Here is a 72,089-nt window from a genome sequence, read left to right as displayed (position 1 = left end):
TTCAATTGAGAGTTAGATAGATTTTGAGTGTAATTTTCAAAATGAATAAATGTTAAACAAAATCATAAATACGCCAAGCCAACAATTCGAAACTTTGTTACTGAGAGTTGAAGATGTGCATTGATAAATCGATTTTTTTCACTTTTTACACACTGAACATGAATTCCAATCATAAATCTAATTTACTAGCTAAAAATTCCAAAGAAATTGCTATAGCTAGGTGAAATGATAAAAAGTTGGGAAACAATTAAAAAGTTATGCAATGATGATTCGAGATAGCAAAAAGTCATAATTTTACTTATTAGTAGATCTATTCATGACTACTAAAATTATTACCGTTAGTTAAGAATACATGTACAGGATACTCAAAGTTGAAGATAGATTTACCTCCATTCTCCTATCTTCCTCTGCAGCATAATGCTGCTGATGCCTGTCAGCTCTAACCATAACCTGTCCGCATGTCTGATAATTAATGTACAATAAATATGTCGATGCATGTAGCTACAAGAATCTGCTGGTGGTCAATGCACGTAACTAACTAGTAATAGAGTAATCTTCTTAACAACAAGAATAATTGACATCACAGACAACTCGTTTTACGAGTGATAACATTTAATATGACCTATATAAAAATTTCGCCCTGATGATTGGCTAAAGAAAATATTTTATATTTATCGCTCGTGGGCTCTTTTCACATGTATCACTTGCTACATCCCAAATGAAGCACCTGGAATCTGGGCTATTTAAAAGATGGGTTCATTTAAATGCATATACCTCTGGACAGGGTTAGTCTACAAAGACAAAAAGACATTAAATAGCAGCTGATGTTTTAGCCTGTTATTGGTTTTAATTTCATTAAACCGACCTTTTTGACGCAAATACATCTTTAAAACAGTATTTCATGTCTAAGGTTATTTCTTTAAAGTGGACTTTTTTATGAAGGCCAGACTAGTTCTTATTTATTTACACCTAATTTCACAGCAACATGTAGTATCAGGTTATAATTTGTGGTACTCTATTTCTCCCGTTGATGGTGACTTAACTATTAGGCTAGATTGGTAAAGCTAAAATAATCATCTGACAATCACAGTAATGATAAACTTTGAAACAATCCCAGTATCTAACCTAAAAAATATACCAAAAATACTTTGTATAAATATATCAAACTATGTTAGACAGCTTGTTTTAGATAGAGGAATTCTCAAATATATAAACGTTATTTCCCAAAAAAAGCAAACCAATGTTCTTATTTAATAGCATGTTGACTATTTCAACATTTTTCAATCCAAAAGGAAAAAATTAAAGAAGGGAATTAGACTGGTAAATCTAAAAAAAACCCATTAAATTATAAAAACTTGGGATGCGTGCAAAGATAGACTTAACAGGTTTGAAAATTTGAGACATATTTAACGTGGAACAAGCACAATAAAACATTTAGTTGATACACTAGGTATTATAAAGGTGATAAAAGTTTAGAGGCCTAAATGGTACTAATTAATACACTTCTATAGTTGTTGACAAAATGTCACAGAGCTGAAAAAATTATTGTGATACTTTTAAAGAGATATATCAATAAGATTTTTAATTCTGTAACAAACAAGCTAATGAACTTTAGCTACAGTGCATGGTTGTTTTATTATTTATTCTATTAAAATTGTCACCTTGTCATCAGTTTACCAGTCAAAGCTAACTGGAGAGTTCTTTACTGGTGACTTTGCGGTGGATAAAGTTAATAAACTACCAGCTGATGATCATTTAATTATTGATTACACTACCAATGAAAAGCATTTCCTTAGAGCAGACCTACAAATTTTTTACTACATCTGGGCTGTTACGATTCTCAACCGCAATGGTGATTCCTTAAAATACCCTCTATGTGCACGCTTGACACATATGCTGTGGGTAAATATAAAGTTGGTAAAGCATTAATTTTTGTCAAAATATCAAATGATTTTGGTTATGCGCCTCATTTCGAGTCCAAAAAACTCAATAGCTGTTTGATACTTTAAAAACTATTAAATTTATTTCTCCTTTGGCTGAAAGCTTTAGAACCTATAATAGGCACAAATACACTTTTATTTATTGCAGTCAGAAATTGTATATTTATATGAGTCTGTGAGACGCTGTCTACTCAAAAATAATTTTATGGTAGCGCTACAACATTTACATAAAATATTTTTCTGTTATTCAGATGCTCCAAATGCTGTTTTTGTCAAAAACTTGAGTGGTGTCATTGTGACTGCTTCAATTTCAGAAGACAAACTCGCATACAGCAACAACCATAAATTTATTTGCAAACAGATTGAAATATTCTCAATTGACATTTTACCTCCATAGCATGTGGTCAGTCAATGAAAGCATGATTTCTGCAACTTTGAGTAACGGGCAAAATAATTATCAATAATTATGAGTTTGAAATTCTATGGAGTGAACTCCATCACTATACGTATGGCCACATCTGAAATTGGATTGGAGGCAATGCCACCCTTAGGAGCTCAGCAGATAATCTTGGAAGCATTTATTTACATATTGCTCAAATATTTATAATAAAACAGGCTGTAAGCATATAGTACGATAGTTGTGGATATCGTTATGATTTCCTTATTTGAATATAGGAAGAACCATTGCTAGTTTTAAGCAGTCTGAAAGTATCACTTGTATTAAGATTCAACTGATTGTATGAAAATTCTGTTGCTAGCGCGGTTAAGTTTCATATTCATAACTGCCTTGCACTTTGTACAAAAACTGTGAGAATGTTTATACTTCAGTTCCACTGTGATTTAAAGCCAAAAATGACGTGAGTACCAGGCTGCTAAGACTTGTTTAGCTGTGAATCTATATACATAAGTCTCAAAGTTAGACGCCATCTGTTGTTATCCATCGTTATCCGTTGTTATTTGTAGTTATCCGCTTTATTCGCCGTTAGCAATTGTTACTCACCGTTACCTATCCTTATATGTCAGTTCTAGAATTTATTGTTTGTTTTTGTATACCAATAACTATTGCATCGAAAATGAACTGGCCAAAGCCATATTTGGAAGCTTCCTGGTTGAAGTTTGTGGTTGGCTAAAATTGAAATAGTTGAATCAATGAATTTTTATACTGTAATGGATTAAAACCAAAGTTGTGATTTTCCACTCGATCAAGTAGGATTTGCCATTTAAAAACTGCTTGGAGCTCAACTTAAGTTGACCTATACAAAAACCATGTTGTTATGACCCTATATATGTTGTGTAGTTGCCAAATGTTTCTATTGTTCAGACATCAATAACAAAAAATTATGATACAAAAATCCTACTGGATGGAAGCACTTGATACCTGCATATGATATGCAAAATATTATTTAAAATAACATTTAATATAGCATTTTCAATATCAGCATATCATGCGTTTAAACTGTAGTAAGCTTTGAAGTGTGAATCTTTTAAGAATTTATCGATTTTCTTATTCTTACATGTAATATAGTAAATATATTCCATGTTTATTTTATGGGCTATGATCAAATCTTTGCTTCTCTTATGGTTGTTAGACTGTCGGGCAATGTAACAAGCAATTTGGTTATGGGCAAAGACTACGGTCTCTATTGAATGCTTTTCTTGGAGCCAAATGTAATTCTTCCAATAGTTGGTTGCAGCTCAATAGACACAGCTGTCTAGTTGGCTGTCAAATAAATAAATACTCTATCTTTATGTTGAAGGTAACTAGGCCCCATGTTTGCGCCATAAAGGTTGTTGGACCATTTGAGCTGATATAGGCATGTTATATTACTTAAATTTGCATTTGCAGTCATGGATGCTACTACTAGTAGTAATGGTTTACCTGCCCTTGTGCATGAACTGCAACTCAATGCTAGACTGAGGAACTAGTTAGTGTCAACCATCAAGTTTTGATAAATGTGGAAAGTAACTGCATAAAAAGCGCCTAGATAGAATGGCAACTTTGAAATATGCTTTTAGTTTGCTATAAGAATGCTGCCATATTCAAAACTTGATGTCGGCAGAATTTGGTTCAATATAATGTTTGAATATTGTCCACATTCATATTACTTGGCGATGCTAATGATTATATGTTGTGGAACATTTGATACTCTCAAAATTAACTAAATTGATTTCATAAACCCAAAATATTTTGCATTATATCAAAATCAGAATATAAATGGCATGATCTCCTTGTAAGAAATAGCACAGAATAAAAATATTTAGCTCAGTTCTGTATTAAGTGGTAATAAAGAAATGGAGGCTGCTTTACTTTTTGTGGTTTTCATCATAAACACCCACAGAAATGCTGTTTGATGGCTAAATAAACTGTGAAACTGATTTGGTTATGAAAGACAATAAAAATTATATCAATGTCAGGCAACCAAGTGCAAATGCAAAAAACAAAAATTAAAAGCGAGAACAACTTCTACTCAGGTAATTAAATCGGCAAGTAGCAATAAAATATGGAGCTATAAATGTAAAAGGCAAATTATGACGTAATCAACAAGCTTTTGAAGGTACATCAATGCTCAAAAATTGCCTTTTTGAACAGTTTTCAGTGTATATGATTGAGTGCAAAAATGAATATATCCGTATATAATCTTACTGACAGAGTTCTGCACGAGTGAGATAGGTAGGATAATACAAATTTCAGCTATATATATGATTAAAACTGAGCAGATCCGTTATTATGTCACACCATATAGCGGTCTTGTTAGATAGATGAAGTCTTAAGCAGGACATAATTGGTAAAAAGCAGACTCTAATCATTGTGTTTAATACCCTCAAAATTTATAGCATCGCATGTGATATTCCCATTGCTGCTATATCAATTGATAGTATAGTACTTTACTGTCCTTCTGCCATGGTATTATCAGAGTGTCTCCCGATACACACAAATCAAGAACTACTGAAGAATTTCTCTCTTGCGAGTCTATAAGCTTTCCAAGATGCTTGCCTAAGAACAGATATAGCACTTAAGTATTATCCTAACGTTTCCAGCAAACGAATATCTCACAATTACTTTTCCATTAAAATTCAAGCAAAACATACCTTACACTTAAATAGCTAAAGTTTTCATGCCATTTTGGGAGGTAACAACTATTACGGACGCAATGATGTATAAAATTTAATGTTAGGATGAGTTTTAAAGGATATTATAACATATAACACTAAGTATATTAGTCCAGTTAGAATTCCATTTAAAATATCTATGTAAGATGTATGCATGTATGTACAAATGCCAGGTCAGTGAGTACGTAAGTGCCGATGTACTCTCTTATTGAACTCTATAGTCTACTAGTTAATAACTGGTATCTGAGTTAGTTCACATAATGTAAACATGTTATGTTCAACAAAACAGGCAAAACCAAAAACGAATTATTTACAAAAATATGTAATTAGATTTCACAACTCTACCATTTCTTTTATGTATTCAAGTGCACCTACTTTGTATTACCTTACAGTCGAATCCAATCTCATGAGCGCAGGAAATGTTCAGCAATGAAGCAAACCAAAATAGAAACCTAACCTCTTAATTTTACAAATTAACTGCATCAATATTCAGAGATATAGAAGAAGAGCCTAAGTGAGCCAAAATTAAATTTACAGATAATATATGCACATTGGCTTTTGCAAAAAATAAATTCCAAGAGAATGTTATCATTTAATGCCCGCTGAAATAGTTTTGAAACTCAAAAAATCTCTCTTCATCGGCTTTAATTACGAAAGCACAGATAAACATCTAAAATATAAGAGTGGCTTACCAGTATCGGCCTGTAGTATGTGTACCTCTGCTTGTTTTGATTCAAGAGGCGTCACAAATATATACTCTCCTTCATATGAGGCTACTCCTAGTGGCCAACTAACATCTGGACAAGTCCACATCGTCTCTCCTGTCTCTATATTTACTCTAAAAACTGTTGATTCCGTACATGAAGATACAACTACAGATTCCTGGTCTGGAGCGCAGAGAGTCATTATACTCCATTCAACATCTTGTAGACAAGGGATGTGTTTAATAATCTGTCCATCTAGTGAATAGACTGTCAGACATTTGTTAGACGTATTAGGGACTATTACTTTATCTCCAGTTACAACTAACTTGTTGACAAATTTACTAGTAGGATCAGAGTGATTCCAGCTAGTGATCAGTTTACCATTCATATTAGTTACTATAACTTTATGTGGATAAACTAGAACATACAGTCTATCATTATACACACACAGATCGTCTATACGCTTTCCCTCTAGTGATGTGAGTAAAGTTACTGAGTTGGCTGACTCATGTATTCTATATAGATTTGGCCCATCACCACCAGCATTTGTGAATTTTTTACTATGAGTCACTGCATGGCACGAAAATCCCACAGGAATTTCTTTCTTGAGTTCAAGTGATGTTGGAGGAGAGAGTAGATGTACAGTTATAGCAGCATCGTCTACCATCTGGACCTCTAGTTCCTGCATTTTAGCTAAAAGCATTTAAAAAGGGTACGCAAAATAACTGGAAAATGACATAGAACTATTTCATGCTATAAAGGTTGACCATTACATAGTGGTATACCTTAACTACTATAAAAATGAGCTGTGATGTAGTAGCAATTCATACTGAGGATCAAAAATGTGTGCGTTCAACCGCAGGTATGAAAATATAATGAGACAAAAGTGCAAATGAAACAGTTTAGACTAAAAAGTACTTTGAATACTGCTCTTCAGCGTTTAAATAACACAGCCCTAAAAGAACTTGGAAGCTTTCCTTGGATGAAACTTATCAAAGTCTGTTACTTTTTTTCTTTGCACATGTGAGAAAATAGAGCAAAACCTCAGTAAGTATTATTTTCAGATGTTAGCATTAAATGTTAAAATTAAAAACAGCTAGCAAACTGTGTAATGCCTGATATAAACATAAGGAATGAGAAAGAGGAATTTTTGTAATATGCTCTGTTGTTATAAATCTCAAAGCATGTTTGTACAGGAAAAATAAACCAAAAATACTTTAAATGTTTGCCATCAGAATTGAGCTATGCCTTTTACAAACATTAAAAAGCATGACATCTCATGAAACCGATTGGTCAACCTGAAGTCCCTTTATGTTCAGTTACAAAAAGAAAATGTTAATATTAAAGACATACCTTGAGACAAAAGGGTCTTCTGATTGGTTAATGTCAAGGATGGTAGAGCTTCGTCAAAAAGTCGCCTGATTTCAGGATATGCATCAGTGAAACTGTTTACGATGTCCACCTAGTCAATAATAACAGTAAAATCTCGACAATCTGATTAAATAATGGATTTAGTATCATACAATGAATAATGTAGGAACATACAACACAAAAATATTGGTAAAAATTGGCACCACTGCGGCAAACTAACGATACTACTAACGATCTACTACTCCTTGTTTAGCCTGTTGTGAAGCTTTGGTGTTTACTAACTAAGAAATTACTTAATTTCAGCCGACCAAACTGGTACTTAAAACTAAGTAGTGGAATTCTATAACCTTTGGTAACGAATGGAAAAATTGCGCATTTTAATAACGGGATGAAAAAACACTAGCTGCTTACACTCTGCCGCACTTGACCCAAACAAGCATTTTTGTCATTCCAAACTAAGAGAACTAAATTATTTGTAAATTCTTGTTTATGGCCAAATTAGTCCAACATGATAGTATTTCTATTAGAACAATTTTCTATGTGTTTCGAACTAAAAACGAACTTCCGTTAGAAGCCCCAACATTGTAATGAAATGTCAACCATTTATCAATGATGTAACCATCAGCCATTGAGGCCAACGCCTACTAACGAATTTTAAATCATACTCTATACCATAGTTTGAAGAAAATGCAGAGGAGTTTGAATAATTTGTACTCAAATAATGTGAATTTCTGCTAAATTAGAACATTTTTAGTCCTTGGCCCTTTATATATTTCACTAATGTAAATAGTCTGGCCAATTCAAGTCAACTCTGGCTAACTTACCTAAAACATAGTAAAAGTGCAAAATAAACAGAACTGAATACACTAGTGTTTTTCGCAGTCACAGAATCAAATGCAACTGCAGTGACATATATTCCTCGGTTCGTATGAGTAGTGCGTCAATTTAATAGGTCAAGCTCCTGATTGGCAGTGAACACATGCACTTGATAGAGCAAGTTGAGCTACGAGTAAAGCCGTCTTCATTTTGTGAACTTTGAAGAAACATGAAAAATGACTCACTTAAAAAAGTTTGTACGCTATGACTATAAATCAAACATGAGCAATAACGAACATTTACATTACATGTAATGGAATACAGGAATACAGAAGTGAATAATCAATGGTTAATCAACAAGTACAGTTCCAAACTTTACTCGAAGCTTTATCTACTTTGCAAACATGTCTTCAGAAATGAAACAGAACTAGAAAATGAAAACTTACCAGTAGAAGAGAAATAATATTAATGAAATTCTAAGAGTAAAACCAAGTGAGATTGAATAAAAAGAGAAACTTTCTAAACCTACCGTATCAACATGGATTAAAAATAAGGATAATATTATTTCTGCTAGCTAAGACTCTTTTTGTCTCGCTGAGCAATAGCAGCAGATGCTCGGCATGGAAAATAGTGTACAGTGAAATGTACTGAAACAAACTCTGATAACGCAAATCACGAAATTTTTTGTTCAAAAAGTCTGCGTCTGCAATTCTTTGTGCGTGTATTGTACACTGAAATAAACATACATCATCAATAAAATATATACTCTATTTGTGATACCCAAGTAATGATTCTATTCTCGAGTGTATCATTAACACTTAAAAATACAATACAGTGCACCCTCGAGATACAATGTTGATCCGTTTCAAGGTTGGCATCGTATAGTGAAAAAATCGTGTGTAGGGGTATAGAAACCATTGCAACTAGACAATGCAAAAAAATTGGTAAAAATCGTCCAAAATTTTATAAAAATGTTGTACATATTGAAAATTAGTAACAAAATAGTATGTTAACTTTAGTAACTATAGTTACCTACAGTAGCTGCATTGTATTAAATGCACTTAGTGATTATGATCTGCAAAACTAAAATGCAACATCATGTGTGTACGAAATGCAGTACGCGCGGTAAGGAGTTCTTACTATCAAGAGGTACGTACAACGTAAGCTTTTAATTCACTTCAAATATGTATAGCTCACTAAACACACAATCAAAGCTAGTCAAGGCTGAGTTTCAGTATGTATCTTTAACTATTTTATTAAATTTTAACTTTTCATCACTAAAATCTTTTCGCTTTCCAGCTTTTACTGTAGCCTTTAGCGAATGCGTTGCAATTCTCAAAAGCGGCCTCTCAAACACTTGACCATTTAATGGCCATCAAAAAATGACATTTTATTTACTATGCAGTGGTGTACGCACATACCTTTGGAGTAACGTGATTTGAGCTGTTGATCTAGTTTATTATTTTTAGGTCGTGAAAACCAGAAATTGCCAGGAAAGCACAGCTTTGCTGCTGGTACAGAGAGTGCTCGAAGAAAATAAGCTAACTTAGTGCGGATTATCACTTATTGAGGATGATGCTTGCTCGTGCACTGTAATTGCTGGTGCAGTGCAGAAAATTGCTAGCTAGCTAACATTTGTAAAAGGATTCAGAGAAAGTTGTACAGTAGTTTTTCTTTAATGAAATGTGCACCAAAATCAATGTGCCCATACATACAGAGGTTTCTACGTATTTATACCCTGAATGGCATGGTTTTAGCATCTTTTAGAAAGCAATATGGATGCGTCAACTATCTTGAGTAGCTAGTTATATACGAGTTACATACATACAATGATTTGTATTTATGTAATAAAAACAGGCCCATCTGCAAAGACATGGTTAAACAAGAAAATAAAACATAAAATCAAAATGAAAAAATTGAACATTAAATGTATTGAATAAAACATGAAAAAAATGCCACGCAAATAAGATAAATAATGATATGCATTATACAGTAACGTTTTTATGTACCAGTTCACACCGGTAAATTAACACTTAACACTTATCTGCCGATGTAGGTTTTTGTGTATCTTCCACATCCAGTTTATAGCTTTCAACTCTTTCAAGTCGTCAGTCGTAAGCTCCTCCTTGTGCTTGCTTTAACAAAATTCTTATTTTTAATAATTGCAATTGTTGATTGGTTGCGAACATTTTCCTTGGCAATATTAACCATACAGGCCTCTTCTTCCTATTTATTTGTGACCTCCAACTCTGTTGTCATGGAAATCTTTTTTCGTTTATCTTGGAGAGGGATTATAACGCTAAAAATGAATACTCGCTCTCGATTATGTGCGTTTCACAAAATTTCCCACGTGGGACGCTGACCTGACAGAAGTCGGTCATCGTGTCTCTTCTAAACGTTGTAAAATGTTTTTGGCAAACCGAATTTTGGCGTTTTTGTTATTTCGACGTGCCTTATGAGTACATCGACCGCCAATTTTGAACTCAGGCAAAACTTTTCTCAAATTCGTATGGTGAAATAAAATTCGTATAGCGAGGTGAAGATCTCATGATGTTCAACTTTGTATTGCGAAAAAATCATATATCAGGGTAATCGTATCTCGAGGGTGCACTATATTCAAATCTATATGTACAAGTATAGGATGCATTGAGAACTCACAGGGCTAAACAAACCATCAAAAGTGCGTTATTTATCTAAAATAAAATACAAGATGCAGCACAGTTTTTGAAATTCAAACTCTGGTAAATTCAGTTTTTTTGTTTGACCTTTTCGAGCTTGAATTATACAGACTCCACTGTACAAGTAAGTGACATGACATCTATTTAGCTGCAATAAAGCTTAGTCACAGCATGAGCAACTATCAAAACCTTTTTAATAAGCTAGTGGCCAACAATTGAACAGTACAAACACTAAACGATAACCAATATTTTAAGAAACTCATTCCTACAAATGAGCTGTAAAAGCATATTCGTGCCTAGTACCGATAAAACATATCTAAATAAGAGTTAATATCTCAACTGGTGATTGAAAAACTACTATAAATCTTGAAATTGGAAATTGGAATCTGAGTATCATTTTTATACATACAGTACATAAAATGCATGCAACTAGCTGTGAGGTACTCAAAAACATCTATATCCAAATATATCCGAAGTTAGATTACACGGTGACGCTGTACACTGCAGTAAACTTTCTACACAAATATAATTACAATTCAATTGCTCAGACAACAAACATGATCAACGAACATGTAGGTTGGTTCATATTAGCAGGAGATGGTCAGTAAGCTGTGAGCAGGCTTCTTGAACAGAAAAAAAAACAAAGTTATATTCATGTGATTCTTTCGAATAATTAGATAGCAAACCTTGACGTGTAAAAAAAACATAAAATGTGAAAACTATATTTGTACTTACCTGATGCGAATCTTTAAACTTAGCATCTTGTAGCAGAAGTAGAGTATTTATTTCTGTCATCCTAACTCCTATATCTCTCTCTATAAATTCCACTAACTGTTCCTTTGAGGTTCTCCTGTTGTCTATCAGCTCCCTCTCTAGTTCATCATACCTTCTACGTAGCTCTGATAACTGAGGAAAGGAAATTTAAGGCGGATAAATTGAAGTAACTGATACACATGATTAGTACACCTGTTGAATGAATTTAATACGATTCTATGTTATTTATTAGAAGTAATGTTAAAATTATTATCATGAATGGTGGAAATATCTACCTCTTTGTCTCTTGATTTGTGAAGCTGATCAACAAGCTTCAAGGTTTTCTTTTCATAGTCTGTCAGTACCTTAGTACTGCGCTTGAGAAGGGTGGCTAACTCCCCTTCCTTAGCCAATGCTTCAACCTTCACCTTATCTCTTCTATCTTTTAGCAATTTGACCAGCTTTTCAAGAGTGACAGGTGTATGGTTAACTCCTGAAACATGTATGAATTGGAAAATAACAAAATATTTGAAAACAGAGAAAGATAATGGTTGGTCAAACCTCATTCTACTACTAAAAAGATTGCTCAACCATGCACAAGTAGCAAACAGTTCAATAATCAATAATGCTAAACACTAAGTAGACTCCACAATCGAGAAGGTAAATATTCGGTCACTATGTCTGTCTATACAGCAAGCCACCAGGTTATAAGATGATTCACTAACAAATGCAATAAAACAGCTAATCATGAAACGTTAGACCTAATAGAATTAACATTTATCTACCAAATATGGATATAAATTTGGTAACAAAGCTATTTGTAAATGAAAACAAAGAATATTTTCCGGAAAAAGATATTTTAAACAGAATTAATCTCAAGACTGCAAAGTCTGCAGCATTTATGCAGTACATTAAAACAATAAATATACAGTAGAATTGTCTTAGAAAGCAAAGGCAAATATGCTCTTGCTAATAACTGTGGAGACTGGTACTTATGGTATTTACCATCAGCACACTCTTTGGTACAATCCAGGCAAGTCAGGCAAAGTACTTGAAAGCATGTTGAACATCCAATTGTGATTGGTTTATCCGGATGCATATCACAGTACCTTTCTACCAAAACTTGAGCTTTGAGCTGATAATCCTTAATGTCAAGGACATCTCTATGTAGAGTGAAGAGCTGATGATGTAACTAAAAGCATTATACCAAAAGCTGCATATCAGCAATGAATGCATTATTAGCTGAGGTCATCGAACTAGAAGTGATATCAACATATTGAGAAACTCACTTCCAAGTGTTTAGCGCACATCTTTTTACTGCAAGTAGTACAGTAGCTAGCTGCTAGCTCTCCCTCGGTCTTATTGTCTACACACATGTCACAAACTAGTATGTCATTATTTCTATTTTCCGCTGAAGGAAGTCTTGCTAGCGTTACATCAAACACAGCTCTAAAATATATCATGTACAATGATGTAAAATATAACTTGGCAGAATTACGAATTCACAGAACTCAAATTAGAAAATTTAGAACAAAGACGTATTCGATGATGAAAATGTAGCTTTAAATGAGCCATATTACCAGACATGATAAGATGGTGAGATGTTAACTTATTTAAATTTACTTACCAACAGTTACAGGGAGATAAGTGCTTCATAGGGACTAGAGGTGGAACGAGACAGGTTTTTTAAGTTCGAGACGAGACTCGAGACACTGTCTTGTAAAAATTCGAGACTCGAGACAGTAAAATAATGAGCATTTGGTGATGATTTCACTACACAAGTACTAGCTACTTGATTTATATAAAATTAATAAAATTATTTTTAAATTGAATTTTCACCTGGTGTAAACGATTTAAATACAACATTTTAATAGTGATATGCATGTAGTTTTTGTAAACAAAAGTGACACAAACAGCTCTAAAATACCGAAGTTATATATTCTAAGAATTTTGAGCTTGATTGATCATAATTATTATAAACATATTGCTTTGTACATGTATATTTTTACCATCTATTGAATAGTTCTTACTTTTTAATGTAATGTGTAATGAAACCGACAGCCGTCGCTCTACAAAGAAATATCGCAACTAAAAGAACACACGATAACACTTTCATTCTTATCGTTTCATTAATGTTAGGTTTTGTTTGTGTATTAACTGTAGTATGTGAATTATATTTAAATTGTACTCATGAAATTATATTAATTACTGTATACATGCACATGTATATTCTTATATTGAACTAACAAAACGTCATTGTTAACCGAACATGGAATATGGTCGACACGGCCTTTCGTTCGTTTCTCCGTGTCCGGGCAAGTTTTACCCATGATTGGTAGTATATACGTAAAAGAGGCCCGAATTTTATGAAGGGCAGTTGGTGTTTAGACACGATACGATAAAATTCAGACACTTTACCCGCAAGTCTTATTTATTAAATTGGATTATTCGAAGAGTAATTAGATACGACCCGGTATCTGTTTTAAGGACACAGAATCGAACTAAAATATAACAGGGGCGTTGTCCGGACTACATGATTAGACTCAGTGGCCAACATAATCAATAGCAACAGGTAGTAACGGACCGGGTATAACTTTAAAGGCAGTTGCCCGTAATCCATTACAATATATGGAGTTGTTGCTACCGCAAGAAGCCATGTTTTAACAATCGTGTGCAGGCGCTTTAATTCTATTTCCTGTCTCGAGTTTGGCAGTAGTTAAGTCGAGACGAGACCGATACGAGACAGGTCGATACTCGAGACGTCTCGTGTCTCATTCCACCTCTATTAGGGACAGTCTTATCACAACAAAAGTAATTTAATTGAAGTTTTAAAACAACTTGTGTACCTCCTCACATATATTTTATGATATAGACCAGACATATCCAAAGTGCGTCTAAAGTTGTTGGATTTAATGTAGTTAGTTTGCTTATTGACTCGATGGTTGCTGCAAATTCTGTGCCATTTACAATCTTCCTATCCATGCTTATTTATTACATGTTTTGTTTAATATAAAAATTTAGCTAGATTAGTATACTATAGGGATTGCTTATATCGTGGTTAGACCTCCATCTCGTATATCCCGTATTTTTTTTTAAATTCGGGATAACAATTGGGGTCATTGAGTGCAAAGGTCATTGAGTGCAAAGGTCATTAAGTGCAAAGTAAGTCAGCAGTCCCCTGTAGCATACTACTATCACGAACACAAGTAGAGCAAAATGTAGCAGTTAATCAATGCCAACCTTGAATGGATCAATGAACTGTACACGTGTTAAGTATTATAGAATAGCTATTGCAGCCAGATATGTGAGATGGTAAAAAAACCAGCTGCGCTCACAACATTTTAACGAATCTGTTAATACAAATTGATTTTTAATTATTGCGTGATTGACTAAAGTTGTTCATAAATTAGCCAATCGGTGAGGTTGATCCGGAGTGCATTTTTCAGCAACAGTCAATACCTGATAACAGAAAAAAATTGGGGTGAGACAGTCTGGTTCAAATTCACTAGAACAGTACTGCCATCGAATGTGCTAGAAAAATTGTCAGCCTGTTTTTATACATTGATACAAGATCGTAAAATGAAAAATTTGCAAATACCAAAAAGCCTTTAATTGAAAGCCATTGCGCTCTATTTTTCAACCCTTCCTCTATAGTGGCGGTAAATTGGAGGGGTATTAAAATACAGGATGGCAATGTATTTTCAAATGGCTCATTAGAATTTCTGGAAGATAAATTTAGCTCTATTACCAGCAAAGCGAATGTTACCTATATTTCGTTCTCTTTTTCCGGTGGAGTGATTATTAAAATCGTTTGGATGCAATAAATCTGCTCCAACTTGTCAAAGATTCCTTAAGGTACATCAATTACATAAGTACTGTTTCAGCTTATTTAGGCTTTTCAATATTTTGGCTTTCAAATGAGCCATTGTTTGACATGGTGAAACACACATTGGTTGGTGTTTATAAGATTTCCCCAAAGCTCTACCGCAAAAATCTTCAATGGTATAGGATCAAAAATTGTGACGTCACAATTTTCATATTCAGTGATGCGTGCTCTTACCACTTATTTTATTGCTTACCGCTTATATTTATCAACTACGATAATGACGCTAGTGGCAGGCGAAAGTAGGACAACTCCAGAGAACCGATGAAGATGACAAAGGAACCAGTGTAATTAGCTCTTCATGTGCATATTAGTTCTATGATAAATAACTTGATTCCAAGCACCATACTATGTTTTCCATAATGATATTATGCACTAGCCCTCTCTTTTTATTGTGATGTTGAGGGGCACGACTGGAACTAATTAATTTCAAGCAGTGCGTGATTTCGCGAGATTGCAATTGAAATGTCCTATGGCCCCGCCACTGCAGGTCACAATTTAATTGATGTGATTTCATTACCTTTATTAACGACAGTATATTAATTGAAGCATAATTAATTAACCCAGAACATGTGTTTGCAATGGTCGGGTGCTAGCGTGATCCCCGGGCGTCATTGATTATCTAGAATCCTAGTTTATTATTAGCGCTCTCTGGGTTTAACAGCACTGATTGTCACAGAAAAGTGCAGCCTCAATGGCAGCAAAAGGGATCGAAGATCTAAGGCTAAATAATAATTATGACATCACATTTTGAAAACCGCAACCAGGTGTTTTTTTATTGCGGGACGTACTTTTGACACCCTTTTTTCATAGTTCTATTATTCTTTGTGTATTGAATATAAGCTCATTCAAAAGCCAAGACTCTGATGTATTGAAATATATGATAATGTTTATGTAATTTATGTGCTTTAATGAATATACGCTGGAAAACTGAGAAATATATTTACCGCTTGATATCTATTGCTTGCAATTGACCTGCGACGAGATTATAGCCTGTGTCCTTCTATGCAACTTGTTACCATTTTAATGTTTTATTTCATTTTGAATTTAAAGACATATTTTTATTTTATATCTATATTTACCATTGTTGAATAAAAACCTATTGCACTCACTGATATGTTTCCTACAGTTTGCATCCAAAACTAGCTTTTTATGTGCAATAGAAGTGGAATTATGAGCATCGATCCATTGTAAGCCGTGTTAAGATAGCCGCAAAGAACGCTATTAAATAACATGCAATAAATCTGCATATTTATAAGTTATATAACAATAATCTATCAAATGATACAAACATTTATTCATGACAAGTGACAAAAACGAACCGTACTTATATTGCAGACAGAAACAAAAATTAACAATTTTAAAACCAAAATATTTTCAGTATTTGCTCAGATAGCTGCATTCTCGTTGTTGCTTTCGATGGAATGAACATATTCTAGTTGCCCAATACCTTTTACAATATCTTCTGGCCTCAACTCTTCTTCTGCACTGCTGAGCTAGTCGACATTAGAGTTCAAACAATTTTTTTGCAGAGCAAAATTTTTATTCGCAGCATTCAGCACAAATGGCACGCGTACAAGGTTGCTGACTAAACGTATCCTTTGGCTCAAAACTTGCAAACTGTTTTTATATGCATGTTCTTCGAAGTATTAAGACCGTGTTATGCAAGAAACTACTATTAGCCTAAGACTATTAGTAATTATTTTTATGACGTTGCTTTGAAAGTTCATCTACTAACGTAAATTTAAACCGTTTTTATACATGTACAGTGGTGTGCATAAACTTGGAATCACCAGTTAAATCTTCAAATATGTATGTTTATATGCTGTTGTCTAAGAAATTCTTTGGAGTTAAGTGCCTCAACCCCATCAATATATATATTATTTGAAAGGGAAAATTCTGAAGAACAAGATGATGCCAAATATTCAAAAATATTCTCAGATTTTTATCGCTGGGGGTGGATCTACCGAAAGGCAGACTTATTGCAGGCTATGAATGTTGTTAGTGAAAATTGATAAAATAGGATACAAACAAACTCTTTTATACAAATTGGTGGCCCTGAAAAGGGCCGTTGGGTTATTGTTGGTCTTCAGAAGGACTGGTAAGGTGTCTTGAGCTGAGCATTAGTATTTTATTGGCCAGCCCTTGTTCTTGATCACCATCTGACACCGTCGAGGCATGCTGTTTACCAACTTTCTGAGCAAATAAAATTGCTAATCTGTTTAATAGGATTAATATAAATCACTCAGAAATGATTGTGTTAAATCAATCAATGCATTGTTTGAAAGCAAATCTTCTGCTGATCAGATTGATATATAATATCTGGCATGGCATCATAATTGGCGTAAATAGAAAGCAAATGGAAGATCCATTCGATATAGAGTGAACAAAACAATGCGATTCCAAGTTTATGCACACCACTGTATGTAGGCTACTTCGAAATCGAAAGACCGCGCTAAACGAGAAACTACTATTAGTCTGATACCATTATCGATCATTTCTATGGTGCTGCTTTCAAAGTTTTAAAGGTGGAAATGCACCAAAATTTTTGTGGAGTTTGTAATCACATTTCTACATATTTTGAACCTACAATACAGTAGTGTGAGAAATAGTGAACTTTTTGATCTAAAATAACTGTTAATGCAAACTTTATTGCAAGTTAACTTTAAACCAAAAAACAGCGAAAAACTTTGGAGTTGGACAACGAGAGAATTCATTGTTAATAATGTAAGCGATTTATTATTAATATGGTTTTGTCAACTTTTTTTTCCTGATCACTTGATATTACGGGTTTATAAAGGTAAAATAATGTCAAAGTGGTGGTGGTCAAATGGAGGTCGCGTTCAAATAAAGGTGGCGTTCAAGTAGAGGTTTTACGGTAAATTTATTCTTTCCTTGCCGAGGATCAATTAAAGCTAACGTATTTGTAATCAAAAAATATCAATTATCAATCAACTTACTTGCATGTACCACATCTGACAATCCTGTTAGCCTCAAAGTCACCAACAAGACAAGGATAGCAGTGGACATGATGACAAGGAAGTGACCTTGGATCAATCAGCTGCTCGTCCTTCTCCAAGCAATACCCACACACTACAGACTCTGTAGTCATATCCATTCTTAGTACCCTGGAGAAACAACTAGTCTTGTATACATATAGAGGTTAACTCATAGGCAGCCTTGTCAAACCTTGTCTAAGCAGAATAAACGATGCTGGGTGGTATTAGAAAAAGTTAACTCATGGGTAAGACTGGTATGAGTCATCTTGAAGGATCCAACATAAAAGTAGGAGGGAATAGTGGTGGTCTGTTTTATTACGCATATATAAATATATATATAAATATATATATATATATAAATATATATATATATATATATATGTATATATATAAGTAAAAGCGTAAGATCCGAGCAGAGTGCTCAATGACTCAATGATAAAATCAAAGCAAGTAAAAATCAATAAAACAGACTATAACTTCAAATAAAACACTTTATTACTATTAGTTTCATGATTGGTAAGAGCAATCTTCAGATAAAGAGTTGGCACCAGTTTTGGTTACTTACATACAGCTAGAACTATTGAAATTACTAAAACGTCATAGCTGGAAGATTATGGATTCATAGAAGCATTAGGTTTGACTTTATTCTATTTGGAATTGAACTTTGAGTTTATGAAAATTCACAGGGCGGCTCCATACTTTTCCACATGACTGTAATACATGCAGAAACAAAAATTACCTTTTTTGAAACAATATTTGCATCGTCTGCTCGGCCAGTTGTATTCCAATTGTTGCTTTTATTTCGAACGAGTTTATTTTTTTTCTGGCTGTTCAATACCTTCAACAACGTCTTCTGACCTCAATTATTTTACTGCACTGCTAAACTAGTCATTATTATTGTCAAAACAATTTTTTGGCAGAGCTAAACTTTTATGAGTTGCATTTCGCATAAATAATGGGAAACTATTAGCAACATGAGCACAAGGCACAACCTTTAGCCTAAACCTAGTCGTTCATATACCATCATGAATGTAAACCGGTATTTTACATAATTATGTTGAAGTATCAAAACCGTGTTAAGAACTGCTATTAGCTTGATACAACTATTAATTATTTCTATGGTGTCACTTTCAAAGTTTAAACGAACAAACTGTAAGGACTGAGTTTGAACACAGACTTTGATATGAACAGAAACAACTAAACAAATAATTGTTATTGATGAGACGAGTCTTTTTTAGTACCAATTGTGGCTACTTTTCTACTGATCACTCGCTAATATGGAATTGCAAAACTCAAAGAATGTCAAAGTGGAGGTCAAATGGAGGTGGCGTTTAACCAAAGAATGTGTTTGATTTTTCAACCCTTCTTTTATGATAGCAGTTAAATAAAAGAGGCGTTTAAATAAATGATGCGTTTGAATAAAGGTCATACAGTGACTACTGGGCTGAGTGAAGTCTAACCAAATGCCGCACCAGTAAAAAGATGATTGTACGTTGCATGCTTGTTGACTATAGCTAGATATTTCCCTATTATATTATTCCAAGTTAGATGTGAGTCCGGCTTGAAATAGCTGATCTGACTCACAATATATCCAAGGAGAGAAGCCTATAGGTTTCTATTAATTTGCGTTTACCATTTACTTTAGCATTGCAAAGTTAATGCAAAGTTAAAGACTGACGACTTGAAGGAGTTTGATGCCATGCACAAGGTCAGCATTCAAGTGGAGCAACCATTTAGTAGTAGCAAGTAGACAAGACAGAAAAACCTACATCACAGAAAAGTTTATAAAAAAATTAGATAAAAAAATAGAAAAAATTTATAATTAAAGAAACTGCTATACGAACTAACCAGTCTAACATTTAAAAAAAAAGTGAAATACAGTCAAACATGGATAACTCGAACTTCAAGGGACCGAGCAAAAGTGTTCGAATTATCAGAGCGTTCAAGTTATCAGAGCACTGTCACAAGTCCATATATTTACTTATTTATTAGTAGATACATGTACATATACAAACTATAATATAAATCAAAAGCACAAATGGCTTGTTTCAAATTAAATGCTTCTAATGTAAAGTTTAAAACGTTTTCATGAAAAAGTAGAGATTTTTCTATCACTTGAGATTGGTTTGTTGTTTGAGGTGATGTTATTGCCAGGACGTTTTTCATATTGACATTGGCAAAACTTGATCGTTGTTGAAATGCTCAAAAGAAAAGACATTTTTTTCTTTTGGGGTTTTACCCACAATCAATTTTGCCGTTTTTTCTTGAAGTTTATGCAGATTACCTTACTTTACCTGGGATTCGTTAAGAGCAACACTCCGAGGCAGTTCAATTAGAAGTTTTACGAGGTTTTACGGTACATTCTATATCACTCACGCTTTTTTAATAAATACTTATTGAATGTACACACGTATTCTGTGTTTAGGTCAAACGATGAATAGTTTTTTTGTAGCTCAGACAACGTATACGTTTAATTACAAGAATTTTTAAGACGATTTAAACATTCAACATTCCGACATTGATTCAACACGGAATCAACGTCAGAAAACTATTCATCACGGGCTAGCTGGGTTACGCCACGCACTCAAGGATTTTCGCCACGCACATACAAAACAAAAACAACATGCGATTTTTGTTTTGTATGTGCGTGGCGAAAATCCTTGCACGCGTGCCCCGGCTAGCCCGTGCTATTCATCGTATCGCAGTATAAATCAAATTTCACCAAACTTTTAGAAAAGTCGTTGACAAAAATATTTTGCCGATGGTGGTAACAACGACGCTTATGAATTACGAAAAGATGAAGTTTACCTCAATTGCTTTGAATAAAGTGATTTTCTAAAGCGATAACAACTGTTTCGGTAGCCGTTGGGCAAAAAAACAGTTCGAATTAACAGTGTTGAGTTCGAGTTATATATAGCAATTTATTATTACGTGGGAACGGACCAAAGGAAATGTTCGAATTAACCATGTGTTCGAGCTATCCGTGGACGAGTTATCCATGTTTGACTGTATACTTACCAAGACAACCTTGAAAAGGCTTCTAGCATGTATGTAAGCAATAGATTAAAAACAAAATTAAAACTTCATAGAGGCATTAACTTCAGTTAAATTTCATCGCATTTATTACTCCTTGGCAAATTACTGAAAGCAGTTATGTGCTTTTAAAGGTTGACTTGCAACAAAATTCACATTTCAGTTACTTGGTATCAAAAGATTCACCATGTCTTACTCTGTTGTGTTGTAGGTGCCAAATATGTGGAAATGTGATTTCAAGCCCTTAAAAGCTCAAAAACGAAAAGCCGCTGTAGATTGGAATCTCTTTATTTATCTGGCAGTCATGAAATTTGCACTCACAGCTGTACAGGACTGATCAACAAGCATAGACGACCGTTTGAGTAAAGATGTAATTTTACTAGCTCTTCTGATTGTTTGGCATTATTATTACTGTTGTAAAATTTTGTTAGTTGTGTATTTCATTGTTTGACTTATAGAATAAAGAAGTAAGTTTGACTGGTAGATATTAGTATTGCTTACAATAGCTTAACACCTTCACTATACTTGAACCAGTGATAATTAAATTAGTTCCCACGAGCTAAGCAAAAGTGCACAAATTAAACATAGTCAAAATAGAATAATAGGACAAGCAAATTCAACACTGATGTTGTGTGTGAATTTGGATTAGTTATTCATAACATAATTTTTCCACAACAACACATAACAACCTACAACACAACAGAGTACGACATGGTGTATCTTTTCATATCAAATAACGGTAAAGTGAATTTTGTTGCAAGTCAACCTTTAACATTTAGAAAATGTATGCCTATACGGCTGTGCGTTAATGCCTACCGGTTGTACGGAGGTTGACAGCGGAATATACTAAACTTGTCAAGCCTTGACGCAACTGCGAACTAGTTGAGGGAATCTCCGCTGTGAAGAATGATAGCCGGAGTCCTATACAGTTTAAGCTTTTCCGGTGTAAAGTTCGAGGGAAACATTTTAGTATCTAGGGTCTGAGGCTAGTTTTTGTGAGCTTCCCTTGATAGGGTAACAGCCGAGCAAAAGGGGTCAACAGAATAGCGAATGATGTAGGGGTTGACCTAGTTGTTATCAAATAATTTTACGATCCCAGTTGGAAACGCGTTCAACTACGGCTCGTTCTAATATGTCGAAACGTAGGCTGCGTTATTCGAGGCTATCCGTAATAGGTGAAAACTAGCACTCGCAAATTTTAAAAACCTGGATTAATTTTTCCCATTTTCTGCTACTCGAGTTGATTCACAACCGAAAACGTTTTAATTTTTTTGAGTAACGTATTTTCTTAATTGCGAAGTTTATTGCCCTGTTTAGTAGAAATCATTTAATAATGCTGTTGGTTTTAACGATGGGTTATAGTCGTCCTAATTTAAATTAGAAAATTTCCATTGTAGACTGCGGTGTTAGTGTGTAAAATGTTGTCGGAACACATTTAAAACTAAAAAAAGTTACGGTTGTAGCGAGGGATTAAGGAGAAATTGCGTTATACTCAATTAATCTGACTCCACACCTACATCAGTGTTGAAATATTGTGTTGGTTCCTGCGACCAACACGTAGAGGCGACTAGGTCGGCTTACTCTACCGGTCAACATTCACCCTTCACAGGAGGCTGTGTGCTGGTTCCCGTGACCAACACGCAGAGGCGACTAGGTCGGCTTACTCCACCGGTCAACATTAACCACTTCACACAAGGGATTGCACAAAAGAGGTTTTATACTAGGTCGACAAGGTCGACCGGGGGTCGACAGGGTCGACAGTGTTTTTATGAGTCTATTCCCACAGCACAGTCCATAGACTAGGTCTTTGGAGATAGCTATATGCCGGGGTGGTTCTTGTATCGCTTAATGTATCAGAAGGAGTATGATTCAATTGCACTGCATGTATTGAATGAATACAAAGGGCCGAGACCCTGTCTTATGTACATGAAATTATGCAAATTAGATATAATTAAGCCAGCCTCCCTTAGGGGCGTGGCTAACAAAAAGAAAGAGAACATAACCCTGGTTAGAAAATGTCTTAACTGTACAAGAGAGGGTGGAAGTTTTGTGTTCCACCACAATATCTTTGTCATCTTTTTGTATTCTGGTTGTTTAGTTGGTCTGCTTTTGCTTAGGTTGTGTGAACTGATTTTATTATAAATGGTCCAGGCAGTAGTGAAGGTGTTTTGCTATTATAAGCAGAGCTAAAATTTACCAGTTAAATATAGCCAGTTAGAGCCAGTTACTATATACCGGTTAATACCTACTTCTTTATTCTGTAAGTTCAATGATTAAAGTTTGAGCTGCACGATGATTATAAAAATTAATCGTGGTTAATAACTGTTCTGAACCAGTTAATCTTAGAATTAATCTACTAAAAGCCTGCATTTTGGAAACAAATAATACAACTATATATAAATTATGTTTGAGACAATTGTTGTTAACAGAATTACAAGTTATGTACAATATACATAAGTTACAATGTAATAATTATTATGCGTATGAAAATAGTCTATGAAAGTCTATAATTTAACCAGCCAAGAGTGGAGGCAGCACAGTTTATTCACATTATCCTAATGAACAGATGCCCTCTTCCTACATACAGTAGTGGTAGTTACTGTCTGTGACAGCTGGTGATGATTTCTGAGTGGTAGGATAATAATAGGTTAAACGATATCTTAATGATGATGTGCCGTAGTGGTAGGAAAATTCTTTCTGGGATATTTCATACTTCATTTTCTTGTTATGCTGCCAACAACATAAAAATGCGCCACCTAGTACGGAGGACATATCTCTGCTTTCATGTTCCAATAAAGTGTCAATTTCATATTACTACCATTCTAAAGCTGAAATATAATTGAGATTTTTTAAAATGAAGATACATGTATAGTTTATCTAGAAAAGTTTTTAAATATGAACAAAATAGGTTGTAAAATATTAAATAATACTTAAATCTTTTTTGTTGCTATTACCTAGAAACATGTTCAAACAACTAACAACAAGCGACTGATTCAATTGAAAACATAATTAACCCACTGCAGATAAACCATAAAAGTAAACAATGATACTTGCACGGACAGATGATACAGGCCATATTATAGTCATCCAGTTATTAATGAGCAATCGATTTTGCCATAATCAATACTCATAAATAATCTAGTCTTCAAACCTGGACCTTTTATATAGTATCAGTCAGATTATTTTTGTATAAGTTATCCTGCATTACTTATTTGAAGTCATCCTCTCATGTAAATTTTCTTCTAAGTTTTACACAAATTAACTCAAACTAAACATGAATTGTTCCCTACTATCTTGCATTCAGGATACTTTTACAGTTTTCATTTTATTTGATAATATGCCTGCAAATAAAGGCTTGTTTGTTATCAGCGTTATAAAGGATTACTAACAATTTGGCTGCTTGCAAATACATTGTAGATTGACACGATGCTTGTGTTTTGGTATTGTATAAACAAGTTTTATGTTAGTGACTCACTTCATGTTTTCATGGTTGAGTGCAAAATAATTGTGGTTGTATCTAATTGGTTAAAAAGTGTTGCTTGTCATAATATTTATCTGTTAGTAAATTAAATGTTAGTAACCTGATATGTTAATGTTATATTGTGGCGGACGCCGGAGCACGAATTTATTTCTTATATTTTTAATGCTCGCATATAATTACTTTTATATATATATATTGCATGTTGTGTCTGTCTTTACTACGTGTGTTACTTGCATATATTTACTCTTACATTACAGTGGTGTGAAAAATAAACGGACCACCTTATAAAACTTGATTATTGCTAGCGCTCAGCACTCAAGGTGATTAAATCCCTCATTAAGCTTTTGTTATTGAGTAGAACCTATACATAGTATACATCAAAAAAAAGCTTAGAATGAGTAGAACTTGATGAAACTAATTCTAGCTTGAAACAACAATGTTAGATAAGTTTTAGAGAGAGTCATAGTTAGCAATTATTTTTGGCGTTTTTACTCATTTTGAATAAAATTTAACCTCTATTTTATTTATGGTCAAACTTAAACAGTGATGCTACTCAGATCAAAGACGTTGTGTGAAACAATCCTCATGCCGTTACGTTTTGCACAACAGAATAATTTGTCTTTGAAGTTGCTAACTTGCTATAAAAGTGAACTTCTAGCGTTGGTAGATTCATTCAGTCAAACATCGACATCATGCCTCGTCATCTTACAGAAGCAAAGCGAGCAGTCATTGTACACCTTTACCAGGAACCGTTTGATGGTGTTACGAACAGTACTTTTAGCAACCTTTGCTTCTTTGGCAATCTCCCGCTGTGATTTGCCTTCCTGGTAAAACGAACAAAAACCATATTCACTTCTCTTACAATTTATGCTATATAATTGCAATCTAAATTGTGCTTGAGTGAAGGCCGGTAAATTCCTCTACAATATATTAAACAATACAAAGGAATCACGTAATGATTGTCACTTCAGCTGCATTTTATTTGAAGATTAATTGGCTCAACTCAGTTAATCGTGTATTTCTCTTGATCATGGTAATTGTTTAATTAACGCGATCATAAGGCAGCTCTAATTAAAATTCGCAGCTAACAAGGTTCGAAAACAGTAACATTAATCCTTTGGCATGTAAGTCTCCCAAAAACGTCCGAAGGTCGAAAGTGCGTAATTTTTTGTTGACAGTTCAATAAAGTAGGTATTCTATTAAAATACATGGCTTGAGCTGATAATTACTGAATGGTTTTAGATGTGATGCTTTTTATTAAAGCAAGATAGTTTGTTTGGAGCGTTTCACAAACTCTTGTTTAGACACAGTCCAATAATGGCTCTTCATGGCTTTGCAGTAGCACTTTCTCATAAGTGCAGTTTAGCCTGAGGTTGCAAAACTCCAATTTTTGCACATGTATAATCATTGTACTTGTTAGATTATGTTACTATAATTGTCTACAATATATTTCCACCTAGCTCAGTAGGAAGGAAAAAATAATCAAATTCTTCTATCGATCGAGTATCAGCAAGGGGTGTGAAGTTGGGCCCTGACTGAGGAAAAATTGTCGAGCGATGAAGGCTTGTCACCACCTAAATCAGTAACATTTTTCCAACTATCATAAGCCTGTGTGATTATATATGCTTCATTTTCTGACCCCTCAGTAGTAGTAGCCAGTATTAGAGCTAGTAGCCCAGCTGTTGCTTGTATCGAAGTTTCTATTTTGAGGCAATTTTTTATTATTCACAACAACAGCACAAGTAGATATAGCATTACCATAGCCAAGACTTTTTTCTATATATTCGAAGTTTATAATTAAACTTTAGTCAGTTAAACGGTCACTGACTACCATAGAATCAAGTAGAATATTTATTCTTTTGTTTCGAAAGCTGAATCGCTTGTTGACTGGTTTTTCCAGTTTACATTTTTGCGATAGAATCGCAATTTTGTAATTGTTTGGCTTGTAGCAAAAAGAAATGCCCTTCAGATGATCATTTCATATAATAATTTATAGGAAAGTATCTTAACGACAATATTTTTAACCTAACAGCATTCATATGCTTTTGTACATTTTACAAAGCTTTATAAACTTTTACCAAAAACTATGCTGTCGTTTCTCCACAGAACCAATAAACAACGTTTATGTCATTTCTCCAGCTAAAGGGTTAATGACAAAGGTTATATAAGGTAATTACTGGTACACCCTTACTCAAGTGGTCATCTATGTTTCTTTTCTCAATCCCAAACCACGAGAGTCACACTAATCAAACGAGGGTCAGAACAGGCCATAGATAGTGAGGGTCAGCCATTGAAATAGAAGGAGCCTTTTCCAGGGAAGAGTTGATGGAGAGAGGCTCTACAAAAAGAAAGGAAAGAAACGGATCCATTGAAGCTGCACTCATTCGTAGATTTCTCTGTTAGCCTGTGACTAGTTGTTTAGGCGCTCAGGCTCGGCTATTTATGTTGTAGAGGGTTAATATTTGAGTGGACTTGTTTTATGCACGTCATGGAATTGTAGTGATTTGAAATTATGACTGACTCCAGTTATTTTGATTGTGTTTGGTAAGGCCTAATTTCTTTTAGTAGTTTTCTGGCAGGCCTGTTTACAGATTTTCTCTGATGGATGATTTCTAATGAGGGGATCTAATCCGCTTCGAAATGGGTGGATGATCACTTTTCTTGATGTTACTTTGATGTGACATGTGTTTTTGTTAGTTGTAATATTTCTATGCTGTCATGTAGTTTATGTGTTGCTCCATTACGCTATATCCTTTTGCTGATACTTCCTTATCATATCGTTTTGCAAAATCAGTAACAGTTGCATAAATGGTCATATTTAGTTGTTAATATGGTTGTTCAGATCGGCACGGTCAAGGGAGAAGTTTTGTTAATTTTAGTAATGATCAAATAGTACTAATGGAAAAGTATGAAGTTTTTGCTTCATTTGAATGAAATTACCACAACGGTTCTATGGTTCTATGTGTGATAGTCAGCTTCTGGACTTTGAGTTCAGTTTCTCCCCAAACAACATTTGATCGCAGACAAAGTGGCACTTCAGTCCCGCAAAAATCAGACTATTACTACAAAGCGAAATTGAACTAACAAATTTATCAATGGAGATGGGTACCTCTATTTTTAATTATGTTATTAATGTATTGTTCTGTTGCCAATAATGAGCCCGAGTATCAATGTTCACAACGACCATTGTCAGGATTACCAGTTGGTGATTATCAAACAATTATTCTGGCAATACTTAATAACCCAAGCAAAAATAACAATATGCTTGTATAGTTTGTTCTGTTTGCTTATGCCCTTTTTAGGTTCAATGACTGCGTGTCTACTGGGCATGTAGTGATGGCTCTTACTATTGGCAAGGAGATTAATCAAGCGGTTTTCGGGGCTTCATGGCTCCCTTGCTTGCCACCTCATTAGATAAATTGTGTCTGTGTTGCATTTCTTTCTGAATGAGTCCATCTTCTGCAAATTATTTGTTTCAAAGCTTCCCGTAGCCATCATAGGCTTCTATTAGCATTCTCTCTAGCTTGGCTTTTCCTCCAGCTGCACCGCTTTTGTCAGGGCTTCATGGCTTTCGTCCTCATTTTAAAAAATCCTTTAGCTCTATCAATCTCACTGGCTCCCCTCCTTTTCACTCTAGGCTGCCTCCTTTTCGCTCTCTCCTTTGCCTTGCCACTGTGTTATACTTGTCCTTGAGTCAATTGTTGAGTGTCATTGACTGGTTGTTTTCCTTGTGGTTCTCACATAATTTCTTGCGTAGTATCGATTTCAGGATTACTGCGGTAGGCAGAAATTATTCCTTGATGTTAGAGTCCCAAAACAAAACGCATAAGTTAGTAGAAGTTTGGCGATAAACTTCACAAAACTGGCCATGGCTCAAAAGTTATTTATTGCAGTGATCAGACAACTTTCATGCTTACTGCTGTCCCCCATATTCACATCTTGTAGGCTGCAATGGTTAGATAATTCTCAAGCTTCAGATTTTCAGCAGTATTGCGCTTCTCGTAGATTTTTCTGTTTGCTTGTTGGTGCATTGGAGTGGTTGCTGCGCTGTTCTGCAGCATTTTTGGTTTTTACTGTTTCTCTCAATTTTTCAGTCATCAATGTTTCAAACTCTAATATTCTCATACACATGTCCTTTCTTTAATCTTTTCTTAAATCATACAAAGTCCTGGTCCACAAAGAGTGAAAATATTTATTTGTTCGAACTTGTGGCGTCTGAGTGTTCTGCTTTTGATAAGCGCGGTGCAGTTTTTTGTAAATATTTAAAAGTAGGTTCAATACTTTCACATATTCATATAGAAAAAAAGTTTAAACCTGCCTGCTCATTGTCTTTCTATGAATGATCGAGTTTCAATATTTTTTCTTAGTTTAGTAAAACAAGAAGCGATTGTGCGTATACTTAAAATAAATATTTTATGGTATTCTCTCACATTAGCTTGTATGCTGGTTAATGGCTAGTCGATGATTAAAAAGTTGCATATGAGTAATAATTATTGGAATAGCTCTTATGTTACCTCTATGTAACCTGCATGAGATTTGCTCTCAGAGCAAATCTCATGCAGGTTACATTGGCATTGTTAGAAAATTATAGGGCATTGTTAGAAAAAATTGTACTAGTAATTATTGTTGTGATAGCTCCGATCCTTTTTTCAAACAACCAGCACTTTGTTGATTGAAGGTGATGACACCAGTAGTTAAGCTTGTTGACAGAAGAGAACAATTACTAACACCTTCGAGTTAGTTGTTTTTTGTCAATTTGAAGATATTTGATTGTTAGTAGAGTTACCACCAGTGACCTCACTAACTTTCATGTAATATGGCTATCAATGTAAATGTTTTCACTATGGAATAACTTGTATGGTACCTCACCTTGACATCAGAATTGTTGTGTTAAGTAATGCTTTTTGTTCTTTAAATTCTTTGTGAACTGTGATAGATTTTGGACTAGCAGGCAGTTGACGGAACCCAGTCGCACCTGATAACTGAATGTAATGACTAACTTCATCGGTCTGTTGTTTTGTTATATTTGCTGGATTGTATCTGGTTACTCATTGACTCTGGTATTTATAACTATTACCAGTTTGATGAGTGTCTATGTTCAGTTCTAGCAGTTTGCACCAATTGAATGAAAATTCAAGAATGTTAATAATAACAGTTTACCCTTCTTCTGCCATGCTAGACTTTAGACGAACTTATCGTGTTTTTTCGTAGGCGCCTTTAGTCAGAATGCAATATCAAGAAGAATTACAACATTTGAAAGCCTTTAAACTGGCTTAGCTGTTGTATATTAATTTGGGCTAATTTTAAATTAAGTATATTATATTAAATGAAAACTAGTTTAAAATGCCGTCTCACAAGTGTGCAGTCAGCAGAATTGGTCATCGTCATATCATTATATCTTAGAGTGTAGAATGGGGTACAAACTAAAAATATATGCTAACATGAGTTAATGATCATTAACTTATATTATTTATGCAACTTTGGAGCAATTGTTGTTGGCAGCTGTAGGCGAAATCAAATATCAAGCATAATGATAGTCTTTGAAAACCTTATAAAAGGCGTAGCTTCTATCGCTCTAGTTAATTATAATGCTCAGAAGGTCAACACACAGGTTCGTAAATACAATTGAAGAACTTGATACAATGAATACTCTTAGTCAAAAAATTTACACAGTTTTTAAAGCTTCAAGAAACACATGTGATCTATAGTTTATTTAAGCTTTGTAATAGAGAATTCAATCTCAATCACAAGATCAACTAAGAAAAAACAGAATACATCTAGCAGACTTTTTTCCGTCAATAGCTTAGTTGATTTTGGCATGGATACTGCTAAGGACAGCTCTGAATAAGTTGGTTTTAGCCATGTGGTTTGGACATTTCTACAGAAGTAACTCCAATTAGCTTCAAAATAAGCAATTGTTTTAGTTTTTTCATGTACAAACAGTAGTACTTCCTGTTTGCAACAATTTCCAAAATACATTTCAAACATTTCAAATTTTCATTTATGTTAAAAAATGAAATTGAAATAAAATCACCTTTTACCGGTATTATGATAACTATTGATAACAGGTCAAACCCTATTACTTATAATAATGAAAAAATGATAATGGTATTTTGACTTCATTCAAATTGTTTGAAACTGAGTTTCTAACGACATTAAAGAAAAAGCATGACTCTGGTGGGACTCAAACCCACAGCCTCCGAATAACATCTAACCATTAGAAGTCCGACGCGCTATCCATTGCACCACATAGCCAGTTGCATGTACACAAAATATGTTAATGTAAATTTCAGCTCCTGTTGTAATTAACTTCTTGATGTATTTTGACTACCAATAAAAATAACAGGTGTTGTATAAAGAAGTGTACTTGCATGAAGTTGTAGCACAAAAACAGTACTCAATTTTTCTTTTCATTTTTTATATATAATAGTCACTACCCAATACTGCCCATTACTACTTAATCCGCTAGCTTTATCTACTATTTTATCCGCACACCGTAATTGCCATTACCATCTATGGCTGTTTTGAGTTCAGACGTCATCATAGCCTGAGCCCCACAAGTCTTATTATACAAGGACAGGAGCATTTCCATTGTATAAAAATGACTAATTGTTAAATCAGGTGAAACTCAAATCAATAACCTTCAAATGACATCCACCTGCTAGAAGAAAATATAACAACACACCAATAAAACAAAATGATAATTGACACAATATTTGCATTAGTTTTAATTGACTTCCAACTAAAACATTTCTACTAATAAAGTATCATAAGCATGTATATTGTAGGTTTTATATTGTATAAATTGACATGAAGGTGACTCTGTTGGAAATCAAAGAACACCTAAATTGTAGAATGCCAACATGCTATTCATTGCACCACAGGTTCAAATTGCAACATACAACTTGATGCTATTAAAGGTCCACACACACTAGGCGATTTTATCGCGAGCGTCATGAGGATGGTGGAGATATCGCTGGCGTGTGCCTAAACACACTTGAGCGATTCACTAGCAAACAATTTAATGGGCACGCTCACAAACTGCTTATAATTTTCCGTATCATTAGTTTCTTCAGAGTTGTAAATAAGTTTAGGTAAGTCAATATGGCGCTGTCTAGGCAACAATGTTAACAACTACCGCTTTTCGTTAATAAACTTATATCTCTTTCATGGATTGTACACTACAAGAAGAAATAAGAAAAACGATTCCTGTATTTTTAACTGTAATATTTTACGATTTTTATATATATTTTATCTTGTAGTAGTTTTTCATATTTGATTTATTAAATATTTACCATTCTTGAGATGGTCAACCTTCGCAATGATTGACTTCAAATGTTGGTTTTCAACTCAAGGTTTTTTTAATTTTTGTTTGTTATGGTGTACAGGACTCGGAGTGCTTTTATCATATTCATGAACAATTCAGTGTTCGTTCTGGTAAAGTTTCCATTGTAACTGAATAGCAAAATTTTGCTGCTGTACATTGGCGAACATTGATAAGAAATAATTACCCACCATAAAATTGCATTCTAGAGAAACAATAACCAATAAAAATGCATCTCTCTAGCGATAAAGTTGTGATGGGAATTTCTAGCGTTATTGCTCTGTATGAGTTCGGTGAGCAAGTTCCAGCGTAGATTACCGCCAGGCAGCGCGATGTCGCGCTAAATATCGCCTAGTGTGTTTGTACCTTTAGAGTGATGTCTTACCATTATGCAACCACATCGTCATAGTAAAGTCGCAACAATTTGTTACACTGGCAGTCTTGTAAGCCATAAGACACCATCTGTAATAAGTGTCTGGGCAATCATTCTGCTATGCAGCAAGTTCGTCAGGTGGCAGACTCAATATTGGAATTTCCTACTAGTTGGAGTATCTGAGTTTGATTCCTGCCGGAAGAGTTTTTTTTTCACATGTAAGCGTCACTTTGGATGGACAGATGTACAGACATGGCACTTATTGTAGTATAGATCATTGTCTGTAAGGATACAAAATGCAGTATCAATGTAAACATAAGGTATTTATATAATTGAAGACTTAAACATGATATTTACTTGTTTATTATACATCATGGATTGAAGGACCCAGAACATCAAAGCTGAAAGTAACAACTTGTACATTTTGTGAATACTGATTATCAAATCATAAGAAACGCACTGTGTTTATATATGCATTAGCATATAAACACAGTCGTGAACCGCGTAGAGAGAAATTCTGGCAAATTATGACAAACACTTACAGTTGTAGATAGATGATCGGATTGACTTTACTTTGCTACTAAAAACTGTAATATAACGTCAATATTTGTCCAAAACTTTCTTCCACAATTATTGGCTTCACACAGCATCAAAATTTAGCAAAAAAGTAGTTGTTGTTTTACATACATGTGCATGTGGAAGATGTTTTTTTTATATCACAAAGTATATATGCGTTTTATTCATTGTTACATCAGTGTGATAGTTATGTATCCAAGTAAATCGTCTTCAAAACTTAGATAGTAAGTAGCATATAACTTATCTCCTAAAGTAGCATCAGAAATAGATACAAAAGTTATGTCAAAGATTAAAATTTACAGTGCATAATACTCCACCAGAAATATTATCATGCCATGAAAAAGTTTAAAAACTAAAGAAAACAACTATTGACAAATACATCGATGAAACAGACAAAGCTCGAGCATAATGTAATTATATTCAACTGTTAGACATTTTAAAAACTGTACAATCTCTTTATTCTCATCCTTAAGAGGAAGTGATGTCGTTGCCAACCTGGCACTTAGCAGCTTACCACACAATTAATTTTATTTTTGTCCTTGCTCCACTAAGGTTGGCAATTTTGAGTCACAGTGCCATGTATATACTCATTTATCACTGGCCACTAACAAAAGTCTCAAAGGACAAGCATCTGCTAATTTCACTAGAACATTTGTAACCAAAACATACTTTGAAAGGTAGTCACACTCTACTTCACCGTTCAAATGGCTTTAGTTACTACATTTATATTATTATTACAATTATCTATACCACTGTCTATTACTCTATCAAATGACAAAACCTTGTATACCCCTTTTTCTATTATCCTAGGTGCCACATTTATTTTAATCTTATAAGGCTGTTGGCATTTTACTTCTCATAATGACTTACTATATATTTTTTTGCAAATCTTTTTAATACGTAATTACAAACAGTTTTTACTCAAGTCAAGCATCTACAGTATACCTTGTGTCCTGACTTACGCTGCTGTTTTAGCTTGTCTTCACATACCAATATGCCAACTTCTGAATTACTTTTGACATATCTATAGTTATTTATGAATAGCTTTTGGAAATTTGGTTACCCCAAATATGACCCAATGATTGGGCTCACCCAAACTTTATTGAAATATCTATCAAGTTTATTCCAACAGTAACCAACCAATTGTTAGGCTGTTAAACAAGTCATTACAAGGTTTCTATCATCGATCTCAATGCTTGTAAAAAATTTAAATAGCTGTTATACAACCCTCAATCTGTACCTTCACTACTTTTATTGTCTATACCTCCGGAACTGATGTATATCTTATGCACATTTGTGGCGCTTGGTGCTGATGATCATTTCTGCTGGTTTTTTTGCTTGATCCTGCACTTCTTACCTAGATGCCCTTTATTGCCACAAAAATAACATCTACACGGTTTCTGTCGATTGCCAACTTGCTTATGCTCCTGAGTCATACAATATTTTTCATATTGCCATGGCCTTCATGATTCGCTTTTTTTATTTCAGTAGCCTACTGCACACAGAGTTTTTTGATAAGAAAGCATGCTCCTATCTTTGTTGTTGTACCATAAACACCGGCTCTTTTAAGAAAAGCGGTAAAAATTATTCTAATTTAGTTATTGTTTGAATTTTGGTCACTCATGTTCATCACTTGATATTTTGATGCAGCAAGTGCTAAAAGATCTTTACATTGAAAAAGTTGGCTCTGTGGCGCAATAGATTATGTATAACACTTCTAAAGGTCAATTGTTATTTGGAGGTTGTCGGTTGAAGTCCTACCAAAGTGACATGTTTATCTGAATGTACTAACAATTCAAGTTTAAACCAAGAAGAACATTGTTAAAGTAAATCTAGGATCAAAAATGGAATTATCGTGATTAGTAATGAACTAAACGATTAAGCAATTCAACAGACTTGAAACAACTGACATTGACTCTAACCTTTTAAAATAGTTTGTTGTTATGTTTTGTATTTGTTAAAATTATATCTCACACTCTAAATTTTCAGCTGCACTAGGATCAGTGATAAGCAAATATGATAAAATTAGAGTGTTAAGTTTTATCAACAAGTAACATATATATTGTAGCAGACTTGTTTAGTAATCAGCAGATAAGTTTTGTTTTTGATCCTGATTTTCTATTCGCTGATTTTCCAAGAAAGTTTGTAATTTGCCATCAATAGCTGCTCTCTCACTTTTAGTCCACATAGCATCCGGAAGCATCTGAGGTGGACATGCATCTTCTATTTTCAGGCTCCTATAGTTATCCTCATTGACTATCGTTTTTCTTTGAGGCTGAAAAGTTTGTATAGCATTTAAAAAAACTAAATTTGTAAAGTTAGTTTTCAAAGACAAAATGAGTGAACAGAGTAGATGAAAACAAACTAAATAGTTTTGTAGCCAAAAAATTTTTGTTGATAAAGTGTAGTGCTTGAGCGCACTTACCAAAATTAAACCAATTATCTAAGACTGTTTATTCCAATTCTTTGTAGCAGACAATCCTTTGTTCTTATTTAATTTGTGCCTGAGCAGGCTGACAGCAAATAACCTTATTTTCATACATGTTTTATGTACAATTCATGTGTACTTATGAGCTACACATATACCAGTATTTGCAAGGTATAGTCATGTTAAAAATCAATCAAATAAACATTTAGCTTGTGTCTATTAAACAAAAAAACAATGTCTGACATGTAATACACAACTGTTGCAGCTTTTGAAATAATCAATTTGAGAGACAAAAATTAGTTTTTCATGTAATTGTTATGTGTGTAAAATTAAACATAACCACTTCTGTATCTACATATCTATAGTCTTTAATTTTACTAAATATTTACACGTACTATATAAAGATTTTATAAAAAATTCCGGTTTGGAATTTAGTCATTCTTGTTTAAAAATAAAGACATATTTTATGGAAGATTTTCTGCAGAGTACAAAGATACATCAATCACACTAATTTATTCTAGACACTCCATTTAATTTGTTTGTAGTTCCACTACAACAAATAAATAATATTTATTGTGCTGCTCCTCTTGAATATAATCTCTATTGACAGGTGTAGGAAACTTACACCTGGTTTACATATTACATAGGATTGTTTGGTCGTCAGTAAGGGTTTTCCCCTAACATAGTATTATATAAATCCTTCTAACATTAGCTATAAATTAACTTTGAAGGAGAGCATAAAAGTATACCCTAAAAATTGACTCATTTTAGAAACTTTATTTATCATATTTCTAGTTTCATTGGGCAAATTATATAGGATATTGTACTTTTATAGCTTTGATATAATTTGTGTTGATAAGTTCAAGTTTTTATTGTTATTGAGTCTGATCATCCAAGACAATACTATTTAGATCATAAACATAATAGAAATAATATCACTCCAAGTTAGAAGCTGTAAGAATATAGACCGAGAGCAGCTTTAATAAGTTGTATAAAGCAATAAAATTAACAAGCTTAGGGATAGCATACATATTTTATAGTTAGTTTAGTATCATGGTTTTTTTTCAGTAGGGCTGGATGCTGAGAACAAGCTCTGAAAGTTAATTAAACCAACATTGAAAAATAAAACTCATGCACTATTGATAGTTTGTTCCGTACTACTATAATGTAACTAATAACTAAACTTATCAGCGTTTCTTATGAGTCAAATGAACGGGCAAGTTAATGCAGTTGGTAAGTTTTTGTATAGCTTCTTCTAGGAGAATAGCTGAAAGTTTACTGGCTTCTGTTAAGATTTTAATTGTTTCCTAATTATTCAGTTGTTGTAAAAAAACTTGCAAAAATTTTAAAACTGTAATGTTTAATAACCGACCATAAAATGTCAAACGCAGTTGTGTAAACTATCATTGTATATGTTTGTTTTATTGGTTAGTAGCGAAATACTCAGCAAAAGTTATGTTGGCAAAATTACCTTGGCCATCTGTTTCTTGTTACCACTCTGAATTCTATTTCCAAGGCTCTCAATACTACAGCTAAAACAGAAGTAATAAAGTTTAAAGTCGTAAATACAAGATTCAATTTCAAATAACCAGCTATGTTACACATCATTAAAGTTGTTTAATAAACCACTGTAACTTTAAACCAACTCCTATTCAATACAAAGTTTGTTAATCGCTGAGGCAACTCTCTCGACATGATTTACCTTATTTGCAATGTCTCTACAAATGATTACATTTTATTATAATAATCTATGTTATGTATTATTTCAAATTATCTATCAAATTCATTTAGAGTAACTAACTCGATCACAAAACAAAGTCAACATTATTGCAGACTACTAGATAAAATATTACAAATTGATTATGTGTTACCTTTTAGCAACCAAATTAAGACGGGGTATTTTGGAGACATCTCTCAGTCCTGCAATGTTATGGATTTCTTTCTTGGACCTGGGCTTCAGTGGTACTCTACTCAAAAAAACATTGCTGCATAGGTTTATTTAAAACACTACAAATTACATCATTTATTTTTGATAAAAACCATAATGTCTCACCTCTTTTGAAAAATCTAAAACAAATATGTTAAGCCAGATAGGTCTATGAAGGCAAGGTTAACATGTTTGAGTATTGCGGTGTAAAATTATTTTGTTACGCGGTACAATGCACAGCACATCGAACTTATAATTATTCTGACAAGGAGACTGTCAGATGGGGTCCCATAGGACTTTACACTTTCGTGAACTTTACTAGCAACTCAGCTTAAATAAATATAGAAAGAGTAAATCAACAGCTTGAAATCCATATATTTGTCTCAGAACTAATAAAGTTTGAAGTTTTAACCATAGGAACTAACATAGACTAACCATCATTCACTTAAAACCTTTTGGAAACTCGGTTGTTAAGTTTTGTATCTATTATTATGATATAAAATTAATATAAGTTATGGTTATTTTTGCAATTCCTTTTATTAAAACAATGAGGTAACGATGGTAAATGTAAAAAAATAAACAAAACTTGTATTACATTGTATTACATCCGCCGCAGACAAAAAACTGCAAACTGACCTGAAAAAATTTGTACAGTTTATTAACTACCTCCAAAGTAGGCTGTCTCATGTCATGCGTCTATTTGTTACCAAATTTACTGATGTTGTGACCTACAATTCATTTAAATCTATTTTGTCCAATTATTGTATATGCAGCAGATAAACTTCAAAACAAAATTTCTTTCATTTTTTAATCAATAGGATTTTCAAAAATCAAATTCATTTGACAATTCAAACTGTTTTGACATGCAAAAAGCATGATCATTTACCTGAAATAAATTACACATAGTCCAAAGAATTAATGTCAACAGAAATTTAAAATTGATGACCACCAGAATAATGTTACTTATTTTGACAGATCTCACAGAAAAATATCTATTTTTGACATAAAACCCATAAAAAGATGCGCTAGTATTTACCTATAGTCCCTGACAGGAATCTTGGATCCTTTGGTAAGTCTTACTGGATTGTTATTGTAGGACACCTCCTTTGTGTTGTCTGATGTTCCTTGAGCTATTAATTGAGGTGTTCTATAATAAAAAAGAATAGAGCTTCTAATCAAAAGTTGAAAATTTAATATTTTCAAGTATTGATTAAACTAAGTGAAATTTGACTGTTGTGTTTAGCCTTGTGTCCATGTGTACATCTAGTGATAAAAATATTAGAAGAGTGACATACAGTAATCAATTGTGATTCTTCTCTAAAAAGGATTTGTGTCAGATGAATATATTTATAGTAATATTCAGTGTTTGGGTTATTTTAGTGTACAATTGTGTATTAGCTAGTTATTAAAGAAATTGTCTAAAAATAAGACATCATGGATTTTAAATTTATTTAAAGCTTAACTGACTGCGCAAGATTCCATCTCATTTACGGGTTTGAAACTCTCAAAAGCTATCAAGTGTGCAACAGAGTGAGATTTGAACTTCTTGTGATACCAGAAAGGACAAGCAAACCTAATATGCTTTTTTTCGATATTGATGCAGGGTAATACACTTTCACTACCTGAGAAAAAATAAAATGCGAGTGTATATGTCTTTGTCAATTTCTCTTTCCATTAACTTTTTTCTTTTTTTCAGATAGCGTTGCGTTAAATTTTTGCTCAGCTAAAAAGTTGGTTTGGACACTAATATTAACTAGATCAACAGTACAGAAAATAATTTCAGTCCAACAGATCCTGTAGAAGGTAGAAGGTGTTGAACAGCTAAAAGATGATAAAATGTTTTCAAACAAAAGCAACCATCAGAACCCAACTAGCCGAGCAATCGATGCAAATATTTTTGTTTCAAAAAAGTTAATTTTTCTTTCTGCATGTATAATAATTGTGGTTTGTTTATACGTATGTTACTATGTATATAGACCCCTCTGGTTCCACAATGACATGAACGACTGTCGCATCTCATTTCAGAGTAGTTACAGTTGTTGCATTGCTGTCACATCTCAACTGCAATATTTAATTGCAAGTTGATAGCTAATTGCCAACTAATGGCTTGCAACAGTTAATTGTAAGCATGTATGCCCCTAACAGTGGTACATGCCCCTAGTAGTGATACATTCCTTTCATATCATATGTTTACCAGTCCTAAAAACCAGTCCTTTACCAGGCCTGGTGCGACAAAGTTTGTCTGTGCCAAATTGCCAAAGTACCACTACCAACAGTAAAGGCTACTGGTGGTGACATTTACAAGTTTTTTCTGTGTGTTTATTTAGGTATCTATGATAATTAGAAGATAAGTTAGCAAATTTCTTGCATCTAAAAGGGTTTATGTCGTGCCGCCTAAAAGAAATCGCAAAATGTAGGCAGCATTTGATTCCAATCGTGAAAGTGTTAAGCATATCTTCTCAACATTTTGACGCGATGTTTGAAAAATGCAACACCACACTTTCTTAAACTTTACCTCTTTAAAAGTGCCACTATAAAGGAAAGGTTTGGAAAATAGAGCACCATAGCATTCAAATAAAGGTTTTATGGTATATATATTTATATATACATATATTATTATATATATGCTACTGCTGCAACAATAACCTTCTCTTATATACACACTTCCATGTTCTAATTTTTTCATGTTTCCTCCTAATTAATTTAATTAACACAACAATTTATTTCCTCATAATATGGAGTATAGAAGTTAGAATATTGAATTTTGTATATATTAACTAAAGATAATCTAGTTTAATTTTATACTCATAACTGTGCAGCAATCCACTCACGTTCTACACAAGTGTGATTTGCACAAGTTGAACAAACACTTTCAGATTGTTTATATTTTTGTTCAACTCTACATTTGCAACCACTAAGATAGAATATGTATCAACCTGGTAAGATAAAATATTACAAATTGAATATGTATTACCTTTCATCCGCCAAAGTAAGACGTGGTATTTTGGAGATTTTCCTTATTGCTGCTATGTTATGGATTTCTTCAATTGTCCTGGGCTTTAGTGGTACCCTATTGAAGTAATACTTACTGATAAGTTTAATTAAAACACCACAGATTACATAATTTGTTTTACAAAAATTGTTATGTAAAATATCTCTTGAAAAAGTTAAGCAAAATATATTCAGTCATATAAGTCTAATATGGCAAGTTTAACATTATTAAATATTGAGGTATAGAATCATCTGGTTTTCTAACGTAATGCCAAGCATGTTGAGTCTGTAAAGTTTTTGACAAGGAACTGTCAGATGGAGTCTTATAAGAATCACACTTTTGTTAAATTGGTTAGCAACTCAGTTTAAACAAAAATAAGTAAAAAACAAGAGAATCCGTAGTTTTGGAATGCAATTAATTATCTGTCTCAGAATTAATAAAAGCAAAAGTTTTACCTATATAAGGCAGACTTGTTATAAAATAGCCAGCATTCACTTGTTCATAATTGAGTTTCCAACCTTTTGGAAACTCAGATAATATTTTTTTATATGTAATATTTTTATTTTTTATTTGTAAATAGGAAACAGAATAAATATAAAATTATGAAGCGTTTTAGTAATTTCTATTCTAGTTATTTTAGTTATTCTTGTGGAGCTGATGAAGATATACTTTAAAAGTTGGCCAAAACAATCATGTATTACATTGTATTAAAGCAGCAGCAGACAAAAATTGTGAACTGATTTAATTAAAATTTGTAAAGGTAAAATAACTGCATCGTAATTAGATTATCCTATGTAATGCAACTATTCGTTTTCAAATTTCCAGTTGTGGCGAGTTACAAATCAATTAGATTAAATCGAGTCAATAACTTTATACACATCAGGTAGACTTTCAAATGGGATTAGCTTAGATTTGTAACTCATAAGATTACAAACAATCAATTATGTTTGACATCACAGTTCAAACCATATTGAAATGTAAAAGCATGACCATTTACCTAAAAGCATCTACGCATAGTTTAAAGGATTAGTTAACTTCAACAGAAATTTAAAATTAAAGAACGTCAAAATTATTTATTGCCATAGAATACGCAGAGAGTAACATGTATACATATATTTTGGCCATTATGCCCATAAAAATGTTCTCTCATGAATATTCACCTATAGTCTCTGACAGGAATCTTTGATCCATTGATTAGTCTAACTGGATTGGTATTGTAAGACACCCGCTTTGTATTGTCTGGTGTTCCTTGAGCCATTGATTGACGTGCTCTATGATAAACAAGAATACATAATCTAATCAGAGGTGAAAATTTTGGTACTCGTAAGTAATAATGAAAATAAGTAAAGATAATCTTGTGAGCATGTGTATATCTAGTGATGAAGATATTATTAAAGCTAAGAACATAAAAACATTCTGTTTTTACTCAAAATAGATTTGTGAAAGATGAAGATGTTCGTCATAATAGTCAATATTTGGATGAGGTTATTATAGTGTACAATTGTGTATTAGCTACATTGTAATTATTGAACAAATCGTATAAAAATGATACATACATGTAGATCAAAAATTTATTTAAAGGTTAATTGACAGCACAATGCTCCATTTCATTAACAGATTTACAGCTCTCAGTGTGCAACGGGTTGGGATTTGAATTTCTTGTGAGTGCAAAAAAGACAGCAAGCCTAATATACTCCTTTTTCATATTGATGCTGGATAATACACTTTCGCTACATGAGGAAGAAGTGAATGCAAGTTTATACGTCTCCATCGATTTCTCCTAAATTAAAATGTTTGTATCTAAGTGCATTGAATATTTTTGGATTTCACAATATAATTGTTACTTTACCAATTAATTAAAGTGGTCATTTATGAAGTTTAGTGTGTTTACTGGAGTTTTTCCAGCAGGGCAACATCAGATAGGCAAGTGTTTTTCTTGCAGTATTGATAACCAGCACCTATTTAGAAGCTATGTATAGCAGACTCCCAGATTTAAAGTTACTATATAGATTGATACTTACTTAGAGATTACAAACAACGGTTAAGTTACCATGCTATATATGAATAGCCGTGTCAAAAAAGTGAATAAAATATATGTGTACACCATGAAGCCTGTATTTGAATTCCACCTTTATATGGATGCCAAATTTTATTTAAACACCACCTCCATTTGGCCAACACTATGGGAGAAAAGTTGAAAAGGAGAGTGCCGCCCTTTTATTGAACACTAATTTTATTTGAGCTCCACTTCTATTTGAGGGCTAGTAATTGATGTTCTTGAAGTTTATGAACCCATAATAGCAGGTGATCAGTAAAAAAGTGTCTACAAAAATGTGCTTATTGTAACTCGAATACAACAATAACAATTATTTTATTCAGTGTTTCTGTTTGTATTAAAACTATAGTATAGCTATCTATAGTACAGAAGCTCCCTTTTCAACACAGTTCTGATACTTTGACATATGTAAAAACATATTAGCATTTACAATGCTTTGGAAAAGCTGTGCTAAGCAAGCATCTGGCTAAAAGTTTATAAACAGTTTCGCAAAAATGTTTTTCAGATAGCAACGCGTAAAGGTTTTGCACTGCCAAAAACTTGGTTTGGACGCTAATACTGACTAGTTCAGCAGTGCAGAAAATATCTCCAGACCTGCAGACACTGTGGAAGGTATTGAACAGCTAAATGATGATGAAATGGTTTCATACAAAAGCAACAGTCAGAATGCAACTGGCTGAGCAAAGGATGCAAATATTTTTGTTTCGAATATGTTAATTTTAGTTCCCGCAGGTATTATTATTACAGCTTATTCATATCATTGTGCACATCGACTCCTTTGCCTCCGCAACAAAATAAACGACGGTCACATCCCGCTGCGGAGTTGCTACGTTGGTGTCACATCTCAACTGCAATAGTTAATTGCAACTTGACAATTAACTATTGCATGCTAATATTTAATTGTTAACTATTGTCTAGCAATAGTTAACTGCAAGCAAGTATGCCACTACCAGTGGTGCATGCCTCTCGTAGTGATACATTCCTTTGATTCTTATATGCTTATCAGATCTAAAAACAGTACAACACAAGTTTGTCTGTTCCAAACTGCCAAATTACCACTACCAGTAGTACATGTCTGCAGGTACCAGTGCCATGTACCATGTACATAGTGGCATATACCTGCTTTTTTGTGCATATTTATTTAGGTATCTATCACAAGTTGAAAGTGAGTTAACAGAATTCTTGCATCTAAAAGGGTTTTTGTTGCACCCCCTGAAAAAGGTCGCAAAATGTTGGCAGACTTTGATTCACTTGTAAAAGGGTTAATTTTATTTTTCCAAAATTCAAAATTGGTGTTTAAAAAATAAAACACCACTCTTCATTTAAATTTCACTCTAAAAAAAAGTTAGAAATTTGAGCATCATAGCGTTCGAATAAAGGTTTTACTGACATATATTTATATATATATTTATATATACATGCTTCTGCTGCAACAATAACCCTTTTATATACAAAATCCCATGTTCAGATCTTTTGTTTTTTCCTCCTTATTTATTCAAGTTGTGCAAAAATTATTGATCATAATATGAAGTTTAGAAGTTGGAATGGTATTTTTTGTATATGGTAAGAGAAAATAGCTTAGTTGGGTTTTATATTCATAACTGTTCTGCAATCCACTCACATTGTACACAAGTGTGATCTGCTCAAGATGAACAATTATTTTTAGATTGTTTATACTTTTGTTCAATTCTACATGTGCCGCCACTAAGATGGAATATGTATCAACCTGGAAAAACTCTGTTTAACTGGTTTCCACCTTGGAATTTGTGAGGTTCCTTGAAGCAAGGGTGAGTGACCTCTCTGCTCTTCCTTTGCCAAACTCAAAAATGGCCTAAAATAAGGCAAAACGTCAAATAAATCACAATCTTTAGTTAGCTGTTACTGCTACATAATGATGTTATAATGGAACAAAGGCTACGTAATATTTAGTTTAAAGTTCACAATAAGTTAGCCCGGAAATAAAATTTTAGCCTGAGAATTTTTGATGAGTTATTCACAAAGGTGAGATCATTTTAATGACAGTATTCTTCAGTTTGGATATGGATCGTAATATTATTTTGGATAATGTTTAAAAGCATATTAAATTGTAATATGATTTGAGCCCTTTACCTTTATAAGTTTTTATTTTATTAGTAAACATGTCACAAAGGCAGACACAGTCTCAGCAATTTTCATAAAATGCTTACTTAGTATTTCTAATAGGAATCTTTGAGCCAGGAATTCTTGTTATAGGTTTTCTGCCAACAAAAGGAGGGAGTGACATTCCTTCCATTTTCATATGTTCACCAGTCCTAGAAACAGTACAGCAAAGTCTTTGTGTTAATTTAATAGATTTAGCTACAATAATACTTCATATTTATTCATGAATATAAGTTTATGTATATATATATATATATATATATATATATATAAATATATATATATATATATATATATATATATATATATATATATATATATATATATATATATATATATATATATATATATATATGTATATATATATATATTCATGAATAAATAAATATATATATATATTTATTTATTCATGAAGATTTTCATTCAACCGCTTACTGCAAACATTATAAGTACAAAACTTCTAAAAGACTCTTTCACAAACAGCCCTTTAAAATGCTTTCAAATGAAACCTTCGCAATGAAAAAAAAACACCAAAGAAACCTGTTAAGAACAAGTGTAAGCAGTCAAAGTCAAGACATTTAAGCAATAGAAGGAAAGGAAACACAATTGCTCATTATTCTAATTGTACAACTGCACTCACCTCTTTCCTACCTCCAGATAGGTCTCTCTCAAGTCTGGCAAACAGAAGTTATTTTTACTTTGCAAGCATTAAAAAACACAGATTTGATGAAAAGTTCACCAGTGATGAGTTGATGCGGCAAGCAGTAAATAGCTTCCTAATTATTTGAAGCAGAATGTAGTCATTTCTTTTAGTTAGGAACCATAGAAATTATGTGGCTAGTAACACTAAACATTCTTGTAAAATAATAATGATACACAAGTGTTATTTATTATGCTCGAATGGATATACTATATTGTGTAATTATGATTTCTATTATAGTTGTCAGTAAAATTTAAGAAGCTTGATTATTGTTATATTTTAATAAAGTACTAAATTATATAAGTGAAATGGCCACCAAACCAAAAGGCTGCTCTTGCTGCTCAGTTCTGATCAAGCACTTGTTTGCACAGCAAATTAGTGGTGCATTCGGCGTCTAACAAGAACTGAATGAACTAGCTCTCTAGCTCTTTAAGTATATAATAAATACTAGAATGAAACCGATCTGACACCAAAACCATAAATCACATACAGAAATAATTAATTAGGCTTTCATTATTCGTTTTGTTACATATTGGCTTGCAGTAACATTGGCTAAATAGAAGTGAATCTTAACATTCGTTGAATAGAGGTGAATAGTAACATCAGTTAAATAGAGGTGAATCATAATATCAGTTAAGTAGAGGTGAATAGTAACATCTGTTAAGTAGAAGTGAATAGTAGCATCAGTTAAATAGAAGTGAATAGTAACACCAGTTATGTAGAGGTGAATAGAAACATCAGTTAAGTAGAGGTGAATAGTAACATCAGTTAAGTAGAAGTGAATAGTAGCATCAGTTAAATAGAAGTGAATAATAACATCAGTTAAATAGAGGTGAATAGTAACATCAGTTAAATAGATGTGAATAGTAACATCAGTTAAATAGATGTGAATAGTAACATCAGTTAAGTAGAGGTGAATAGTAACATCAGGTGAGTAGAGGTGAATAGTAATATTCGATTCGTTGAATAGAGGTGAATAGTAACATCAGTTAAATAGAGGTGAATCATAATATCAGTTAAGTAGAGGTGAATAGTAACATCTGTTAAGTAGAAGTGAATAGTAGCATCAGTTAAATAGAAGTGAATAGTAACACCAGTTATGTAGAGGTGAATAGAAACATCAGTTAACTAGAGGTGAATAGTAACATCAGTTAAAGTAGAGGTGAATAGTAACACCAGTTATGTAGAGGTGAATAGAAACGTCAGTTAAGTAGAGGTGAATAGTAGTATCAGTTAAATAGATGTGAATAGTAACATCAGTTAAATAGATGTGAATAGTAACATCAGTTAAGTAGAGGTGAATAGTAACATCAGTTAAATAGATGTGAATAGTAACATCAGTTAAGTAGAGGTGAATAGTAACATCAGTTAAGTAGAAGTGAATAGTAGCATCAGTTAAATAGAAGTGAATAGTAACATCAGTTAAATAGAGGTGAATAGTAACACCAGTTAAATAGAGGCGAATAGTAACATCTGTTAAATAAAGGTGAATAGTAACACCAGTTATGTAGAGGTGAATAGAAACATCAGTTAAGTAGAGGTGAATAGTAACATCAGTTAAGTAGAAGTGAATAGTAGCATCAGTTAAATAGAAGTGATTAGTAACATCAGTTAAATAGAGGTGAATAGTAACACCAGTTAAATAGAGGTGAATAGTAACATCTGTTAAATAAAGGTGAATAGTAGCACCAGTTATGTAGAGGTGAATAGAAACATCAGTTAAGTAGAGGTGAATAGTAACATCAGTTAACTAGATGTGAATAGTAACATCAGTTAAATAGAGGTGAATAGTAACATCAGTTAAATAGATGTGAATAGTAACATCAGTTAAATAGATGTGAATAGTAACATCAGTTAAGTAGAGGTGAATAGTAACATCAGGTGAGTAGAGGTGAATAGTAATATTCGATTCGTTGAATAGAGGTGAATAGTAACATCAGTTAAATAGAGGTGAATCATAATATCAGTTAAGTAGAGGTGAATAGTAACATCTGTTAAGTAGAAGTGAATAGTAGCATCAGTTAAATAGAAGTGAATAGTAACACCAGTTATGTAGAGGTGAATAGAAACATCAGTTAACTAGAGGTGAATAGTAACATCAGTTAAAGTAGAGGTGAATAGTAACACCAGTTATGTAGAGGTGAATAGAAACATCAGTTAAGTAGAGGTGAATAGTAACATTAGTTAAATAGAGGTGAATAGTAACATCAGTTAAGTAGAGGTGAATAGTAACATCAGTTAAAGTAGAGGTGAATAGTAACATCAGTTAAGTAGAATTGAATAGTAACATCAGTTAAGTAGAGGTGAATAGTAACATCAGTTAAAGTAGAGGTGAATAGTAACATTAGTAAAGTAGAGGTGAATAGTAACATCAGTTAAAGTAGAGGTGAATAGTAACATTAGTTAAGTAGACGTGAATAGTAACATCAGTTAAGTAGAGGTAAATAGTAACATTAGTTAAGTAGAGGTGAATAGTAACATCAGTTAAGTACAAATGATTAGTGACATCAGTTAATTAGAAGTGAAAGGTGACATCAGTTAAAGTAGAGGTAAAAAGTAACATCAGTTAGTAGAGGTGAATAGTAACATCAGTTAGTAGAGGTGATTAGTAACATCGGTTAGTAGAGGTAAAGAGAATAAATAAAAAATATTTAAAGTATATAGTTGGCATACCTTGTCTGGTGTCCAAGTTTTCTGTTTGTGCAAATTTATCCTTTACTTCCATTTTTTTATTTTCTGTTCTTTTGTTACATGAATAACTGTAGAAGGATAACATAAATGTTTCTTTGATAATCTGTTTTACACAACTTTTACTATCAATAAATTTTTGATCAAAAATAAACTGGTAGATTCACAATATAACGGTTTTCTGCTAAGTTCAAATTTTCTAACAAAATCTCAGTGTTTGTCTTTGTTGAAGCCCTGTGTCCAATTACCATAATTAAAATCTAGCAATTAATATTTTGCACATCGCTAGATTTGATCTCAGGATCTTTAGATCGAGAGGCAGCAAACCTTATCATTTAGCTGAATACAACAAGTTCACTGAGCAAGTATTCATCACATGGGTAAAGATACTCGCACTTAAATCGGTTGCTCGGAGGTAATAGCTAGCACTGTTGATCGACACGCAAAACGATAATTTAGCTGGCCCAAAACCTGAGTATTGTTTTAGTAAAGGTTTTAGTAAGTTTCTAGCTTTCCAGGTAAGTTACTCAAATACATTAAATAATTATTTCAATACTCATGCAACGCTGGGTGTTTGGCTATTCATGGAATAAATTCCATTATCTAATCATGCTTCTCTCATGTAGTATTTTATAACATCGAAAATTGAATAATCTTCAATTTTAACAATAGAATTATCTACATTTTTGTTGCACTACAATGCTAAGGTAACAGTTTACTAACTCATCATTGACACAAACTGTTCATTTTTAAACTGCTCTTTACCTGCTAATTTTCAAAAAAACCTCAGAGTTTATTCATATAATCCAGAGCAAGGGAATTTCAAACTATTTGAAAAAAATATCTCATTGCTCTGATAGAAAAATTGTTAAGCAATCATAAGCTACGAGTTATTCACTGAAGTCCAAAAAGCACTGCCTATCCTGAATTGAGGATGTATATAGGTAAAATCTAAGTGTCAAACAATGTCGGTCATCAAGATTAGTCTGATTGTGCATCATCGAACTACTAATTGCAGTTCACCAATTGGATCAAACGTGAAAAACAATACTTGGTGCCCCTTGCCTACTCAAACTATGATTGTTTGAGTAAAAACAATTTTTTATATGGGTGGGCAATAAAAAAAGTTCTACGGATTCACTTGTATGTACTTGCAAATATGTTTAAAAGGGATATTAGTCTAGTAAGCTATACAGTTCAACATTATATACGATTTTTAACTGTATGTCAGAAAGGTTAATAGTCGGTGTATAGAAGTGAGTTAACTTGTGAATGCTTTCAGCATGTAACTTTACTGTAGTACTTACATAGTTGCAAGTAAATGTTTTGATAATTCAAAAATCATTATATAAATGGTGGTCATATATATGTCAACTAAAATGATACTACTGTAGAAAATACTGTTTTTGGTAAAATCAATGAAGCTAGCAGTTGCTAGCCCAATCAACTCAAACTGGAAATAGAAATTTGCAGCATTACAATCAAGCGAGTCTATTTATGGATATTATGTAAAGTTTCCATCAGTCAGTTATGGATTGTAAACTAAAGATTTTATCAGCTAATATAAAATGTTTACCTACACAGCAGGCCTGATATATCTGATCATATTTGATTATAAATTTTGCTTTTCCCGGCTTGTTTCGGCGCGTATCCGATATTTATCTTTTTTGAGAATGTTGAGTTGAAAACAGCAAGACCTAAGGAATTGGTTTAATATAGTGCCTAATACAAGTACTGTATGCTAGAATTTTTACAAACTTTTAACCCGGCTGAAAGTTTGTAATAAAAGATGTTTATTTCTAGGATGACGTCAGTTAGTTTTACGCTAATAATATGTTTCTCTCTTCCAATATTAGTATGAAGGAAACAATTTTTACTAGCTGTTTTAGTTTAAATGTTGGAAATCTTGTAACTAATAGCTATATAAAATTCTTACCTCTCTAAAGAGCAAGTAGCACTGAGCAATGCCAAAGCTAAGAATGCTGACAATGATTATTTGTAGAACGTAATGTAGGCAATTATTAAACATCACGTCAAGTTGAGGCTTGTAATTGTTGTTCAGTAACATGACAAAAGTTTACTAGCGAGTTTTTAAAAGCCACAATTGGAAGACATAAATGGAAGAAAGAATGGTTTGGTACGTCTAAATTGTGGGAGTTGTCTTGCCATTGTATACAGTTGAACTTGCTAAGTTTTTAGAGCAGGCAAGTCATTTTACATACCAACCAACTTCTTTGTTACCCAATCAGAAAATTTTATTTTAGATTTTAGTCAGAGTGATATGAATAGATTTCTGACAGCTCAAACAATTTTAATAAAAAAAATAATGGTATTGTCTTATTGCATTAAAAACAAGTTATTTTATAACAACAGGAAATAATAGGTTTTTTAAGAATGACTGTATGCCACTTACAAAACATTTAAAGCTTAATAGTGGTCCATATTAAGTAGCATTGTTCAAATCTGTGACATGACCAGGTATACGCTGGTAGAAACGCTGATTTGAGTTTCTTGTCACAATGGTTATTACCAAACGCTGCCATAGTGCATTTGTTTTACCACTAGCTTGCGTGCATCTATCTATCTTTATGTCAACAAAAAAGTATTATGTTTGCATAATGACAACACACCAATTGCCATTAATTCACAAAAATTACTTGTAGCTAGGTACAACTTTATTGCAGCCTCTATAATTCTATGATTTCCCAGCTTAATTGACAACTTGTGATAACAGTAGCAAATTGGCAAAACTTGAGATAAAAAATATAACTATACTCTTGAAAGCGCAATAGCAACAATATCTTGTTGGAGTTGTCTGCTCTATTACACACAGTACTTTTGTAGAGAATTGCTGCCATAGCTGGCCTCTTAAAAAAGAATCTGATGATAAACATGAGCATTATTGTGTACTTTCAAATCATTTCAATTTTTTTAACAGCTTCATCCTGCAGAGGAGCACAAGAGACATTAACGAACATTTCTTAAGAACTGATTGAAAGTCAGGCCAACTAAATACGGTTACAATACGGATTAAACAATACTCACGACTAGCTAGAAAAAGGGTCTTTCAAATAGTTATACGATACTAATTATAAGAAAGATTTAAAACGGACAAATTTTAACCACATTAAAAAAAACTAAATTACAGAATAATCTACAAATGATAAAAAAACATACAAAAGTTTGAGACCAATAAAAACGAAAAGACAAGCAAAATATTTAGCAATACTGTAACTTTATTGAACTTAAAACAATTTCAGCAAACTTTAGACAAAGGTTAGGGTTATCAAAATCAGGGTGCTGACACAATATAAATAATAAGTAGACAGAGTTTTAATCTACAAGAACATAATTATGTTGAAAAAACACATCAGTAAGTTGTTTCACCAATGGAATGGTAATATCTGAAATGTGACATAGTGGTCTGGAATACCTGACCTGGAAATAACCAGTAAGGGTTCAGTTCCTGAAAGGGTTAACCCTAAATTACTCTGGGTGTTTTTAGTCGTTGAGGTTACCAACATGCTCAGGAGCCTACAACCAAGCTTGCATTACAACAAAGGCTCTGAAAAATATGCACAGCCTGTGCTTGCAGAAAATAAGCCAAACATAAAATGCTTATAAGAAAATATGTAACAAAAAATGGCCAGTTCGCTAATTTTTACCTGCCTTAAGCTTTTGTCTAAGCTAGAAGGTGATTGTCTATTAGCTTTTTTGAATTCCTAAATACCGGATTTTGATACACTCAGATTCTGAAAATTTTCTAAGAAAGAATTTTCTATAAATAGCAAAAAAGGTTGGATAAATCCAGTAATGGCAATATATATATGTGTAAATTTTCATTAATGCAGCATTACAATTTTTTGGTCTGGCTCAAAAGTAAACAAGTTAATATTTCAAACTAATTCCAACTTATGTTGTCGTTTTCAAACATATCTATAAATCATATAACATTATGTTTTACTATCATGAAAGTCGAATAGTCCACAAACGATATGACTTAAAAATGCACTTCACTATTTTTAGTGAATTATATAAACAGCTTCAATAGTTAGATAGGATGCTACTGGTATTTACCAAGCATTTTTGCATTTCGTAGTTTTTTTAATTTTGCTAAAATCTATCAACCAATTATATTTTTTTTTAACATAGTTGCAATTAGACTGCAGCTACTGTACTCAAATTTGATTGGTTGTGATGTTTTACGGGAAAAAGGTCTGCTCAAATAGCTTTCCATACCTAAATTTTTGTAGCTTTGAAACAATTTCTAAAATTATTTGCAGCTCAGACCTTGTGAGAAAAGTTTATTTTACGTTGATGTGTTACAATCGACCGAGTTTTTAAAAATCATCACTTTCAGATAACACACATAAATTAACTAATATGCAAAAGTGGTTTAAACCAAAGCAGGCTTTAAACAGTAAAAAGGCAGTATAAGGATGATGACATTAGCTGCCACCAAAGCAAATTATTTCATTAACATAAACAAGGTATATGTAAATATCTTAAAAGTTCACAAGCTGAAAGCAAAAAGCCTTACCAGTCTGATTGCTTCAAAGCTAAGGCAACTTCTCGATTTGAATCAGCTGCAGTAATTGCATTTTGGGGTTCGTACATCTCTTACCCCAATCCAAGAGAATTCAACTTCAGAAGTTAGCTAACAGTGACCCGGTGTATTGTGAATGCATTGTGTAGTTGACTTTTAGAAAGGCTGATAGAGTAGATATGGATAGCAGCATCTTTAACCCTTTTGAGTGCAATTTTCGCATTTCTGCAAATCTGCAATGGCTAAGAATCAAAGAAAATTAACAACCGGTGATTGAGCATTATATGTTTACAAAATATCTAATAAACTTTAAATATTCACAGTGGAAATATTTCTTAGCTGGCCTATGAATCAGTTAATCGTGATGTCGTAATCTTCTTTTTAGGATTATGACATTACGATTAAATGAGTTCTATCTTTTCACCTACTTTTCTCTTTGTCTTATACTTGGTCGTCTACATGGTTTACTGGGTCATCCTATATTTTATAAATATAGGATGACCCAGTTTGGGCCCTATATTTTATAAATATGGGGCCAAATGTGATGGCAAACCATTTGCGTAAATTTCCAATTACAAAAAATATTCTAGCTTGTTTGCTTCACTGAATATTAAATAGGTCACATTTTCAATTGATTCAATTTTATGTTGTGCTTTTTAAACATTAGTATTTTATATAGTATTATGTTTCCCTATCATGAAAACTGAATAGCACTCAAACAATTTCTTTAAATATTTCACTCTTACGAGCAATTTAGATGAATAACTTCCATAGACAAGTGTTTTCCACATTTAATATTTTTCTACAGATTTTACAAAAAAGTCATTATAAACTGATTGTAAACTGTTTGAACAGAACTACACTTTATCTGCAACTCCTATGATCAAACTTGATACAGTTGAACTGCTTCAAAGAATGGAAACTTTGGTATTTATCTAGCTTTTGTTGCCATTTTAAAATTCTTTGCAGCTTGAAAACTTTGGAAAGTTAATGGTTAATGACAATCAAATAACAGACAGGATTTGATTAACTTACCGGAGTAATCTAAACCAAGGCATCTTTGGATAGTGAAAAAACACTATGTAGTAGTGAAACAAAACACACTCAAACACACACATGCACACACACGCAAACAAGCACGCACCCTTCAACGCACCCGCAACTTCATAGCTTGAGTACGCTGCAGTAATTGCTGGTTGAGAGTCATCACTCTTTTATTGCAAAGGGAATTCCCCTCTGAAGTCAGTGAGCCATGACACGATGTTGTAGGAATGCATTGGGTAGTTCATCATTAGTAAGGATAGAGCAGAGAGCTGATTTAGCTGATGAAGCAGATGTGGACATCAACAGCCGTGAGTTGCAAAACTACGCCTAAGCTTTTACTAAACTAAAACATTAAAACTCGATCAATCGTCAGTTTTGAAAATACGATATGAAGTTTTATTGTAAAAATTTGTCCACTCGCCTGTCTGATGCTTATAATAAACTCACTTTCACATGCAGAATATCTTAGATTATTTTGAATCAGCAACTTTGCAGCTGCAGATCTTAAATCTGCTGAGTTATCAACAAGAGTGTGAGAATATTCTGAGATATTGTCTATAAAGTGGCTCTTTAGGAGTTGATATTGAATTCTGCCAGATTCTCTGTATACAGGAGAAGCCCATGGGGCCTGCATATGGTAGTTGGTTTCCAATTGCAGAACCCATGCGATTGTGGAAGAATTACGGTGGATGGTATGGTATTACTCAATAGTTGACTACCAAGTGTTAAATTCACGTGTAATCTCTACATTGTAGAAGGTTTGCGTATGTTGTGTTGAGGTCCTCCGTCACAGAGTGAATACAAAGGCAGCCAGGAAATTGTTGTACCATAGATTGATGCAGTAATAATAAAAGCTGTTGAGTAACTGGTGTAATGTGCATAAAGGGCAAGCCATAAGTAGCAACTTAGTTTGAGCACCCATGGTTTGTTTGTCCTTGACCTCTCAAAAATACAACCTTGACATAAGACGTCTCATAACCATTGCTAATGTATTTAAGCAGCTACAACTAACTGCTGTAGCAAACAAACAACAGACTAGTTCAAACAATTTCTTTCAAAAAAGTTTACTAAGTCATTACGTGTCTGCTGGTCTCCATAAAAGCTATGCATTTGTGACATCATAGAGTGCACAGGTTAATAATTGATATATTTTTTGATATGGTTGATAATATGTCATCTTTTTATCTTATTTACAAAGATATTATTGATATCACTTGCTGAGCTTTCAACCACATAATACGCTCTTTGCAGTTCAAATTTCACAGCAATAGGAAACGTTTTTTGTACTTTTAGTCGAGTATGGAATTTTAGATTTTCTGGACCATAACATAACTGTAGTAAGGATGCATATTCCTATTGCATTTTGTCGCAGTTTACCAGTCTATGTGAATGTATAATTACAACAGTAAGCGAGAGCATGCTAAATTATTTTTTATTGGTGTGTATGACTTGCATCATTTTTATGATGTTAATGACACTGCCTACAGAGTTAATTTTATTGTTGATTGTTACATTCTTTATTGACAGAAAAGACAATGGCTGGGACAAGTGATATTTCCATTTCTAAACATCAGTGTTCATTAAACTGCCCAGAGGAATCTGTTTGCTTTTGTACAGACTGTAATACGCGAATGTGTAGCAAGCACAAGGAGGTAGGTTTGTCTGTGAGACAAGCTCCAGCAAGTGAGCACTATTTTACTGATTTGTGTGGCAAGCATCAGCATGTGAGTCTCTTTGAATGGTTTATGTGACAAGCTTCAGCAGGTGAGCACTATTTTACTGATTTATGTGGCAAGTATCAGCATGTGAGTCTCTTTGAATGGTTTATGTGACAAGCTTCAGCAAGTGAGCACTATTTTACTGATTTGTGTGGCAACTATCAGCATGTGAGTCTCTTTGTATAGTTTTTGTGGCAAGTTGCAGTAAGTGAGCATGCTAACATTTTAAGTTTTTCATTGGGACATTAGCATACCAATGTTTAAAACTATTTATCAATAATTGCTACATTGTTTTTTAAAACAGTTGAGATGCTTCTAGGTCGTTTAAAAGAAGGTGATATGTGCATTAAGTACATGTAGAGGAGGTGTGCAGGTGACAATTGGGTTCTGGATCAAGCATCCCTAATAATTATAGAATAGTTACGATAGTTTGTGGAATAATTGAGTGCATGATAGGCTGTATAGTGGTGGAGTCAAGGAGGCTTTATTTTCAAACATGGTTGGCTTGGTTTAAACCAATGGTTTATACCAAGCAGTTTAAACCAGGTTTACACCAACTGAAAAATCCTGTTTTTATGGTTATTTCGGTTTTCCCATTATTTTTTGTGGAAAACATATTATTTTAAACTCCTAGTGGTTCATGTGCAGTAGAAATGCAATTATATGTAATTATCAGCTGTGGAAGTTTATTTATGACACAGTAGAAAAGGGATGGCTGAGCTCAAGTTTCAACTACATGAAATCATAGAACAACAATGAATTAATGAATTTTTTTTCAATTGCTTTATCAAGTGATATAATGGTCTCTTTAATGATGAAATATAAAAATCATGTGAAATATATTATTCCAATCATCGTCTCTAATAATGAATGAATACTTTCTCAAATCTTCCCAGTGAGAAAGGATTACTTATAATTAGAAATTAAAACAATAAAATCTTTTTGGGCAAAAGCTTTAAGTTTGCAAACTAATATTTCATTTATTGGACACAAGCCAAAGTAGTTGGATTGTTAGAATTCAGCTTACCAAGGCTTTTGTGTTTTGAAAAATTCTGCCTCAAATTTCCAACATGCCTCGCAAACAGGATCCCGTTTGGCAGCTTTTCACTCGAACTGTAAAAGGCAAAGGTTCTAAGGCAAAATGTAAAAGTTGTGCTGTCGTAACGCAAGGTCACGCAGATAGGCTTAAAGCTCACGTAGCAAAATGTCAAGCTGACAACACCAATTTAGACAGTGATGCTAGTATTCAGGTGATAGAAGTTGAGTCATCTGCCACTGCTTCAAACACTAGCAATGCATCTGCATTATGCTCTGCTCTACACTACTACATGACTGATCACTTAGATTAAAATTCCTACTTATACATAGGCCTAGAGCAGTATGTAAAATATTCACTTTATTTGAAAAGATTTTTGCTCTGTATTCCATCAATCATGTTTGATTAAAGACTCATTCCGAAATTTCTATACTCTTTCTTTTTCCCCATAACTCCCACAGTACCATCTTTAACAGATGATTTCACATATGTATGTTCAATACTCAATCATGCAGCTATAGTAAGTGATGTTAATTAGACTTAAAATCGCAAAAACCTTGGTAAAATCATAAAAACCATAAAAACCGGTTCAAACCATAAAAACCGGTTTAAACCAAAAAATCCTGGTTTTTTTCATAAAAACGGTGGTTTTGTCCAACCCTGTTGGCAAAGAGTAAGGGTGTCTCTCAATGCCTCACTATAAAACTTTAAACATGAACTTACACAAGACTTTTGTAGATTTCATCAGAAAGTATCAATATTTTTCTATCACTTGCGATTGTTTTTGATGTTTGAGATATCATGTCTGCCGGGATGTTTCAAAATTAAAATTAATAAAACATAATAGTGGTTAAAACGTTAAAAAAAACATGTGTAATGGCATCGCTTGTTGCTATCCTCGCTGTAGTTGATATCGGCTATTGCTTTCAAGTTGCAGCGTCACATGTTGCTGTTCCCTTTAGTTTCTTTGCAATTATAGACCTTATAATTGAATTTTGTTTTGCTGATTTTAATCTTGAAACATCCAGGCAGTCAGATCACTTCAGATAACAAAAACAATTGCAAACTATTTAAAAATAAAAATAAACCCTAATAAATTACTACTTTTATAAACCCTACTAAATTTTTGTATGAGTTCCTCATTAAATTAAGTTCTTTATAAATATTTAATGTTTGTCGCCTCCTGTAATCTACAGTTTGTCATATCACAGACATATATATTGAGTGCTACTTTTATTGTAAACATTTATGAGTCAATTGGTGAATCATCGAAAATAAGGGGTCAAAATAACTTCAAATTTATGGATCTGAGTAAGCCCCAAAACCTTCTCACAGATGACACTTATTTAATTATAGATACTTTAGTAATAGGAATTTCCCCATGTCATGGTTTTTTATAGTGTAGGCCTAACGCTAACACTATCCAAGTAAGTTTACTAGTAAGTAACGCTACCCAAAGAACAAAAGTCTGTAACTTATCTCTTATGACCATGACCAGCAGACGCTGCCTCTGTTTTTGATAATATTTAGCTGGTTGAATTTCGTCAGAAACATGAAATCAATCTTCAAACTAAGAGCATTCATTCAAAATTATTGTCAAAAATGTAGGTCTTGGTTAAGGTTTGCCACAACTTAATGACTATGTTTCAGTATGTGGATGACATGGATTTACAATCGTGAGTGCATTAAATTACCATACAATAACTGTTTCAATGGTCATTTTCAATTTGTTTTAAAGATTTGTTTCATGGGGTGTTTTGTTACAAAAAGTTAGCAAATTGTACTCTAAAAGTAATAGCAGCGCACTTTTACCATGCTTAGCAGCAAGCTTTTATGATGAACAATTGATCCAACAATACATTTCTTTTTTGCATGGTTATTCTGATGCCATGTTTTGAAATTATTTTTACAGTTAAGGCCAACATAGCGTTATTAAAATAGAAATGACAGACGCGTGAAAATTGTTTAAAATGGAGAATCTTAACCAGCATTTACTTGTGCATAATTTACAACTGTCATTTCTATCTTTCGCTAGCATGAAACAATTAGTAAAAACTCACCAGTAAGTCAATTCACTTGACTTGCGGATTTTTGTCGTTTCCATTTTTCAGGTGACTTGTGGATAGTGCAAACTTGTGGATTTTTCATGCCATCAAATCATAGTGTATAACTAATGTACAAGTATAGCTCTTGGTATATAACTAATGTACCAGTATAGCTCTTGGTGTATAACTAATTTACAAGTATAGCTCTTGGTGTATAACTAATTTACAAGTATAGCTCTTGGTGTATAACTAATTTACAAGTATAACTCTTGGTGTATAACTAATGTACAAGTATAGCTCTTGGTGTATAACTAATTTACAAGTATAGCTCTTGGTAACTGTTGTACTTAACTAGCATTTGTTAATACTTCAGCCTTGATGTATTGGTGCTATGGTGCAGTGCAACTAACTTTAAAGGCAAATCTCTTGCTTCGTTAGGTGCGTGTGTATAACTGACTTTATTACAATAAGACATTAGCATATAAAGTCTTACAATGATGATGATGGCATGATGATGACATACAATCAAAACAAACAGGCAGCCACAGTTGATAGAAATAACATTCAGTATCCGGTACAAGTCTAATGAGCTAAACAGCAAACACAGCAGTAACATTATTGTAATAATCTACAGATAATACATAACTATTGATTATAACAACACTCATGGTTTTCTCAGTTTTTATATCTTGTCTGTTATAAACTGCTTTATTTGTCTTTTCATAGACATCGAAAGCAATTTGAATGATAGTGCTCACATTTTCTCATGCTTTAACGTTTGGAGATTCTAATAAAATTTTATACTGACAAAATTATCAAAAGTTGATTTTGCTTGAGTAAATCTTTTTCAATATTAATATAGTAATAATAGGTTTATTATATAATTATAGCAATATTATGATATACTCATAATTATATAATATATAATAGAATGTATAATATAGTATAAGAAAATATGACACAATATAATGTGTAATATAACTACTAGTCAAATGTCAGGCGGTGCCCGAGTATTAAAAAATAGCTTATAAACAGTGGCATGTAATGTAATGGCCTGCTACTTGCCATTAGCCTGACACATTGCCATCAATTAATTTAAGTAAACTAGTACAGTGCATCCTGATATACGATTTTTTCACCTTACGAAGTCAAACATTGTGATATCTTCACCTCGTTATACAAATTTTATTTTACCGTTCGATTTTAAGAAAAGTTTCGTCCGAGTTAAAATTTGGCGGTCGGTGTGCTTATAACACACGTCAAAATAAAAACAACACCAAAATATAGTTTGCCGAAAACATTTTCAGAACGTTTAGAAGAGACACAATGATCGATTTTTTTCATGTCAGCTTTCCACGTGGAAAATTTTGTGTAAAATACATAAGCGAGAGCAAATATTCATTTGTAGGGTTATTATAACTTTTACTATAAACTTTCAAGTTAGTATACGTATATAACTACAAGCATATACATTTAATTTGTTAGGTATGGAATCGGAGACCGATACAAGCGTTACAAAACGAATGAAAATGATTTCTATGTCAACGAGGTTGGATGTCGTAAATAAGAAAGCACCCGTATTATTAACATTGTCAAGGAATATGATCGCAACCAATCAGCATTTGCAATTATTATTTAAACAAGAACTCCATTAAAGCAAGCACAAGAAAGAGCTTCCGACTAAAGATTTGAAGGAGCTAGGTCATGCACGCGATCAGCATTCAAAAGGAGCAACCATTTAGTAGAGGCGAGGAAGTAGAAGATACAGAAGACCTTACACTGGCAGAAATATTTCAAGTGTTTAATTTACTGATGTGGACTGGTACATTAAAACAATGCATATATAATCACATGACCAAACAAGAGTGAAACGATTGATTGGGAGAATTATGATAAATGCACATGTGCACACAACTCCCGAAAAATTATCCGTTAACGGCTGTCACCAAACCCTTGCAACGAAATCCTATCAACAAATTTAATTATTTTTCATTAAAATCGTTTAAGTATAATAATGATACAAAACGCATATAAACCTATTTAAATATGTTACCAAGCCTTTGAAAGGTTACCGCAAATTCTTAAAACTAACCCATCTGATCGGATTATACATAAATAGACAGATTTATTAGGACGAAAATCGCCACAAAACGCTTGAAAAACTTGGTTTAATAAAAGTTAGGACCGGAAATTGAAACGCCGAGAAACAGAGAATAGAACGATAAAGTCTTGCGCATTTCACGAAAAAAAACATGTACTTTTCACCAGTCTATAGCATTGTTCCCAAGGTTTCGACAATTAACATAGGATTACAGAAATCGTTTCATTCTTGTCGATTTCAATTTTTTCATTTTCAATTTCATTTGCTGACACATTTGAGTACTTTCGTATTCTAACTGATGTCCAACGAAGTATAAGTAAATGAAATGACGATGATATTTTTTAACAGTTCTTATGAGATTATTACAATAATTAATTATAGGTTTGGATAACTACAGAACAATGGCTACGTAATACAGATTTTCTAAAAATCTATATCAGTGTATTTTGCTTCCTATATTGGTTGATATTGCATTTCTCTTTTTGCAGGAGGAGAGATATAAACATATAATATTTTCCTTTCATTATTGCTATTTGTTGTATGTAGTCATTATTGCTATTTGTTGTATATAATAACACCCACTAGAGGTGGAACGAGACAGGTTTTTTAAGCTCGAGACGAGACTCGAGACACTGTCTTGTAAAAATTCGAGACTCGAGACACGAGACAGTAAAATAATGAGCATTTGGTGATGATTTCACTACACAAGTACTAGCTACTTGGTATATATAAAATTAATAAAACTCTTTTTAAATTGAATTTTCACCTGGTGTAAACGATTTAAATACAACATTTTAATAGTGATATGCATGTAGTTTTTGTAAACAAAAGTGACACAAACAGCTCTAAAATACCGAAGTTATATATTCTAAGAATTTTGAGCTTGATTGATCATAATTATTATAAACATATTGCTTTGTACATGTACATTTTACCATCTATTGAATAGTTCTTACTTTTTAATGTAATGTGTAATGAAACCGATAGCCGTCGCTCTACAAAGAAATACCGCAACTAAAAGAACACACGATAACACTTTCATTCTTATCGTTTCATTAATGTTAAGTTTTGTTTGTGTATTAGCTGTAGTATGTGAATTATATTTAAATTGTACTCATAAATTATATTAATTACTGTATACATGCACATGTATATTCTTATATTGAGCTAACAAAACGTCATTGTTAACCGAACACGGCCTATGGTCGACACGGCCTTTCGTTCGTTTCTCCGTGTCCGGGCAAGTTTTACCCGCGATTGGTAGTATATACGTAAAAGAGGCCCAAATTTTATGAATGGCAGTTGGTGTTTAGACACGATACGATAAAATACAGACATTTTACCCGCAAAAGTGTTATTTATTAAATTGGATTATCCGAAGAGTAATTGATACTACCCGGTATCTGTTTTAAGGACACAGAACCGAACTAAAAAATAACAGGGCCGTTGTCCGGACTACATGATTAGACTCAGTGGCCAACATAATCAGTAGCAACAGGTAGTAACGGACCAGGTATAACTTTAAAAGCAGTTGCCCGCAATCCATTACAATATATGGAGTTGTTGCTACCGTAAGAAACCATGTTTTAACAACCGTGCGCAGGCGCTTTAGTTCTATTTCCTGTCTCGAGTTTTGAAATAGTTAAGTCGAGACGAGACCGATACGAGACGAGACAGGTCGATACTCGAGACGTCTCGTGTCTCGTTCCACCTCTAACACCCACACTCAGTACATTACAGCTACCATTGCAGTTATCCTATTTGACTGCTAATATTGCATTTTTCAACCATCAGTACCCTTTCTTTTTTCCAATATCACTTTGGTCGTGGGCTGTATGACAGTGGAATTTCTAGTAGATATAATTTATCTCTTGTGTGGCATGTTTTCCATATTTTATTCATTTTATTTTTGTTTCCTTTTGATTTTGTTTTATTTTCTTGTTTAACCATGTCTTTGCAGGTAGGCTTGTTATCTCTTACGTGAATATATGTAACTCATATAACTAACTACTCAAGATAATTGACGCATTTACATTACTTTCTGAAACTTGTTAAAAGTTAAAGCTCTTTCTTCTAGGGTATAAATACGTACAAACTTTTTACTTATGGTTACATTGATTCTTGTGCAAATTCCATTCAAGAAAAACTATTGTAGCACCTTTTCTGGATCCTTCTACAAGCGTTAGCTAGCTAGCAAGCAGTTTTCTGCATTGCACCAGCATTTTTTTCTTTTAAACCAGAAGAAAAATTGGACAGGACTAGACAACCTTCTTTAGCCTGCTAAAAATTCCATTTTATTGCGTATTAAATTAATCTTCAAGTGTACAGCAACATAATTAGCATTTATACCCATTTGCCTCCTCTCTGCTTTATTCGCTACAATATACCAGCTAAAGTCACGTTACTCCGAAGGTATGTACGTCCTGTATAGTAAATAAAATTTCTTTTTTTTTTTCGGTAGCTAATAAATGGTCATGTGTGTGAGAGGCCGCTCTCGATCAGCCTTATTGAATTCTTGTTGAAAAAGGTTTCAAACAGACACGCTAAATTTTGTAATGAAAGTGAAGACAGAAACTTATGAAGGATACAATTTTGTGATAACAGTTGAAATTCATTAAAATAGTTCAAAATACATACTAAAACTTGGTTTTAAGGGTGAGTTTGGCAAGCTAAACTTATTTGAAGTTAATTCAACGTTTATGTTATGCGTACCTTTTGAAGGTAAGAACTTGTTACCGTATGATCTGCATTTTGTACACAGATTAAAATTTTACAGTATTGCAGATTATAATCACTAGATGCACTTAACACAATGCAGCTATTATAGGTAACTATAGTTACTAAAGTTAACATACTATTTTGTTACTAATTTTCAATATGTACAGCATTTTTATAAAATTTTGGACGATTTTTACCGTTTTTTTTTCATTGTATAATTACAATTGTTTCTATACCAAGACATACAATTTTTTTGCCATACGATGCCAGCCTCGGAACGAATTAACATAGTATCTCGAGGGTGAACTGTATCCGTATTGCTAAACTTACTAATAAGAGCCGTGAGAGCAAGCTTTCGTGGTGTTGTGTAACGCAGAGTGCCGTGCGTAGTGCAGAGTTCTATGAGTATGTTAACTAAGATAACGACTCACATCACTTAATGAATCCATTGCATCTCGCATAGCTTAATTAGTTAAATAATCGTTTTGTGAAAGGGAAGTTCCAAGATCAAATCCAGCATAAAGCACATCTTTCCTCCCTAGATTTTAATAGCTATTGCTGGATAGACTGAATGACGACTGACTTTGAGATTTATATAGAAAATATATAGTGATAGTAAGTTAGTGATAATAACATAATGATATAATGATAGTAAATTATTAATATAATTAATATTGTACTGTTACCATTAAAATAGTTCAAAGGTACATGTAAATTTCATTCTGATTTATGAATATTTATCGGTGTCTGTTGGTTTTTTATTGCAGGCTCATGACATATTTGTGCCTGAGCACACCTATATTCCATTTGAGGAATATTGTAAGTTTCCACAGAAATATGAAAAAGCTACCTGCAAATCGCACGGAGAGATGATAACTCTAGTATGTACTGAGTGTGATGCCATCATGTGTGATGAATGTCCTCTCTCAGAACAATGCTATCAATTTGGTAAGTTTTATAGCAGTTTTGAGTTACTTGTTGATTTGATCTGATAGCAAGTCTTAAAGTGCAGATGGCTTAGCATTCTGCATGAGAAGCCTTTAAAAAGTCATCAATATAGATTACTCTGTTAATTTGATACAACTTCATGAAAATATTAAGGGCAGTTGCTTATAAACTTCAAAATTAGTGCCTTCAAAACTTGCATCTATATTGAACAATCTAGCGTTTTACAATTCTGAGTGTTTTTGAAGTAAAGACCATCGTTTAGCAAAATCTGATAATTGTAACTATATGTATATAAAAAAAATGAAGATAGATCTAAATGTTTCCAAAAATTTTCAATCTGTCGCTAAGAAATGGTTCAGTGTAGACAATCACCTGAAAAAAATCAGCAAGTTGAATAAATTAATCTATAACTCTGCCAGCAAATGAAAGAACATTTGTGTTTGTCCTCACATTAGCCAAAGGCTTCATTCATTATGATGCAATCTGCATCAGATTGAAGGCAGTGTTAATACGTCATAGAGAAAAAAGCTTAGCTTTTTAAAAACTTTATTTGCAAAGATTACAGAAGTAGTAACTAAAAGTTAGATTTTAATCTTACTGCTACTAGTGGCTTGTTCAGGACTTGAACTACAAAATTTAATTTGCTAACAATGGTCTCTAAACTACTAGTCTTATACCAGCAGTAATGTTGGCAACCGTTATCATTTTTTTTGTTTTAAAGCTATATAACCCTTTTATATCTAGAGCACAGAGGTGCTCGCAGCCCCAGGGGGTGCGAGACATCATTCCAGGGGTCCAAGAAGCAGGGCTCTAACTTTTAAAAAATTTCCTTAGTTTAATGAATTGTTTTCCACTTTAAGGGTTATAATATCTTTTCAGGAAATTCTAAAAAAAAATTTAAAAACTCAGATTGATAACGTCATGAAAATCCTAAGTTAATAGTATTTTCATTTTTGATTCCTTTTTTATGAACATTGATGGTGGATTGATTTAAATCGGATAAGAACGTCATGGCACTAAACAGAAAAAAGAATTACCGAAATGTTACTTCTTTGAGTCCTTGCTGAACGACTTTTCCACGTTTAAGTGCAATATTGCCCGTACAAAATATCATCATATGTTCTATCTGTATACATGTATGTATTTCTAAGTGTTGGTGTTTGCGTCTAGATATAGATATAGCTATAGCGCACATTGATTATTTTATCGATATGGCCATGTGTTACAACGCCCCTGTTGAAAGTTATTTTTCATAAGGTTCAATTACCATATCTGGGGTCAAGGCCAATTCTTCTCGCGCGGACATTTACATTGAACTCTTTTGAGACCTAAGTATATGCAACGCGATGTTTGTTTCGTCTTTTTCCGTTAAAGCTAAGAGTTTATCTCGAACTTAAAATTTGGCGATTTTTGTACTGATTATATACCTTACCAAAATATATACGCTGCGTCGACATTTCGTAGTTTGCATACTTGCTATTTATTTTAAATCTACATTTGGTTTTGCTACTAATTTATTCCAGTTGCTCAGAAGACTTTTTCCCAGCTACATTATGTTTTTTAGATTCTGATTTGGTACCTTGCGCTCCACGATCATTAAATACGAACCAAGATTTTGTTTGTTTAAAAAATATTTTTACGTAATTTCTTTTAATTCAAATCAAAACATTTTTGTTTGTATGTTCCTATCAATGCTCACTTTGTGTATTAGCTTTCACATCTTTCCTTCTAAACTTAAGGTTAGAAGGCACCCTCGGAGAGACCCCCATCTATATATAGTGTTACAAACTTACAAATGTCATATTCTGGTGTAGTTTTTTGAGGCAAATCTAATGGTATACTTGGTTTGTTCATTTTATGAATTATAATGTAGTTTCGATGTCACATTTCTCATGCAAAATATTTGGATGAAAGTCTAACTGCACCCACTTTATTAGTGGTTATCATAGTGCCAAACAGTGTATATCATGACAATATGGGAGCAGAATTTTCAATTACACTTTTTATTCAGGTAAAAAGAGACAAAAAGTCATATATGCAAAATCAAGTTGGAGTTTGGATCGTGGGTTGGACCCCGTTCCCAGAGAAGAAAAATTCTGAGGCCATAAAAACATCAGTTAGGTTTCAAGGATTAGCCATACAACATTTCAAGTCGACATCTTTAAAATTGACAAAATGACAGCGTGTTAAAGATTGAAAACACTGACAAAAAGCCAATAATGAGAAAACCTGTCCTAAAGTTTGGGAAAAGAAGACGGATGATTTCTTTACAGTTATGGGCAGATGGATTGTCTCATACCCTTTTAAAACCCTCCACTTAAATATGTATTATCATCTGGTGCAGCTGACCTTCTGTTTGCCTTCCTAGCAGCAATTACCACAGGTTCAGCTGCCTTGTTTCTACGTACCCCCGGCAGCGATCAATATCTCGGGCAAATTGTCTCTGGAAGTGGCCAACATTCAGTCTAAGTTATAAGTGTTTTAAAGTGGTTTGACATACTTTTTAGTGGCAGCAATGGAAAGAGCACACTCGAACTATATAGGAAACATGTTTTTTCTTGAAAATAATTTCTTTTGGAAAAAAATACTATTTTGAGGGTGCCTTCTAACCTTAACCAATTAGTAATTTTTAATAAACTTCACATTTTACTACAAACATTTGTAAGATTACTGTTAGATTATCTGTAAGATTATCTGTAAGATTATCTGTTAGATTCTCTGTAAGATTATCTGTTAGATTATCTGTAAGATTCACGGTAAGCCTTATTGTGTAACATTACAAGTATCAGTTATTCCTTGCTCTTTCATATTTACATACATTTACATACTTTGAGAAATATATATATATATACAGTATATATACAAAAGAAGTGTATTTATGAAAGTCAACATAAACACATATTGACATTCCAACCTAGAACACCTAAGCAGAACATAACCACCCGATGCCGGAACATCACATGGTTCAATCCCCGTACAGCAGTAATCTGGCCAATAATATCGGAAACAGATTTTTCAGAATTTTAGACGGAGAATTTAACGATCAATCTGTTTTAAAGAAAATATTTAACCACAATACCATCAAACTGAGCTACAGCTGCATGTCGAACGTTGCTTCCATCATAAACAGCCACAACAGCAAACTACTACACAAACAACAAACACCAACTGAAAACACAACCACAAAAACGTGCAGCTGTAGAACCAAAACCGATTGCCCATGGGGCGGTGACTGCATGGCTCATAATATTATCTATCAGGCTACTATCAGATCCAACAATTCAATCGAAACTTACACCGGCCTAACATCGACCACATTCAAAACAAGGTATAGCAATCATACCACATCTTTTAGGCACCAAAGTAAAAGGCTGGCAACTGAACTCAGCAAATATGTTTGGCAGCTTAAAGACAACGACATCGAATACAACATCGACTGGCGAATAATCACCAATGCCACTGCAAACTATAATGAGAAATATGTGTGCAACCTTTGTATCGTTGAGAAGAATTACATCCTATGCAAACCAGAAATGGCTAGTCTTAACAACAAACGAGGTCTTATCTCATCTTGCTGCCATTTAAGTAAATTCATGCTCTCTAAATTTCAACCTTCAAAATTATCTATAATGACTTTAACAGTTTAGCTTACTTTGAATTATTTGGTTATAATAATATATAAGAACCAACAGGCATTAATTATCACCAGTGTCCGACGAGTGCATGTTATTTTACCACCAGCACGAAACTGTAAGTCATAGAGTTTTATCAAACTTTTACACTTTTTATATCTATTTTAGGTTAGTGAAACAGTATATTTTAACTTCTATGTTATTACTGTATCTGAAAATTGTCTTTACATGAAACTTTGAGTAAAACAGTTTTATCAAACTTTTACACTATTTATATCTATTTTATCTATTTATATAATAAAATTTCTAATAAAATTTTAACCACGAAATGCAGTACTACCATATTCTGTCATATTTTTTATTAATCTTTTAAATACGTGTATTTTCAGAAGTTATACATTTTCTAATGCCTCTGAAGAAAAGATCTTGTCCTACACAAAATCATATCTTCATGATATGAAGTTTGAAAGTTACAGCTGTTTGACAAAGTTTGAAAACATTTACAGTTGTTTTTATTTTCTCTCCTAATTTATTTCAACTACGCAAAACATTTCCCTCATGATATGTAGTTTAAAAGTTAGAATGGCAAATGTTGTTATATATGTTAAATGCAACTCAATTTTCTGTCCAAAGTCTTTTTATTATCCGGGTAACGCCGGGTAGCACAGCTAGTCTGTATAAGTAGTCCAATATTGGATGTGGAGTCAGCAGTATTGTTTTTGGTCTCATTGTGGATCTGTAGTGTATCTACGGTTTAGTTATCAAAATTTGTTGGCAACCCTACTTTTCAATTGCAAACCTGCATATTTAAATAGTTAAAGAATGAAATACATTTATTTAATTTGTGTAATTAGGAGTTTTGTTGCTTTTGCTGAAATAAGAGTATGGCTTTACGTTGTTAAAAGCAAAAAGTTTAACAGCTTGTGCAATGAAATAAAAATACCATTCCCGAGAATGGATTTGAATATAGCCATCACTAGTCCTTAATGTCTATACGCTCATCTAACAAATTATTTTCCAACATCAAGAAAACATTTGGGATAAAAAAGAACTAAATGGGCAGTCATAATAATTAGGAAAAATGTTACCTAGCCACTTCAGGATATATAGGCCAGAAAATACAGATAGAATTAAGTTAGGCTAGATAAGTTGTCAGCCTAATATTTTTCCATGAATTCCTATTTACTGACATACTTTTAGCGTTCTAGTTAACTTTAGATTAGGTTAGGAAAGGTGTCTCTCAAAACCAACAACTCTTGCTATGATAAAGCATGTGTTTGCAATTTTACTGTATTATTTTTATGATTACTGTATTGAAGTATTTGACTCTTTCGAATATATTATTTTTACATGCATGTATTTTAGGTAAGCAATTCTTTTTGTCAAGTATGTTCAAATGTCGATCTACGATATCCTTTCTAGTCCATATGTTGGACTTTTTTTACATATTAAAAAAAAATTCCTTTCTAAGTATTTTGATGCTAGTTCCTGATTTTACTGTTTTACATTTCAAACATATGTTATTATTTTTGTAAAATTCATTCAAATATCAATCTGTGATGTTTCTTGTCTAAGAGTCTTTTTTTTACATATATTTCAGTAAAATAAATATCTTCCTTTGACAAATTTTTGTATAATTCCACATCTTTTATTTTTGAATAAAAATAGTAAATAATAATAATGAATAGTAAATATTGTGTATTTTTATCAAAATACACAACATTTACTATTCTAACTTTTAAATGAAGGTGTTTGTTTAATTTTGGCCATTGCATGGTTCAAATAATTGAAAGCTCGAGGCTTAACTAAAGTAGATTGTTGAAAAACATTCCTTACCTCTTATGCTGAACGTTTGATCATGATTAAAAACAGCTTATAAACATAGGCAGGTAATTTAGCTGTTATTGGCAAAGTTTATTTATCCAATGAATTTGAGTAACTTAAGCTAGTAAATTAAACTAGTTTGAATGTGTACTATAATAAAAACCAGTTCTATACTATCATCTGGTCATTAAGGAAAAAGACTGCATCTCACGAGTACATACATGAAACCCATACATTTGGACACACGGATGTTAGGCCAAGTGCACTACTACTAAACCAATCAGTCATCTTGCCACAACTTGGAATAATTGTGCTTATAATTATTCCTCATCATGATCTTTCACTGCACATCAAACTGCGAGCGTTGTTTTTAGGACCAAAACACTTATTGTTATTTTATTGTCCAAATTGATTAAATAAGCTTTAAAGTTTCCAATTATGCTTTTTAGCAAACATTCAGCAGAAAAGAAAATTTTATAAAAAAAACACTATTACTAGGTAGAAACTTTTTTACTTAACATGCACCGTAACATACTTTGCCTGCAAATCTGACAAAACACCTATTGCTTGATTTTTCAGCATGTTAATATTCTAGGATAAGCTAAAACTCAGTGACATGCGTGAGAATTTTAGGGATAGTAAATCGCTTCCTTCATTTAAGCAGAAAGCAGAAGTAATAGTGGTTATATTTAAAACTCGCAAAGTTTTTTAAAGCAACCAAATATTTTTGGTTTATCTTGGTGTTTGTGCTAGAATGCAATGCTTTTAATAGCTAAAAACAGGTTTTCATTTGAAGTCAAATGTATTTTATATATAAAATAAAAGACGAACATCAGAGCTGTGTGCAGTATGCTTTATTATGATGGGAACTAAAATTGCCAATATGATAAAAATAACTCAATAAAAGGTGGATAAATAAAATAATTCAATAAACACTTCACTGCAATGCACACATTAAAATGTGTGTGAAAACTTACAAACAATGATGTGATTTAGCATTGAATAATTAGTAACAGATTCAATTAAAAGAGTATTTGTTCTCAGATAATAGCAAATGAAAAATTTATTATAACTTATACATGATCAGTTGTCCGAAAAAATATTAGGTGAGATATATATAACAAGACATATAATGTGAATGACAGTTCGTTATGGAAAAAATTTGTATGTTACGCTTTGATGGTAGATTTCAATGGTACAATTGTGATAAGTTATCGCAAAAATAATTGTATGGAAAATTAAAAACTTACCCCATATTTGCCTTCACCTTGCTAATAAGCGCTCATTAATATTGTGAACCAATGACCACATGTTCATAAAAAGTGAGGATAGAATCATTTTGAATCATGGGCTGATGACATTCCAGAACTGAAACTTGTAGTTAAATTATTTTTGAAGTATGTTAAAGTTTTGAAACTTTGTGGAATAAGTATTTATGTTTATAATACACAATGCAATTACATATACATGTACCATGCCAATTATTACATTATATCAGGGTATTAAGCTTTCAAGAACAATGTTTCAGGCTATTTTATGAGAGCTTTTAAATTAAAGCAAAATAACATACCACTTTTGATGGATGTGTAACAGCTATTGAACTAAAAAAACATGATCTATTGTTCAACAAAAATTGAAAATTTATTGTACAAGCAGATGCACGGACACTAACGAGTATTGTCAGCTGACGTGATAATTTCTATATTGTACAGGTGGTCAGCACAAATTGCTTTCCCTAGTTACGGCAGCAAAACAAGTTATGAAAGAATACAATGAATCTTTGATATCAGTTGATAAGTGCCTTGATGACTTCTTCACTGAGCGTCTAGCAAATCTAGATGCACACCAGAAGTTCACTGACTCCTACAACCTTGCTGAAATGTTGGAGGCCATCGACTTGGCAGCTGAAGCTCAGGTTTGTTATCATGTTTGAAGATTCATGTGCTTCAGGAAGAATTTTATGCTCAATGTTATATGTTTTGTCACAATTGTTTTAGATAGCAAACATCAGAAAGCAGGCTGAGATTATGAAGGAAAAAGTGACAAAATATCCAAAGCAGATAGCAAACCAGGTTTCTTTACACGATGCAACGTTACAAAGAAATGAACATGAGCTCCAAAAAGTTCATGAGCAACTCAACAAGCAAGTAGAGGGAATGAACGTAACAGACCTTATCAAGCAAAAAAAGAGAACTAAGGCAGAAGTCGAACAGACGTTGGAAATTAAAACAGAAACTAGTGGTATTCGCTCAATGGTTCTTCTTAAAAGAGGCAAGTTTAATCTGCTTATGTAAATTTTATTTTAATGTATGCAGAGATTTAAGTCACTGTTCATGTTGAAAATGTTAAAAAAAATTCAAACATAGTACCACCTTGAAAATAACTCGTGAAAAGAGTAAAATCTTTCAAAACCGAGCACATATGGCTCTGAAGCTTTTAGCCCACTAAACCTAGTAATAGCCAACTGGGACTTTGGACATAGCTACAAAAAGTTTGGTATGACAT

General features: G+C 33.1%; 2 protein-coding genes across 2 annotated transcripts; one reads left to right on the top strand and one right to left on the bottom strand.

The window, feature by feature from the left end:
• Window positions 1–6,060: 6,060 nt before the first annotated feature.
• Window positions 6,061–22,176, bottom strand: LOC137388386 (E3 ubiquitin-protein ligase TRIM56-like). The gene is made up of 9 exons (XM_068074872.1): window positions 22,105–22,176; window positions 18,217–18,384; window positions 12,663–12,822; window positions 12,379–12,565; window positions 11,670–11,866; window positions 11,356–11,526; window positions 7,109–7,217; window positions 6,184–6,448; window positions 6,061–6,076 (listed from the first exon to the last, which is right to left on the bottom strand). The coding sequence occupies exons 2-9, from the start codon at window positions 18,372–18,374 to the stop codon at window positions 6,061–6,063; spliced, it is 1,263 nt and encodes a 420-aa protein (XP_067930973.1). The 5' UTR covers window positions 18,375–18,384; window positions 22,105–22,176.
• A 31,594-nt stretch (window positions 22,177–53,770) lies between these two features.
• LOC137388385 (uncharacterized) lies at window positions 53,771–71,878 on the top strand. Its single transcript, XM_068074871.1, has 5 exons — window positions 53,771–53,870; window positions 55,090–55,214; window positions 63,948–64,128; window positions 71,297–71,499; window positions 71,582–71,878. Exons 1-5 carry the CDS (start codon window positions 53,771–53,773, stop codon window positions 71,876–71,878), a joined length of 906 nt encoding a protein of 301 aa, XP_067930972.1.
• The last annotated feature ends 211 nt before the right edge of the window (window positions 71,879–72,089 follow it).

Source organism: Watersipora subatra, chromosome 2, assembly GCF_963576615.1.
Source record: "Watersipora subatra chromosome 2, tzWatSuba1.1, whole genome shotgun sequence".
NCBI classification, from domain to species: domain Eukaryota; kingdom Metazoa; phylum Bryozoa; class Gymnolaemata; order Cheilostomatida; family Watersiporidae; genus Watersipora; species Watersipora subatra.
The sequence above is the reverse complement of the archived record's forward strand: the minus strand, read 5'-3'. Positions and strand labels throughout refer to the sequence as shown.

What these genes read in the sequence shown, in the direction of transcription:
- LOC137388386 (XM_068074872.1), bottom strand. Translation starts at nt 18,374, where the DNA reads ATGGATATGACTACAGAGTCTGTAGTGTGTGGGTATTGCTTGGAGAAG. An exon ending in TGTGCGCTAAACACTTGGAA is followed by an intron (nt 12,566 to 12,662) that starts GTGAGTTTCTCA and finishes TAATGCTTTTAG; the next exon opens with TTACATCATCAGCTCTTCAC. An exon ending in GAAGACCCTTTTGTCTCAAG is followed by an intron (nt 6,449 to 7,108) that starts GTATGTCTTTAA and finishes AAATGCTTTTAG; the next exon opens with CTAAAATGCAGGAACTAGAG.
- LOC137388385 (XM_068074871.1), top strand. Translation starts at nt 53,771, where the DNA reads ATGACACGATGTTGTAGGAATGCATTGGGTAGTTCATCATTAGTAAGG. An exon ending in TGTGTAGCAAGCACAAGGAG is followed by an intron (nt 55,215 to 63,947) that starts GTAGGTTTGTCT and finishes TTTTTATTGCAG; the next exon opens with GCTCATGACATATTTGTGCC. An exon ending in ACTTGGCAGCTGAAGCTCAG is followed by an intron (nt 71,500 to 71,581) that starts GTTTGTTATCAT and finishes CAATTGTTTTAG; the next exon opens with ATAGCAAACATCAGAAAGCA.